This window comes from Physcomitrium patens, chromosome 24, assembly GCF_059467195.1.
Source record: "Physcomitrium patens ecotype Gransden chromosome 24, ASM5946719v1, whole genome shotgun sequence".
NCBI lineage: Eukaryota > Viridiplantae > Streptophyta > Bryopsida > Funariales > Funariaceae > Physcomitrium > Physcomitrium patens.
The window spans coordinates 11,209,940-11,271,064 of record NC_143433.1 but is presented as its reverse complement, the minus strand read 5'-3'; the positions used below and the strand labels follow the sequence as shown (position 1 = coordinate 11,271,064).

At 38.5% G+C, this 61,125-nt stretch overlaps 5 protein-coding genes and 1 long non-coding RNA gene across 15 annotated transcripts in view; 4 read left to right on the top strand and 2 right to left on the bottom strand.

Annotated features, from left to right (window-relative positions):
- Positions 1-7,314: 7,314 nt before the first annotated feature.
- LOC112276322 (glyceraldehyde-3-phosphate dehydrogenase, cytosolic) lies at positions 7,315-10,475 on the top strand. 5 transcript variants are annotated; one of them, XM_024507527.3, is made up of 6 exons: positions 7,315-7,998; positions 8,541-8,689; positions 8,801-9,456; positions 9,565-9,648; positions 9,775-9,864; positions 9,990-10,475. In XM_024507527.3, the coding sequence occupies exons 1-6, from the start codon at positions 7,989-7,991 to the stop codon at positions 10,078-10,080; spliced, it is 1,080 nt and encodes a 359-aa protein (XP_024363295.1). In that variant the 5' UTR covers positions 7,315-7,988; the 3' UTR covers positions 10,081-10,475. The 5 variants fall into 5 exon arrangements, with proteins under 5 accessions (XP_024363295.1, XP_090103337.1, XP_024363294.1 ...); XM_090247211.1 differs by having other exon boundaries at positions 7,420-7,998; positions 9,759-9,864; XM_024507526.3 differs by having other exon boundaries at positions 7,647-8,368.
- A 2,103-nt stretch (positions 10,476-12,578) lies between these two features.
- Positions 12,579-21,837, top strand: LOC112276692 (DNA polymerase I B, chloroplastic/mitochondrial). Of its 3 annotated transcripts, XM_024508251.3 has the most exons (17): positions 12,579-12,707; positions 13,640-14,047; positions 14,240-14,408; positions 14,557-14,605; positions 14,766-14,817; positions 15,032-15,841; positions 16,082-16,473; positions 16,782-16,970; positions 17,106-17,803; positions 18,050-18,248; positions 18,434-18,700; positions 19,013-19,111; positions 19,433-19,525; positions 19,685-19,870; positions 20,180-20,485; positions 20,647-20,736; positions 20,974-21,837. In XM_024508251.3, the coding sequence occupies exons 2-17, from the start codon at positions 13,681-13,683 to the stop codon at positions 21,133-21,135; spliced, it is 4,128 nt and encodes a 1,375-aa protein (XP_024364019.1). In that variant the 5' UTR covers positions 12,579-12,707; positions 13,640-13,680; the 3' UTR covers positions 21,136-21,837. The 3 variants fall into 3 exon arrangements, with proteins under 3 accessions (XP_024364019.1, XP_024364015.1, XP_073386893.1); XM_024508247.3 differs by having other exon boundaries at positions 15,032-16,473; XM_073530792.2 differs by lacking the exon at positions 12,579-12,707 and adding an exon at positions 12,876-13,004 and having other exon boundaries at positions 15,032-16,473.
- A 997-nt stretch (positions 21,838-22,834) lies between these two features.
- Positions 22,835-25,827, bottom strand: LOC112276694 (phytoene synthase 2, chloroplastic). The gene is made up of 6 exons (XM_024508257.3): positions 25,145-25,827; positions 24,829-24,879; positions 24,395-24,567; positions 24,004-24,239; positions 23,713-23,905; positions 22,835-23,399 (listed from the first exon to the last, which is right to left on the bottom strand). The coding sequence occupies exons 1-6, from the start codon at positions 25,617-25,619 to the stop codon at positions 23,214-23,216; spliced, it is 1,314 nt and encodes a 437-aa protein (XP_024364025.1). The 5' UTR covers positions 25,620-25,827; the 3' UTR covers positions 22,835-23,213.
- A 1,825-nt stretch (positions 25,828-27,652) lies between these two features.
- On the top strand, positions 27,653-28,439 carry LOC149986436 (uncharacterized). Its single transcript, XR_016500735.1, has 2 exons — positions 27,653-27,786; positions 28,207-28,439. It is a non-coding gene; the product is annotated as an uncharacterized LOC149986436 (long non-coding RNA).
- A 3,268-nt stretch (positions 28,440-31,707) lies between these two features.
- Positions 31,708-39,458, bottom strand: LOC112276693 (uncharacterized). 3 transcript variants are annotated; one of them, XM_024508255.3, is made up of 16 exons: positions 39,317-39,458; positions 38,026-38,865; positions 37,618-37,819; positions 37,363-37,492; positions 36,745-36,807; positions 36,469-36,513; positions 35,893-36,226; positions 35,208-35,388; positions 34,828-34,873; positions 34,233-34,355; positions 34,026-34,136; positions 33,718-33,809; positions 33,295-33,448; positions 32,767-32,961; positions 32,465-32,598; positions 31,708-32,381 (listed from the first exon to the last, which is right to left on the bottom strand). In XM_024508255.3, the coding sequence occupies exons 2-16, from the start codon at positions 38,612-38,614 to the stop codon at positions 32,327-32,329; spliced, it is 2,454 nt and encodes an 817-aa protein (XP_024364023.1). In that variant the 5' UTR covers positions 38,615-38,865; positions 39,317-39,458; the 3' UTR covers positions 31,708-32,326. The 3 variants fall into 3 exon arrangements, with proteins under 3 accessions (XP_024364023.1, XP_024364022.1, XP_024364024.1); XM_024508254.3 differs by having other exon boundaries at positions 31,708-32,362; XM_024508256.3 differs by having other exon boundaries at positions 31,708-32,324.
- A 15,104-nt stretch (positions 39,459-54,562) lies between these two features.
- LOC112276380 (putative serine/threonine protein kinase IREH1) overlaps positions 54,563-61,125 on the top strand; it is an 11,795-nt gene continuing 5,232 nt past the window's right edge. Inside the window, exons 1-8 of one of the 2 annotated variants that reach the window (XM_024507651.3) lie at positions 54,563-54,790; positions 54,980-55,202; positions 56,940-58,074; positions 58,397-58,488; positions 58,730-58,915; positions 59,023-60,002; positions 60,149-60,662; positions 60,807-60,976. In XM_024507651.3, coding sequence (XP_024363419.1) covers positions 57,105-58,074; positions 58,397-58,488; positions 58,730-58,915; positions 59,023-60,002; positions 60,149-60,662; positions 60,807-60,976 — 2,912 coding nt within the window. In that variant the 5' untranslated portion in view covers positions 54,563-54,790; positions 54,980-55,202; positions 56,940-57,104. Of the gene's footprint in view, positions 54,791-54,979; positions 55,203-56,708; positions 56,765-56,939; positions 58,075-58,396; positions 58,489-58,729; positions 58,916-59,022; positions 60,003-60,148; positions 60,663-60,806; positions 60,977-61,125 lie in introns of those variants that run through there. The other variant, XM_090247210.1, reaches the window with a different exon arrangement.

The following is a 61,125-nucleotide window of genomic DNA, read 5'->3' as shown; positions in this document are numbered from 1 at the left end:
GCAATTTTAGATATTTTATCTTTTTTAAGTATTATTATGAGTCATCAAATTGACTCACTAGTTTTTTTAGGTCAAAGAATGCATGTAGAGTGTAAAAATTACAATTGTTAGGTGAAGATGTGCTTAGAAGAGATGAAGGAAGAAGAATAGTATTAGTAGAAAAGAAATAGAATCTTAGTAAGTATTTGAGGCAATTATTTTAGTTGATTTAGTATTTTTACTTATTATTAAGTAATAAAGATTAGTTACTAAGATGAATATATATATTGATCTTACATCTATATGTATTACTTATAAAAAACTATAAATTTTAATTAGTGGTTAGAAAAAAAAAGAAGCATGAGAAAAAAAAAATCTCATGTCTTTTTAGTTATTTATACAAAAAGTAGGATTTATAATGGATTTAAATTGATTTTATTAAAGTAGTTAGGAGGATAAGACTATGGCTTCGTGGCCTCTCTTGGACATACTTATACACTACATGTGAGCCTTGGTGAGGTTCAAACCCTTGATTTATAAGCAAATTATCCTTGAGATAAAATATTTTCACTTAACTTTTTGTTTATTTACTCATTATTACAAACCTTCATAACTTCCTCATAGTAACTCGGATTTACATGTTTTTTATATCATTGGAAAGATAAAAAAAATTGTCTATCTAAAAATATAATTTTTATTTTTATTTTTATTTTTATTTTTTACTGGGTGAAAACACAATGAACAGACTATGACTAAGTTTTGGAGTGTGTATTTGCTTGTATACATTTCTTTCACTTGTTTGTGTTGTTTTCTTCTTTTGTTCTTATTCATTGCATCTTCTACTTCACACTACCTATTACAAGCAAGTCTTAATTGGGGCCATCTTGTAATTTGGATATAGCGGTGAAATTTACACTCATAGTTATTATGGCAGAACTTGTTGAAATGAAGAGTGCAATGGCACAAATGCAAGAACAATTGAGGGAGTTAATGCTTGCAATGCATCAACTCAATTTACCACTATAAGGAACAACAAGATTGGTAGGAAGTGAAGATATAGAAATGATTTGACTTTGTTGTGAAGTACGACAATTGTGTTGTTGAATTTCAATCAGAGAATCGTATAAGTGGATCTCAATGTTATTGTAATTCAATGGCAACACCAATACCTCTTCAACATATACATTTGAAAGTAGAGGATATACAAATTGATGTAGTACGTTTCAAACTTCTTATCGAGTAAGAAAAGACTCATCGTCATTAGGAAGGATTTTGCTTATATTGTAGAGAATCTAAGCACACTGCTCAACATTGCCTAAAGAAGCAACGCAACTATAAAATGAGGAGTACGGCTATCAAAGAAGATAGTATATCAAAAAACGAGTTTGTCTAGCTATAATAAGGACCATAAGGCTAGAACCTTCTACAATACCTAGTGAAGGTCCTATTTTCTCCTTAGAATCCTCTCCTTGTTTTATAATAAATGTTATTTTAGGACCTAAACATTACAAAGTCTTTGCCTTATTAGATTCAGGAGCCTCAACATGTTTCTTAGATGAAGAATTTGCTAAAAGACATAACATACTTTTAGTGAAGAAAACTAAACTTGTTCATGTAGAAGTCATAGATGGTCATCCGTTATCTTCAAGAGATATTACTCATGAAACCCTTCCTATAGAAGTAGCAACTAATGGTCATAATAGCTTTGTAATATTTAATATCATTAGATCTCTCTCTAATCCAATCATTTTAGATTTATCGTGGCTAGAAAAATATAACTCTAAAATAGATTGGACTTCTCGTAGTCTTGATTTTTCTGAAAGTATAACTAAGAGCGTAATTAATCAAGTAGAAAGTCATAAGTCTAGTACAATTAAACCTATATTTTTAGGTGCAAGAGCTTTCTTGCATGCTGCAAAAGAAAAATTGCCTTATGTAATTTATGCCATACTTGTTTCTATTGGTGGAAAGACTTCAAAAGGCATTCCAAGCTAATATCAAGATTTTCAAGATGTATTTGAGAAGAAGAATGCAGATACTTTTTCGAAACATTGTTCATATGACTGCTCAATTGACCTTCAAGAAAGAAGATAACCACCATTTGGATCAATCTATAGTTTATCACAAAATGAGTTAGCTAAACTCAAGGAGAATATTGAAGAGAATTTGGCCAAGAATTTCATATGCCATTCCAAATCTCCAACAAGAGTTCCAATTTTATTTGTGAAGAAAAAAGATGGATCATTGCGGATGAGTGTCGATTATTGACGACTCAACAAAATCACCATCAAGAACAGATATGTGCTACCTTTAATATCTTGACTCCTTGATCAATTGAATCAAGCTAAGATCTATATAAAAATAGATCTATGAGGAGCATACAATCTGGTATGCATCAAAGAAGGAGATGAATGGAAGACTATATTTTGAACAAGATATGGACATTTTGAATATAATGTCATGCCTTTTGGACTTACAAATATACCAACATCATTCCAACATCTAATGAATGATATCTTTTGGGATTTTTTAGATGATTTTGTTGTCTGTTATCTAAACGACATCTTAATCTATTCTAAGAACATAGAAGAATATGAACTTCATGTTTGTTGTGTATTACAAAAACCAAGAGATGTAAGACTCTATGCTAAGATAAAAAAGTATATATTTCACACTACTCAAATCAACTTCTTCGGAGATATCATTTCAAATGATGGACTTATAATGGATCTTAAGAAAGTTGATGCTATTACGGATTGGAAGATCTCAAAAACGGTAAGAGATGTCTAATACTTTTTGAGATTTGTCAACTACTATCAAATCTTCATCAAAGACTTCTCTCAAGTTGTAGCTCCACTTATACGTTTGACTTGTAAAAAAAAACTTCAATAGAATGAAGAAGCGGAAGTAGCATTTTAAGCTTTGAAGACAACCTTTGTTTCTACACTAATCTTGTATCGTGTTGATTTTTTTAAGCCATTTTTTATGGAAATAGATGCATTAGACTTTGTTTTGGGTGTTGTATTGTGACAAATGAGAAGAGATGATATACTTCACCTAGTAACTTTTCATTCCAGAAAATCTTCAACAACCGAGATCAACTATGAGATTTATGACAAAGAACTTCTTGCAATCATGGATTCGTTTCAAGAATAGCACCATTATCTAGAAGGTGTTCTTAGTCCAGTCATCATGTATACGGATGACAAGAACCTTGAATATTTTATATCAACACGTATTTTGAATCATCGCCAATCTTGTTGGAGTATGTCTTTGTCAAGATTTGAATTCAAGATCACTTATCAACCAAGAAAACAACAAAGTTTATCAGATGCACTTTCTAGACAATCTTACCTTGTACCAAAGAAAAGAAATGTTACTTTTGATTAGCAACGGATAATTCTCTTGAAGCCAAAGCATCTTCATCTTCGAGCAATAAAATCAACATTAATTATTGATTCAACTTTCATTAAGCAAGTTCAGTCAAGTATGTCTTTTGATCCTCTTATTTGTGATATTAAGAGAAATCTTTCAAAGTCTCATGTTACTTCTAAGTTTAAATTCAAGAATAATCTATTATATTTTGAGAGATGCCTATATGTTCCAGAAAGTGAAGCTCGATTACATGTTCTTCAAGCTCGTCATAACTTTCCAACAGTAGGACATTTTAAGTACAATAAAACTTTGGAACTAATCTCTAGTGATTTTTCGTGGCCTCAAATGTGGAAGGCAGTCCAAAATTTTGTACAATCTTGTGATATTTGATCAAGATCAAAAACTCTTCGTCATTGTCCTTACAGACTTCTTTAGCCATTATCCATTCTAGAACAACCATGGTCTTCTGTTTCTAGGGATTTCATTATGGATCTTCCAATCTCAGTTTCTTATGATTCTATATTCGTGATAGTAGATCATTTTACCAAGATGGCACATCTGGTACTATATACAAAATCTATCTTAGGTGAAGAAACATCTAAGCTTTTTCTTGACAATATCTATCGCTATCATCGATTACCCAAGGATATTATATCAGAGAAGGGAACTTTATTTGTATCAAGATTTTGGCGGACTCTTTTCAAGATTCTAAAAGTGGATATAAAACGATCTTTGGTATTCCATCTTCAAATGGAGCATATTAATTAAGTTTTATATTTAAGATATACCATCAATTACCAACAAGATGATTGGACAACTCTTTTGCCATTGGCAGAATTTGCTTATAATAATACGGTACATTCTTCTACAAAACAAATACATTTTTTTGCCAATTATGGTTATCATCCACGATTTGATACTTTTGACTTTTTAAAAGTTGATAATCCTATAGCAAAAGATTTGGCAAATCATTTGTCAGAGTTACATGCAACAATGAAGGCGTAATTAAAAGAAGCTCAAGAACAAGAAAAGATCAATGCGGATGTCTATCGAAAGGAACAACTATCATTTCACATAGGTGACAAGGTATGATTACTTTGTCGTAATATCAAGGCCACTCGTCCTTATGATAAGTTGGACTATCAAAGGCTTGGACCATTTTTTATTTTTGTACAAATCAATCTAGTTGCATATCATTTACACCTACCAGAATCAATAAAAATCTATCCAGTATTCCATGTGTCTTTTCTTGAACCATATAAGATAATGGATGTACCAAAAAGAAGACAAGCTCTACCTCCTTTTATAGAAGTAGACAATAATGAAGAATTCAAAGTGGAAGAAATTGTAGATTCAAGGCAGCGCCAAAATAAATTAGAATATCTTGTCCATCGATGTAGATATGATATGAGTGAACACATATAGGAACCAGTAAAAAATCTTGCAAATGTAGTAAAGACGGTGGAAGCTTTTCATCAATGATATCCATCAAAATCAAGATGAAAACCTTCTTTATAAAAGAAATAAAATCTAAACAAGATAGCATTCTACTTTTAATCCTTGTTTGTAGCTTCTTTGTAGTTGTGACGCTGAGGATATGGAAAACCAACAACCAGTGGATTTGACTCAAGAGCCTTTGTTTGCTAACTTGCCAAACGAGACATTATGATTGTCTCAATCTTCAAGACAATGCAATCGAGATGAAGATCTTCAAGAATGACATGTTCTTCCTCAAATAGATGGCAAGATATAAGGCGTTTGGTATCACAACTTTGGAATGGACTCTCGATGTTTGATGATTTTACTAAAGGTAGGAACAACTCTTGACGGTGTTCCAAATGTTTTATTTGAAAGAAGTTATGAAGGTCTCAACAATAATTAAATTACTAGGTGGTCTTCTCGCCCTAATATGGGACACTATCAATGGTTGAGAGGCCCTATCAATCATCTTCGAAGAGAACAAAGATCAAAGTATGTAGCAAATATAATTCGTCACATCTTAGACTTCTTCGACATGTGATCATCGCTCCTTGTAGAACTTGTCCCTAGAAGGGGAGATAATGTCATGGGCATATATTTACTGTAATTGTTACTTATGTAATATGAATAGGTAGAAGTATGTAAAAGTAGATTAATTTCATAATATCTTCTAAAGAAGCTTCCTAAAAGCTTCATAGATACTACTATGACTTTACATGTGATTATGCTTGATTGGTAGGTTAGAAACTTGGTCAACAAAGTTAACCACATGCTACACATGTTGGTAGCTTGCGGAACAAGCTAACTATGTGGCACCTACATAAAAAACTTGCCTTTCAAAGATACGTGTTGTGCAAAGTCAATACGTTTTTGAAGGTTCTATAGAATGTCGCCACATAGCTCTTAGGTAGATAGTATATATAGAGACAAGAGTGAAGCCTTCTTTACTCCTATCAACTCCTTCTTGCTTCTAGTCTAGTTTTAAGGGTTTTTAGTTTTCTTGTCTTTTGACAATAACCATTTCAGTATCTTTCTTAATATACATATTCAGTTATTTTTATTTTTTTCATCTTTCTTTGAGAAAAGTCTCACTTGTTTATTTATTTTTATCAAGTTCTTGTCCTTGACAAGTGAACAATATCATAATTTCTTTGGTAAACCTTCTTCCTATTAAAAATTTTATGTTGCAAAAATTCATTAAGAATCTTATTATGTTTGACTAATTATAAATCTTATCTTATTAAAAAAAACTCATGTTGTGAAATTTTATTGAAAGCTTATTAAGAAATGAAACATTGATTCCAATATATAAATCATAGCCTAAAAGTCATCAGTGGTAATTATGTGGGCAACAACATACAAAGTCTACTTTCTCATTCCATCAAAAATTCAGATGATCTAAATTTATAAATAAATGTTAATCAATATTTAAAAATAATACTGATGCAGCTTACAAATTTAAATTATTTGAATCAAGGACTCAACTTGCACAAGTATAAAAACAAATAAACAAAACAACAATAAACTTAAAGAGGAGATCCACAAATCCCTACACATACAACCTTTGATACCAACCCAAAAGTATAGTATTCAACAACATAGGAAAGCCCCTCTAGAAAACAACGCTCGCCCAAAAGTATAGTATTCAACAACATAGGAAAGCCCCTCTAGAAAACAACGCTCGCCCACGTCAGCAACTCTTACGCAAAGACGAACGTTCTAGAAGGGGGGGAAAAAAAACACAAAAACACACAAAAAAAAAGAAAAAAAAAAAAAAAAAAAAACTAAACGTGACAAAGCAGTCAAACAGTCAATTGGACATACTGGGAACTGGCGCATGCTTGAACTGATTCTCGCTCCACCTTGGAAATGGCGACAAAATTCAAACCCTCCAGCACCAGAAGTTGCAGCTCCGAGGGGAATGTGACCCAACGAGAAGCGCAGTCGCTCATCTTCTGCGTGTGCTTTCTTCACGGGATCGAGTGTGTGTGTATGTGTGTGTGTGACTTGCAGGGGGCCAAGTGAGGCAAAATTGCCACATAGAGAGTTATGAACACAAATAGAAAACATGGGCAAAAGTAAGTGATCAAAGGGTGATCAAAGGGTGAGTGAGAAGGGGGCGATGACAGTGAAGTGATCAGAAGGGCGGTGGCAGTGGTGCATGGAAGCAAAGCAAAGCAAGCATGGAAGTGTGTGAGCAGCCCAGGCTTTCTCAACTGTCTACTGCCCAGCTCTGCATTACTACGACTACTACTTCTACTGCAGCAGCAGCAGCGGCGATCCATCCCCCCCTCCCGCAGTGGGACCCTGTGCAGCATCAGCAGCAGCAAGGGACGTCAGTTATGAGGAAAAGATATTTTTCACTGCGGGGATGAAGGGGCTAGACACTGCAGATTGGATCATGCGGTTGGTCCCGCATGGCTCCGTCCTCTGACTACATGTGAATGCACTTTCAACGCTTCCGACCGCGTGGCTCCACCGGCTCGTTCCGAGCGTGAGGCTCGGAGATCCTTTTTCTGCAAGTTCTCTTGCAAAACCCAACTTGCCGTGGCACAATCCCCCCCCCCCCCCCCCCCCCCGAGTCGCCGATGGATGGAGTGGTTAGATTTCCATGCGAGGATCGAGAGCGTGGGTGTGTAAGTGCGGTTGTTTTTCGTTGAGGAGATCAGTCAAGGACTTTAAAAAGCTGTTGACAGGTTTGTTGAAAGACGTTGGAGTCCACCTCGGGGCGCAGTTTTGTCTTCAGTTTCGATATGTGTAGCGATTGCAGAGCAAAGGGATTCTGAAATTTCATTCGAGAAATGAGAGGGACTTTTTGTTGTTGCTGTTGAGAGTTGATCTCACGGATAGGTGAACAGGAGGTTCTCATAGCTTAAAGCTTTTATATTTACTTCCACGAGCGTATAAGTGTGACGAATAGGTGAAATTCGGCGACGCGAATAAAACATAAATATGAGAGTCTGCAGCGTAACCGTGAGCTTAATTCTTTAGCTTCAATGCCCTCGGTAGCCTGTTGTTTCGCTACGATTGTTTCGGTGGAACTCTTGAGCTAAGAAACTCGGATTGAAGGAAACCCGCTCACCTGAAATTAGTGGTCTTCCAGCGAGGATCACTTGTTACTACAAAACCTCGACTATTGTAGGGGTGGTGCATCCATGGGGAAAGGTCAGAAATTCAGACTCCTTGAATTTAAGTTTCTCTTCTTTATCAGAGTATGACGTGCTGGAATCGGAGAAACTTAATTGTGTGCAATTGGTGAGGTCAAGCTTTGAATTAATGAAGAAAATAACCTTTCTTTTCCTTCTGTTCCTTGTGTTTGTCTGGTCGGGCATCGGAAAATGAGGTCGGCGGACTTCTTCCTTTGAATAAACCTGGGTACTAGACTACATTTTCAGCTATTTCCCGAGATGGCGCTGTTTAGTTCTTACAAGTTTAGAATACAATTTACAGCATATGAACTTGGATATGCTCACAAGGAGGATCTGAATACTTTCGCCATTGCATTTGATGAGGAATTCGGGGTGGATTCCCGAAGGTCACGAACACTTTGTTTATTCCCAGATTTCTGTGTCGTACTAGAACGTGTATGCCTGCGGCATTCGGCGTCGGGATGGATAGCAGAGGTTCTTTTCATCAATTGCTGCAGTTGATTCCCGTTGAATAATTTTCTTCGTATTGAGTTTTTGTGTCCTTCATGAATTGTTCAGGGGCTTCAGGGAAGATCATTCCTGAAAAAGTTAGGATTGGCATCAATGGCTTCGGCAGGTTTGGACGTCTCGTGGCCAGAGTTGCACTGGAGAGAAATGATATCGAGTTGGTGGCTGTGAACGACCCTTTCATCAGCACAGACTATATGGTGAGTCCATGCACCCTACACACAACGTCGCGTTACAGACATGCATTTCTGTTCAGTGTGACCTTGAGCCGAACACAATCTCTGACAGAATTGGCATACGTGAAATGGTAGGCACACATGTTTAAGTACGACACAGTGCACGGACGAATGACGGAGGCGGACATATACGCCGAAGACGAGCAAACCTTCTCTTTCAGTGGCAAGAAGGTCGCCATCCTGGGCTTCAAGGAGCTCTCAGAGATTCCATGGGGTGAACATGGCGTTGATTTTGTGGTGGAGTGCACAGGCAATTATTCCATGAAAGACCAAGCAGCCGAGCATCTTAAGGGTGGTGCAAAGAAGGTGATCATCACAGGGTTCAGCAAGGACGCACCCATGTTCGTGGTGGGCGTCAACGAGTGCGATTACCGGTCCGAGTACAACGTCGTGTCCATGGCCAGTTCCACAACGAACTGCTTGACGCCGCTCGTCAAGGTTCTTAATGACAAATTTGGAGTCGTGGAAGGAGTGATGACAACCGTGCACTCTTTAACCGCAACAGAGAAGTTACTTGATCGTCCGTCGAGGAAGGATTTGAGAGACGGGTGCGCCAACATCATAGCCAGCACTACGAGTGCGACGAAGGCGATCGGTCGGTTGATCCCACGCATGAATGGTAAAATTAAGGGCATGGCCTTTAGAGTTCCAACTGCCGATGCGTCTCTCATCGATGTCGCATTCAAGCTCGACCAGTGTGTTTCTTACGAGCAAGTTTGTGAAGCGATAAAGTAAGGACCATCCTCCCTTGATCGACAAATCCTCCATTCTCTGTAGAATTCGATCTCAGGACGATTGTTCGTAATTGTCTTCTCATGTATGGATCCCTGTCATTGCAGAGAAGAGGCAGAGGGCTCATTAAAGGGAATCTTGGGCTACACGGAGGAGGACGCTGCGTCGACCGACTTCATTGGGGACAGCAGGTACGACTAAATCTTAGTGTTGTGAGCACCTCCAATTTTTGAAATATAATCTTGCTGATCAATACTCTTACGCATTTGAGTGATTTCTGAGGGTTCTTACGATGTCTCAGTGATTCTGGTCATCAGATCGTGCATATTGGATGCAAAAGCTGGTCTTTCTTTGGGTAACGGCTACTTCAAGCTCATGGCATGGTTTGACAACGAGTGGGGCTATAGGTAGACCACAAAAAACATAAACCTTGCCGTAAAATTTCGAAATTTTGCTACTTCGTGTGATTTTAGCACAGTTATCAAACTTTACATTCGTACCAAATCTCATAGAATGGATTCTGGTTGTGCAGTCATAGGGTGGTGGAGTTTATAATCCACATGGCATTAATGCAGCGAACACCATCACATTTCCAAACCCACCATGCTAGAGAGAGTCAATGAAGCCCAATGCGAGCATGATTCTGTAATTAAAGCACAACGATGGGTGGTGAAGGGCAGCCCAAACACTGGTGATGACGAAAAGCAGATGCAGGCAACAGCCCAGCTTGTAAACATGTGCCGCAGAGATAGGATTAGAAGAGGAGGCGTCCAACTCCTCCCCGTTGGAGTGATCACACACGCATCGCTGCAGATTTCTTTTTTTCTTTCTTTCTTTTTCTTACTCTTCTGTTATAAGAAACTTCAAAATGTGCTCTTGTAAAATTCAGGCTTCCTAAAGAAGCAACAGAGACATTTTTTTTAATATTTGTCATTGTTGAAAAACTATGGCTTAAGCCTCCAATTGTGTCGTCACGAGAAGCCAATGCAATAATACCCACATTCATTTTTTCCCCGCACCCATTCTTAAATCGATGACATTTCTCACAGCTTCTGCAGATTTCGCCGGCACCTCACAAAAACTCACTTTTATTCAGTCAATACTTGCAAGTTGTCCAGGACTTCCATATTGATCTCAGAACTCCCCACAGGCCCACAATCTAGAGGAAGCTGCAACGTGTGTTTCCCGAATAGCTTTTTGCATCTGCAACCAGTTGAGATTCCTGCATCAAATCCGTTGCCGTGTCCACAAAATACTTTCGTGAGAAGCACTCTGTGATATCCACAGCGTTACCGACATGCGCAAGAAAGCTTGAAGCGTGAAGGCTTGAAACTGGGAGGGTAGTTCCGACAGACTTGGCTTTCCATGACCCCCCCACCCCCTTTCCTACAACCTCTGAGTGAGGCATTTCCACAACTAGGTTGAGTTTGTCAAACTAGGGTGAGAGCTCTATTGGGGTCTACCATGACTTTAAAACCCTACCCCATGGAAAGGAAAGGTTTGGTATTGAATAGAGATTCTCAGCAATTCTGCTGTATCGTATGTTCTGTGAATGGATATTTTAGAAGGGATTTTTTTTATCTACTCTACTCAACATTCGGGGGTGATTTAGGTTGTTTTGTTATTTGACCCCACAAAGGTTGTGGGTAATGGACAGAGGGCAACCTCTCCCTCAATTTTTGTTCAAAATTGAGGGTGAGAATGAAAACCCTTTGTCCACCCACCCACCCACCAACTCCCCTCTTCTCTTCTCTTCTCTTCTCTCCTTGAATTGTCTTTCCTTTCTCCTTTTTCACTTTGCATCCTCATTTTTTATTTATTTTTATTTATTTTTCTTTATTTTTCTTTTTGCCTTGCCTTGTCCCCCCTTCTCCCCCTCCTATTTGTCTGTTTCCTGTGGTTAACAGCCAAATATATTGCAAATTAGAAACAGTTACATCTTCTTTGGTAATTTTGACATTTTTTTGAGAAATGTTTATTGATATATTTTTTTTGTGTTTCTGGAATTTTAAGCACCACTCATGAAGATTCATGTATTCGTCTTAATTTCAATGTGATTTTTCACCTCTAATTAAATGTCATGAAATTAACAAATCATTATAAACAATATGTATCTATATATATATATATATATATATATATAAGTAAATGAAGGTGCTGTGAAAATGTTATTGCAATGTTAGATAAAATAATAGTAAAGAATAATATTTACATCATCATTATTTTAATTTAAAGATACATAAAATTTTCATTTTATATATGTAAAAATATTTTATTAAAATTACGTGCTAAAAAATCTTCTTTTAATAAAGAAAGTAGTGTTTTAATTACGTAACAAATGTGTTTTTATATTCAATCTTGAAGTGATTTTAAGAGACATCAATTTAAATAACACAATTGACTAATTAATTGAGTTTTGTAATTCCTTAAAAACTATTCAAATATGCATATATTAAAATTGCAAGTTGTTTATAATATAAAAATACATATAGAATGCTTATTTTAATAATGTTTTTTATTAATATCATTGTATTCAGCATATTACAATAAAATAAGAATAATTTTATTTAAAAATGCATATATACATATATTAATATCCAGTTTTTGACACATACTTCTTTTTATGGTGTATTCAACCATTCAAAATTTAATTTTCTAACGTATGTTATTTAGAATATATTAATATTCATATATTCTGATTCTCAACTGAATAACCCATTGAAACTATGGGTTCGTAATAGGTTTAAGTTCAGACACACTTTCCTTAAAAAAATTAAAAAAATCCACGTAACAAGATTATATTGTCTATTCTAGCTTGAATTCAAATACCTCATTTTTCTAATAACAATCATTTTAAAAATAAAAAATGTAACTAGCAGTTATAATTTAAATAGTTTTACAAAAAATGAAGTAATTATAAAGATATTTAAAACTTTAAATATTTATAATTGTAAATAAAATCGTATACATAATTGGCAATCTTTGAATACATACATGTACAAATATGTGTAAATGTAAGCACAGTTATAGGTGGGGGATGCTCACGTGCATCCAAACCCGTGCAAAACCCTAAACCCCGGCGACTCGTCAGCATTCGTCATCGTCGCCGTGGCTGACTCTGTGTCCGTGTCTGAGTCTGTGCCGTGCCGTGCTACGAGGAGGGGGGAGCAGCCATTTTGTGTTGCAACTACACATGCATTTCTGCATTTGGTGCCACTTTGGGAAGGAGGGAGGGACTCACCAGCCTCAGGTGCGTACTGCATGCCGGACTCTTTCTCATCTCTGTTCATGGTTTAGGGTTAAGCAAGCGACAGGGTACAATCGTCAGGAATTGCGGCTTTCACTTAATTCTTAGGCGTTTGTCTGTCTCGAGCAAATTACGTTGCTCCTCCAAAACCGCGTGTGAGATTCTGTGCGTCTGGTTGCATGTTCACAATCAGGTGGTGAAGTTTTTTTCTCAGTTCCACCGCGCGAAGTGCGATAGTGCTGTATCGTTGTACTTTGTAGGTGATCGCGAGCAATCTTTTGGAGTGTTGTGTTGGTGGAGGTCAGTTGTGTACTGCTTACCCGAGCGCGTCCTTCCTCTCACGTTTTTTTCTTAGCAATTGATTTAGACTCGGGTCCGCGGAGTCTATTTTTCTTCAACTACAGAAAGCTGAAAGTTCTGCTAATTTAGATCTCGCTTAGAGGGATTCCTAGAGGCTAGTCGCAATTGAAACTAAAGAATGCAGGAGAATTGTGAATAGTGGTGGTGTTGCTATCGGGAGTTACTTTCTCATTCTCCGAATTTTGTGCATGAATGAGGCAGACGCAGAGATTTCTCACGATCGCCGCGCATTATGCACGAGTTTGCTGTCGATGGTCGATTTTTCATGATTGTAAAGCATCTAATTGTCGAGGCGCACCGTGAATCGTGCCGAATGTTCTAGTTGTGTACATTTGTTCTTACGACTTTTTGGTTGGAGGAAACCCGTTTTAGTTATCGTGTTTTACAGTAGGTCATGCAATTAGTCTCCCGATGTGTCTGTTTCAAAATATTATTTGCCAAGATGTTCGGTGTTCCATTTATTTTTATTTTTATTTTTAAAAAATAGCAAATCGTTTGGTTTTTTCTTGCCGACGATTATTTTTTGTCGTTTTTGTGCATTTGCGTGCGTTGACGGTGGTGTTCCTGCTATCCAGACATGCGAAGCGCCGGGTCGTGTTTGAGACCTGAATGAGTCATGGAAGGCTCGGTGCAACGACTAGTGATTCAGCTGTACAAAAGCGCAGTTGCCGCTGGCTTTCGAACTCCCTGCTTCACTTCTCCTTCTTTCTCGGCCCCTTCTTCGCGGGCCTTTATGCCCGTCCATTGCTTCCTTTTACGAATTCCATTTTCACACATACGAAGCCCTAGTAAATTGGTGGTCGCTCCGATCCGCCCCACACGCCCGCATTTGCTTTCTAGTTCTCGTTTTACTCCTTGCAAGGATTATTCAAGGCGGTTGGAAAGGAATTATTATGTTGGGTCCAGGATACTCCCTGCGAACGGGAGACAGTCCTCTTTTTGGAGACGTAATAGTGATGTCAAGGATGATGTTACAGCTGCAGGTATTTATTGCAATGCAGCAATGAGAATGGGTGTTTGAATTGGTTTGTATTTCTTTGAAGGACTATAGCCAAGTACAATAAATGCCCTAGTAAGAATTGGCTCAAGTTTTCCATAGATCTTCTTGTAGGAAAACTTTCGGTTTCTGCAGACCAAAATTTGATATGCTTAATTATTTCAATTGTCGGGGTTAGGTGCCCGCAAGTCACACGAGTTTCCATCAGCTCCTGAGTCTAAGAATGGGACAGCTGAGGTCTCATATAAGAAGGCCGGAGAGCGGAGGACGATAACTGTTTCGAGGCCTCTGAAGTGGGCCAATACGCTAGCTGCACTCTCCTCTACTCAGCTTCGAGAAGCTATTAGGTAATTATCCACCACTGCAATGCAACTCTTCGACGGACTAGCATGTGGATCTTCCGTATGGTGTTTGATGGAAGACAACTTGAATTCATTTTCATGAAAAATCCAAAACAACTAAGGTTTCTCCCGTTCTCACAATGTGATCCCGCAGGTTGGCATCGCTTGATGAGAAAGTCTATGACGCTGTCATGCTGGTCAAGGTAAAGTGACATCTGCAATAAACTTATTAAGTGTTAGTAGGGTGTTAGTTGTTGCTCAAAGTCTTAAGTTCTGTCCAACTTCTGGTTACGCGAATCGTTTTTCTTTCAAGTCATGTACCCGCTTGTTGATTCTTAGTGCTGGTTTGTTGTTGGTGGACAGGTACTGGGTCTTAATGACTGGAGTCGGAAGAGAAAAGAACTTAATTTCATAGGTGAGCACTTCTATTCCCGCATGTAGACGTATTAGAGTAGAGACAGACTGATTTGATCTTTGTTTAGTGATATGAATGTGGTTATCGGTATTCAATCTCGTCTTAACCATATCCATGTAAACGCTTAGTTCGATTATCTGTGAAGGTATATCTTTTTCTTGAGTAACCTAATTTCTGAATTCTGGCAGCCACTTATGATTGTGTGGCTGCTCAGGGGGGCTACTTCGAGACGCTGATCCTGAATTAATGGAACAGGTCCTACGAGCGTGCGAGGATGGCGACCGTTTAGGCTCGACGAGTCGCAGACTTTCCCTTCCCTATTTCCGTCCCCATTACTTTAATTCTAGCAGTACAGGCGGCAACCTTTCTCGTCTCTGGAATACTTCTGCATCAAAGAATTTCGACTCAAGTTCCAAGAGCAATCTGTACACGGCGATGGTTGGAACGGTTTCAGCAATGCAACGGAAGCCATCGTTAAGCGTGCAACATACAAGGGAGCAAGTTCAATTACCAAACACGGTCAACACAGCACCTCAGTTCAGGTTTCCACAATCAATACAACACTTCAAGTCATCGCCTTCTAATTTTGTACCCCCTGTTTCGAGGACTGTGAAGGTTGCTCTCCAAGCCGTATCGAAGACAAAGTCTCATTTGACTAATGGGTACGCCCTTCCTCAGCTTGCCCGACGCTTCGGTAAATTACGTGCGCAAAATCAGAATTCACACTTGTTGACATCCAGAAAGACGCCGGACGTGGGTGTGACCTCACAGGCTGTAGACTCTGGACGTGGAGAAGCATGGGAAAGAGCTGCTCACCAGTTGGGAATATTGGTGCTGGCGAAGCCCTTGAGTTTATCTGCGTTGAAGACAGAGGTACCGTTGTCGGAGTTCGAGCCTGAAAAATCTCATTCGTCCACTTCCATAGCTACGGATCGGAATGACTATTCGAAATCCTTTAGATTGAGTAGTTCATGCGAAAAAAAGTCAGAGATTTTCAAACCTGTGATTGTGAATGAGCGTTCATGTAAGTCAGAGATTTTCAAACCAGTGATTGTGAAAGAGCGTTCATGTAAGTCAGAGATTTTCAAACCAGTGATTGTGAAAGAGCGTTCATGTAAGTCAGAGATTTTCAAACCAGTGATTGTGAATGAGCGTTCATGTAAGTCAGAGATTTTCAAACCAGTGATTGTAAAAGAGCGTCCTTGCAAGTCTTTGAATTTTTCTGACTACATTCCTGAGCAAAAGTCTGGGTTTTCTAATTCAGCTGAAAAAATTGGTGAGGAAAACCAACCAAGCAGCCATGCTGATCAATCTGAGAGTGGTCAAATTAAGAAGACTTCAGCTAAACGGAGTATCACTGTTAAGAAAGCTATTGTTGATAATTCACCGGAAGAAAGTAAGCTCAGAACCAGATCAAGGAAGAAACATGTCCCTGTCCAACTTGAAAGAAAGGATCTAGGAGAGAATAACGTCACAGGTGACTCGCACGTCTCGGCACTAGATTCCGAGAGGTCTTCCAACATGGATCCGTATGAGGAACGACGGCCAGTGTCTATAAAATCTGTAATGATCGTAGACAGCGTCGAAAAGGCTGAAATGGTTGTTGAGCAGCTGATGAGCGAATACAAGAATGTGGTGCATGCTTGTGATACTGAGGTATTCTTTTACTAATTCTGGATACTTATCTCATTTGAGTTCGTTTTTTTAATTGTTATCTCTGGCGAGGTGTTCGTAATTATTATTATAAAACCTATCTCCTTGCGTAATTGATGACTTCTGTGAACTGATAGAGCTTCACTCTACTTGTATTGTATACCGCTAGATATATTTGATTGTTCCTGCATGGGCTGTCTTCTTACTCTAATCCTGATATTGTTTTTTTCTTTCGAGAATTTGTTGGTCGAGAAAATGTTATTGTTATAGTGCCACTTGAGATTGTCAACTTAGTGCTTGTGGTGCTTCAGGTTGCAGGGATAGATGTGAAAAAAGAGAGTCCGGTTGGACATGGGCAAATCACATGTTTCAGTATCTATTGTGGACCTGGTGCGGATTTTGGATATGGCAAGAACCGCCTCTGGGTTGATGTGTTGGATGGTGGGGATGATGTTCTGAGAGTCTTTAAACGTTATTTTGAGGATCCCTCTATTCAAAAGGTAGGTCTTATTGCACCTTGTGCTTCGCATGCTTGGTGTTCATGGCAAAGAATTACTTACCACTGTAGATGCTGGTTCAGGAATAGGGATCGATAACAGTGAGCTTTTCACCATTATGATTGGTGGTGTGCGCAGGTTTGGCACAACTATAGTTTTGACAAACATATACTCAGTAGGCATGGAATACATCCTCAAGGTTTCTATGCAGATACTATGCATCTGGCTCGTCTAAATGATTCAGCGAGGAGAGGTTCCAAAGGAGGCTACGCACTGGAAGTATTGAGTGCCGATAGGAAAGTCATGGATTATTGCTCAAAGAATTTTACTGAAGAAGATGGTTCTGTGTTTGTGGGAAAGAAGTCAATGAAAGAGTTATTTGGAAAGGCCAAGTTGAAAAAAGATGGCACACCTGGTAAAATCAAAGTGGTACCTCCAGTTGATGAATTGCAAAGAGACGAGGAGCTGCGGGACGCTTGGATTCATTACTCTACACTTGATGCAGTATGCACGTGGCGCCTCTTTGTAAGTCTTCAGCATAAGCTGAGTAATACTCCATGGAGTGTAGCAGAATTGAGACATAAGGGATCTATGTACGACTTCTATGAGAAGTACTGGAGGCCGTTTGGAGAGGTTTTGGTGCAGATGGAGGCTTATGGAATGCTTGTGGATTATGATCACCTTGCCACTGTTGAAAAGCTTGCTAGGGCTCAACAAAAGATATCAGTAAGTCGCTTCCGGAAGTGGGCTGCAAGATACTGTCCAAATGCTGCACGAATGAACGTTGGAAGTGATGCTCAAATTCGCCAGTTTTTGTTTGGAGGCACTGCAAACAGGTAGCTGCTATGCATCCCTATATTTGTTTCCAGTGGCTGCTGCTCAACAGATGAGAGTAATGCATTGGGATATTTGAGTTGCACCTCGAGTATTTAGGTCAAAGAATCGATATAACGTCACAAATTAGCTTTGATATTATATTTCTTAGTGTGAGTTGATCGTGTTATAGATGTATCATAATCAATGTGCAGTTAGCTCGATTCCATTAAATTGGGTGGACTATCTGAAGTTTCCTTTGATTCCAGGAAGGATGCAGATCAAGCACTACCTATGGAGCGGGTTTTCAGTACGCCCAATACCGATGGATTTATAGAGGAGGGCAAAAAGATTGCGAAAAAGACAAAGCCTATGGTTATAACAGGGCTCGCAAATCACGGTATCAAAATACCTGTGGAGACCTATACGTCTTCTGGCTGGCCAGCGGTTGGTGGTGCAGCAATTAGGGTGAGAAAATGTCATCGATTACTTTCATAAGTACTCGTGTTCGTAAGTGTAGGGATAATTCAGTTTGAAACTCCGGATAAGTTTATGGTCGAATTGCTTGATATTTCTGATTATTGTTGGATTAACATGATATGATGGTTTCATTGTTTCACTCTTTGAAAGCTGTGATGTCTTTTTTATTGAAGGCACTTGCAGGCAAAGTTTCTATCGACTATTCTGACATAGACGATGATGCTGCGGAAGGAGTACTGGAGGTCGATACAGAACCTGAGGTTTCACTAACCTCAGCTGGAGTGGAGACTGACCACGAAGAAGATTTATCTGTATATGGCAAGGCTTATAAGGCCTTCCTTGGAGGTCAAGAGGGCAAGGAGGCATGTATGGCATTGGCTGCATTGTGTGAAGTTGCTTCAATCAATACATTATTGTCCAATTTCATAGAACCATTACAGGTACATGTTTTTATTAGTCGGCCTTTCTGAACGGGAATTTTTCTCCAATTTCCACATTTTGCACAACTCGCTCTTTATTTCGTCTTTTCGTTGGAAGCGTTTTTAGTGTCAAACTATTTAATAATGTTCTCTGAATCTAATTCTAAGCATTTTCTATGAATGAAAAGCACTAAACAAAAGCACCTCTGGAGTACACCCAAATAGAAAAGATAAACTAACTCTTGAACTTTGTAGGCAAGCTACGGTTCTTGTTTACTTCCAGCGGCTCTTTTTCCTACCAAAGTCCATTTTGACGTGAAAGTTGTTTTGTAGGGCAATGATATCAAGAGCGTCTCTGATGGGCGGGTGCATTGTTCCTTGAACATTAATACTGAAACTGGGCGATTGTCTGCGAGAAGGCCAAGCCTGCAGGTTAGTGTGTGCTGTCTTCAAACAGCTTTTCCATATGTGGTGTTTCATAGTATATCTAAAAAAATTAGTAAATTATATAAAATGATATGTCTGCTGAAGTATCCTTACTTTTCTTGTTGGGATTATACTACAACCTTGGTCTGCATTTCCGTGCTATTTCCACAGCTTTAAGAAGCAAGTATTGTCTCAATTTAACAGATTGGTTTCAGTTGGATTTTCATTTTTTGTATTGTATCGTATTTTGATGTCATTCATCTTCCGAATACTGATGATTCATTCCATGAATTCTGAAGGGACGCTTATGCATTGCCCTTGCTGCAGAACCAACCAGCTCTTGAGAAAGACCGTTATAAGATCCGTCAAGCTTTTGTTGCTGCTCCTGGAAAGGCTCTTGTGGTGGCTGATTATGGGCAGGTATGAGGCTGTGTTCGTGGAGCTTAGACAATAAATTCCTCGTTTTTTTAGCTCTTGCATTCCAGGTAATTGTGTGAAATACCAGTTCTGTGTTCGTATGCCATTGTTGATACTAACTAATTCTGAGATTATTTTTAACCATGCCTTTCGTTGCCTTAGTTGGAGTTGCGATTACTTGCTCATTTAGCCGATTGCAAGAGCATGAAAGCAGCATTCATAGCTGGTGGTGATTTCCATTCAAGGACGGCTATGAACATGTACCCTCATGTTCGTGAAGCAGTTGAAAAAGATAGAGTGTTGCTGGAATGGGAAGGTCTAGAGAAACCACCAGTTCCGTTGTTAAAAGTACGTCACTTTCTTTCTTATATTTATTTGGTTCGCTGATCAGTTTTACTAATCAAGAAGTACTGGACGGAACATGTTTTGATCGGACTTTAAAATGGTAAGCAGCCGTATTTATGAACAAAGATACTTGAAGAAAAAACGAAAAAGATGCCTCTGCACGGATCAGTGCGCTTGCAATTCTCTTTTTTTACATAGAGTCGACTTGTATTTATAGATTGTAGTGCAAATATTTAGATACTCTCATAAGATACTAAATATAGGCGCGGAGCTACCATTGTTCGTTATAAATGTTTTGTATGTGTACTGTAGGATATGTTTGGGTCAGAGAGGAGAAAAGCCAAGATGCTGAACTTCTCAATTGCGTACGGGAAAACAGCCATGGGACTTGCCAAGGATTGGAATGTGAAATTAGACGAGGCGAAAGCAACAGTGGACCTTTGGTATAGTGATAGGCCTGAAGTACTTGCTTGGCAAAAAGAGCGGAAACAGGAGGCTCACGAGACCTTACGTGTACATACATTGTTAGGGAGAGCACGTCATCTTCCTGACATAAATTCTTCCAATTCATTGCTTCGGTCTCATATGGAGCGTGCTGCTATCAATACACCCGTCCAGGTAGGCTAGCACTTCGATTGATTTCGTTTTAGATATTTATATTTGGAGTGTCTCGAATAGTGAATAACATGCGAGTTTTCAAGCGATCTATGAAAACATTATCCGACATTTCGAAGCATAGTTTTGGTAATCGCATGTCATTGCTCTGTTTCCTTGAGCAGGGAAGTGCGGCAGACGTCGCAATGTGTGCTATGCTTGAGATCAATCAGAATGCGAGGCTTCGGGAACTTGGATGGAAACTCCTTCTACAAGTAAGGATTTTGGCCCTTAATCCTTGTGAATTAGAAATAGGATGTCCATTATTCCGCAAGTCAGTATTTTTCAACAGTAAAATATGGTAATATATTGTGAATTTGCATTAAGCTAGACATATGGGATTGAGGACTGGAATAGCTAGTTTCTTCGAGGTGTACAAGTGGTTCTCGATTTTCTGTCGCAATATAGAAGATTTATAGAGCTAAAGAATGACGGGTTATTCGAACCTGCAGGTACATGACGAGGTTATACTCGAAGGACCGTTGGAGTCTGCTGAAGAAGCCAAAGAACTCGTGATAAAATCCATGATGTATCCCTTCAACGGCGAAAATATTCTGGATGTCGAGTTGGTAGTTGATGGCGATTACGCTGAAAATTGGTATGCAGCCAAATGAAGAAGGGCTTCATCGAAGCTGTCTGCTCATATTACGCCGTCTTCTGTTCCTCAACTGTATTATATGATTGCGTTCGAAACTCGATGTGCCACATACAAGGTGGTGAACAGGAAGGTGTATTGTAATCAGATGTCCGGCACTGGTGATGGAGACGTAAAAAAGTACCGATCGCTCAGATTTGCCATTGCTACCTTTCAGTGTCTCTTCACACTGATCTGTGGGCAGACCCGAACATCACCATCGAGGATTGGCGAAATATTGCTCGAGATCAATTCTGTGCATAACTCACAGGCATGAATGCCCAGATCCTTCCGGAGTATTCTTTATGCGTATCACAATTATTCTTTCAGAGAAGTTTGGGGTCATTTAAGCGTCAACCTTGAGTCTGGCTTGGTTTTCAAGTTCAATTCTTTTTAAGAGATAGCGTGGAATTGCTTCGAGTAGGGGGTTCCTCCTTTGTACACTAGAGTTCCTGTTAGGAGTGAAACATATGCCTAGAAAGAGCACTAATAGTGGATTAATGTAGTATTGAATTGCTGGAAAACTGATGCATTACTTATTTATTCCGAAAGTCCTAAGACCATTACTTTAGGAAGCAAGTGTTGACCTGTGACTTCTTCAGTTCCTGTATGGTGAAATAGGAATGGCTGTTAGGACTTGCTCTCTGAATTTTAAATAAAATTCAAGAATCAAATTTATCAACTGTGGTTACACTTCAAACTTCAGATGTGGGACAGCATGTATGGCTGTAGTTCTTGTTCTGTGTGTCCTAACTAATGATGTATTGATTTTAAAATCTCAATCCGTTCAGCCACCCTCAAACTTTTGTATCGAGCTTTGTGATGGAGCTGATTTCTTGATGATTAGTGCCATTGCGAAATGAACTCACCAAGTGCACACCAAAGGCTAAGGTGCCCCGTATTATTTTGCTGACAAACGAACGCATGTGCCTCACAAGTTTTACCGTCCCTAGAACTGAGGACAATATTGAAGATTACTGGTAGGTGCAGCAAGAAGTGCACTGCACCTCATGTTTTTGGATTCCGACTTCACGTGAACGTACCCCCATGAGCTATTCTTTGGCATTGGATTCCCTAATAAGTCATACATTTACCAGTTGAAAGCACTACGAACCAGTGATATGCAAGGATTCTAAGGCTCGTAAATTTTTAAGTTCACATTAGAATCTGCGCCACGATCGAGATAGAGAAAACAAAACAATTATTCTTCTCAAAGGAACTATTTATTATATCTTCCTCCCCCCTCCCTTGGAATTTCGTTGAGGAGGTGGATCTATAAGCCGAGAGAATATTTGAATGGGAATATTATCGAGTATATGCCAACCTGCACACAAATTATGTATTCAACAATTCTCTAGTTTACTACCCGAATTGTCAAACTTTCAATTTACTATGCAACCTGCGACGTCACCACAATGGGAAAGATTCGACACGTGGGTAACGGTTACAGAAAAGTTAATCAGATCGTACATTCATTACTGTCTGTATTACATTATTCTGACCCCTCTTACTACAGTGATGTGTGCATTTGTGAAGTTAGATAACAGACTGGTGTCGGTAAAGACGTCTAGATTTTTAATGACGATGGAGCAATTTATGAAAAGCGACTGCTAAGAGTTGAGATCTGCTACTTTACATATTCTGTCAGTGGAAACTCAGCTGCTCATGTGAGTGCGGTGTGATGTTACTTGTAGCATGGTTTTGAACGTATACTATCGTATGTCTTGTCACAAGTAACACTCTCATTGTGCCGTTTTGTGCACATGCATTTAGATCGCTATCACGAGGCATTCGAGAATGGCAGGAGATACTATCCCAAATATAACAGTCTGTTTTAAGGCACAGATACCACCGCGACTGCGCGAATAAATGATAAACCACCTTGGTCCGTTTGTTCTACACTACCACTGCCTAATATACCACTGCCTCGGGTGGATTCTAACGTTCCCTACAAGATGCTGAGTCGAGCTGGAACTAAACAAATACAGGTCTCGATCGAATCCATGAAATGCGAGTAATTGTTTTCTCGACAAGTTTGTCCGAATATGATACAAAGGATTACAAAGACTGTACCGCTGATCTCGCTTGTACGCCCGGAGGTTTCAATAGTGCCCGGCCATACGCCATCGGAAGAGTGGCAAACTTTTTCCACTTGTTGACGTATGCTCTCTTTGTGAAATTGTCGTAGTCATTCGCTTCAATGGCGTCCAGGATTTGTTGGTACAATAGAAGAGCCGACCATACCTGATCATTACAAAATAAACACATCAATGACTGTTCATAAAACCCACAGCAGGTGAGACGTCGCATGAAAATTGCCACTAAAGATTTATATCAATGTCCTAAGCAAATTGCAAGTTAAATATCGTAAGTCATTCTGCGTTTCCTTCTCCTTGGACAGGAGCTATTGCATTAGGGTGTGCAGCATGTCCGGAATTGAACATTAATTCTCATTGTGATTGCGTGTATCAGATTAAAGGGTCTGTGTAGAGAGAGTTTTTGTGGTGGTGATATTCAGAAAATCGGAGACATAGAGTGGTATGGATTGAGTACTCACTGGCCAGCGACTGTCCTTGTCGAGCTCCAGCACGCTCTGCTCTGCCTCGACGAAGAACATGCGAGCTCGCTTAATCTGATCCTTCATGAACGCCCTCCACTTGTCCGTCACCTTCCCAGCGAAGATGTCTTCGTCTGTCAAGCCAAATCGGGCCAGTTCGTCCTGTGGGAGGTACACTCTTCCCCTCCTCGCACTGTATTGCAGAGAATGCCACCAGTTAGATTCTCTGCTTGCAATCACCAATATTCATGTGACCAACTATAATTGATAGAGTAAGAGAAAGTAACTCACTCTTCTCCAACATCGCGAAGGATATTGGTGAGCTGGTTGGCAATTCCTAGTGCCAGAGCACCGTTGTATACACTTTGTGTAGTGGCCTTCGACTCAGGGTCGATGCCCATGATGGGTACGCTCATCAAGCCCACTGTTCCGGCAACATTGTAGCAATACAAGTAGAGCTCGTCGAAGTTGGCGTACCGGGACTTCACGAGATCCATCCTCATCCCATCGATCATGTCTCTAAATGGCTGGATAGTTCAGAAAGCCACGTATAAACTCAGAACATCTTCCTAAATAAACCTAAGTAAAGTGAGACCACTCCTACCACATGACTAACCTGCGCCTCTATAGTGGGCAGGGGTCATTCATGAAGATTGGGCTGCACTGAGAATGTATTTTATACCTGAATGTCGACTGGAAATTTGGAGACGGTGTCTGCGAGGGCAGCGTCAAGCATGTCATAAGGTTGGCCGCAGAAGATATCTTCCAGTCTATCCTCCCATCTGTCCAGCGCAGTGGGCGTTATGCGCGATGCATTGGGTCCATCGACCAGCTCATCAGTTCTTCTGCACCACACTGCAGCACATTCCACAAAGAGGCCATTGGAGAGGATGGCAAAATCTCTTATCCTAAACTCTGGTCGCCCAGTCAATGGACATTGAAGTACCCAGACTCTCTCTCTCTCGCTCTCTCTCTCTCTCTCACACACACACACACAATTTACACTCAATGTATCCAACCGATGTCGCATAATCAATCGCACTGGCGCAAGTTACAGTCTCAACCATAGTCTACTAATTCGATCCTGAAAGAGTGCCGAGTCCGCTCTGAACGTACCATATATCGCCCAGATAGCGCGTTGCCTCTCAGGGGTCATTAGCTTGGTTCCTGTAGATAAGGGGAAGATGCAAGTAGTAAGAACACAGTCCCGGACCACGCAAATCACAGTGCAACGGAATTAAAACCGAACAGGGCAGCGTGACTAACTGCGGGAGATGCCAGTGCCAAGGCAAAAGCGAACTCATACTAGACCACATCCAGTTCTATCAATGCCCGAGAAATATGCGGTTCCTGTCTGTTTTTGGCCATATCTTGCATGGCTGTGGTTGCGTGGAGCCAATGACTGAGAGGAAGAGGATTGAAAGGAACTTACCGAGATAGAACGTTTTGGCGTATTCAGCACAGACTTCGCCGCAGCGAGTGTACGCTTCTTCTAGCATCTCGAGGGTGCTGACTGGCGTGAGGTCAGGTCGAACGTCCACGAATTTGGGGTTTTGACTGCTTCGGCTCTGCTCTTTCTCCACAATAGCCACTTGCTTCGCAACTGCTTCGTGCACGCGCTGCTCCGCAGACTGGAAGTTCCTATCCAAAGGTTCTGTCAAGAGACTGGACTGCGCGCGGGCAGACGCTCTAGAACTAGCCTCCTGGCGCTGGCTCAGCACTGCTCGTGGCACCATCAAGACGCTAGACGATCCGCCTGGGAAGCTCGTGCGAAGGCCACCTTTCAGCGCCAGTAATGCACTTCGGTTGTTGCCATCACCGGAGCACGAGCTCGCCCCGACCAGCAACATCTCCCTCCAGCATGGACTCGCCGTGCTATTCACAGCGTGCAATCCTGCAGCCTGCATTGCAACAGCCTCCTTCTAACGTCCCCAAAAATCTCAATCACCCACCCACTCACTCACACCCACTTCCACAACTGCAGTGCAACTCTCAGTTCATCTCTACCATGGACACTACCCCAGGTTACAACCACTCCGAACTCCCACACTTCAACACATTCGCGTCTCCCTATCTCTCTCTCTCTCTCTCTGTCAGATATCAACAGCGCGACAAATTCTGGATCTACAAGACCCACAGAACCCACAGCCTTCTTAACCCGACCACTCAGACGCGTCGCTCAGATCACGTTACAACTGGGTCACCAGGAAAATTGAACAGAATAAACTACACAAAATCCGCAAACGACGTAGAGTAGAATAACCTGCGTTTTGACCGCGCGCAGTTTTAACAATACTAGGGCCTAGATGCGTGGCCACAAGGCTGTGGCGACTACGAGGCGGGCGAGTTTCTGTGGACGCTGCGAGGCGAACCACGTCGCGCGGTATGAGTGGCAACGTATCGCTCGCAGGCCAAATTCCTCTCAGCAACGGGATCGGGGGACGGGACCACGCTTGGCGGCACGGCGAGGGTGGCCCGTCATGTGCCTATACCCGTGGACAGGGTCGTGTTGCGACAAGCAGCACCGTCCGTCGGTCGGTTAGGCATCGAGTCACGGTGTGCACGATGTCATGGTCACCCGTCACCGTTTCTTTTATGTGTCATGGATGGGTGGGTTCATCCCCACCATTGGTTGCGTAGTGTGGGTGTGGGTGAGCGTGCATGGTTCGTTTTTCGTGATCACGGTGAATTTGAGTTCTGTGCCATTTTCGCACACTTGTGGGTATATGGATCTCGGTTTCCGTTGTGTGCCTCTACTCACTCACTCTCTTTCACTCAATCTCTCGCTTTTCTGACTAGCCTCGCGCTTTTTGTTGTTGTGGGATTGTCCCATTTGCGAAGTTGTGGACATGAGCCAGCCATACTTGATCTAGGGCTGTGCTTTTGCTGTCTTCTAATTCTGGAGGTATTTGTCATGGCGGGGAAGAGGGAGGGCACTGGTCATACACCCACCCCACAAAATAAATAACACAAAGTGTAGTTGGGTTGTAGTTGACAACACAAAACTTACCCAGATCATGTGTATTTATTTGCTTTTCTGGGTCGTTGGATGCTGGAATCTCGTGGTGGACACCATTCTGCCCTAATTTTAACACTGATTATCACTTTATTGTTGTATGTGGGTTCAATTCGTGTTACAGTGATTCCCATTCCTGTATTGCCAGTTATGAGTTTATGTCACTTTCTCATCCGTCGTCATCTTGACATTTTCGATGTTTTTTTTTTTTATAAATAAAAATAAAAATAAACTTCCTTGACTAGAATGTGAAGCGTTGGAGAGCAACCCTATGTTCTCCATATGTCATAAATAATTTAAGAGCACACACACAAAGTGTCTAAAAGCCCCTCTTTTCCTGTGATGAAAAGGCACTGGGCCTACTTACTAGTAGGGGCTTTGTTACTAGTTGTAGCAGTGTGGAATCTAATGTATTTGCCATTTTTAATTTATTTACAAATAGGGGAATGAAATTTTTAAGGGAGCAATAAGTCCACATGAAGAGGTATCCACAAGGGAGGGGAATGTGACCACGTCCAACGAAATGAAGGGATGATCTCGATAGATGAAAAGTAATTCATCCATCCACTCATTCCGTCGTTCATGACTCAGTTCGTTGGCAGACGCAGTTTCGATCTGAGCTGGATAGGTAAGAAGCTGACTGGGCTGGAGTTTACTGGAGAATGTGCAAAGTGCAATCCGAGTTGGACTAAGCCACGCAGACACCACCACTCTCGGAGGAGAGAGAGAAAGAAAATCTTCCCGAACCTTCTTCTTCGTCGTCGTCACTGGAGCGAGAGAGCATCTTCCTCGCTTTTTATTCGTAATCGGTTTTGGTTATTACAACTACCAAGATGGCCTATGTTTGTTGCGCATGGCCTGATTATTGCTGATTGCAAGAAAGTATGATAACAATAACATGAAGAGCGGGTCACCAATTCCAAATTCCCAGTTAAGAGGCAAAGGAGTCCTTTCAATATTGAGATACTTCCCTACAGGCGATTGCAAGCAAAGAAACATATTCTCACCTCATTTGATAAAAACTTGAGAGCTCAAAATGGAGATGGATTTTTTTAAAAGTATTTGTGATCATAAACATAGAAGTGTTTTGATTGTTGTAATTTGTTCTTCAAATTATGATTATTTTTTGGTTGAAAGATAGTGTTGCTATCATCATCCATACACATGATTTTGAATAGTAAATTTGAATAGTTGTACCATACTTTCAATTGTAAGAATGGAGATTAAGTGTACTCAGAGTCTCAAAGGAGTCTTGCCCTACCATTCATGTGGAATGATTTGTCGCATCATTGTAGAGAATTGCAGACATATCTTTCATGTAGTCAATAAAAATATTGATAAAAACAATGTATGTTTTTAAATCATCTAACCAATATTGTATTAGCAAGAGTTGGGATTACAATGGTATGGTTAATAAGTGGTTGGTGCTTAATTTTATTCATGTTGTTTTTTTCATTAATCAAGTGTTTATGGTGTAGATGAATCTACAATGTGAGGTGTGGTTTGCAAATCAGCAGAAGAAAAAGAACCAATTTTTTTGCAATTTCCAAAAAGCCAAAAAGAGGCATGATGAAATCTGCACTACCCACAGTCTAGGCCTTAGATGATGACTAAACAAGGAATGTTGGTGATAATTTATCATCAACAAGGGTACATTTGCTAGGATCACAAATTTGAAGAATATTTTAGATATTTCAGCATATTTGAAGGATATATATGGTATTTTTTCATTGTATCAGTGCCATTTTTTTAAATAACTATATATTTTATTGTTTGTGAACTGCTACATAATAAAAATGACTTACCATATTTGTGACAATACTACTTTTTCAATGATTGTAATTTGAATCTGATAAACTTCTTTGATTTGTTACAATTGTTATTCACTTCAAAAATCCTTTTTTTTCTTTTTTTCTTTATCCAAGATTTCTAAAGCTATATAAATTATTCATATTTTTAACATTTAATAATTTTCATTTTAATATAAAAAAAAAATACTTGTGAAAATTTTGCATAACTTTTATTTTATATCAAAATCATCTCATGTGTATGGTGATATAATTATGCCTATTAATATTTAATTGATAATACACAACTTAATTTTTTTAGTATTTTTTTTTATTTTCTTCCAAAAATACTAGTGTATCAAAAGAATTGGCCTTAAACATCAAATCATAATTTTCTATCAGAATTTATTTAAAATGTTTCATAAAAATCACAATTAAATATAACTTAAAAATAATAATATAAAAATAGTATATCACTATTTTTTATTTTATAATTTTATAATGATATTACAAATTGTTGATTTTTTAATTTGGAATTATATTTCAATACTTTTATGTCCTTCTCTTTTTTTTCCTTTTATTTAAGGATATGTTTGAAGAACTCACAGATTCCTTGTTCATACCACTTCAAAAAGATTAGGTTGAATGCAATTCAAATTTGGAAAAAGAGACAGAATTCAAATGCCTTCTGCATCACCACAAAAAAAAGTAGAATCTAACACAATGATATAAACATAAAATAAAAATGCAATTCCTTGACACATGTGCTACACAAAAATGTCGAATACAAAAACTAGATAATAAAATTGCAAAAAAAAATTATGAAAATGCTGAAGTGTTATTATTATTCTTATTATTGTGACTTTTGTCAAGTTTATTTTGCGTTTGCATCCCTTGTTATGATGTCATAGATCAATTCCTTTCTGGTTACTCCAACATCAAACAAAACCAACATTTTTACCATAAAGGACAGTCACAGTTCAACTAAAATAAAATAAAATAAAATAAGAATTTGTGAACAATACTGAATATTACCGACATTTGGCTTCGGATGGCATGAAATCACGAGGATCAATGAGTCAGTACACATTAAATAAATAAATAAATAAGTACCATAAAAGCATTGCAACATCGTAATTGGAGTTGCAGCCGAGTGCAGCAATAGAATATAGTGTTACTTTAGAAACATAAGAAACGTGTCTATTAAAATTCTTCAGTATTTGTTTATTTATTTATTTTTGATCTCTTAGATTCTAGACTGTACACTCGGTAACGACGTCAGTACGAGGCAAATTTAAACTTGCGAATCACACCAACAATTATTTAATAATGCGAGAGAAGTCCTCCGGCAGCACACCATCCAGATGCTGGAACTGGCTATCCAAGGCGTTAGCAAATCGCATCTGGACCGAGTAGGACCCAGCAATAGTGCATCAGAACTGGAGCTGAGGTGCAGTAACATCTGTAGCTGCGGCGGCATTTGTGACGCATGCGTGCAACGCTTTCGTGTGGAGGTGGACGAAGAAGAAGAAGAAGAAGTGGCATAGAGATACTAGTCCACGGCAGCCGAAAGAGCAGGAAAATATATAACAGCACACGTGGAATAATGAAACAATTCTTCCTCTTTCCACTCTTCATGCTTCCACGTTGAGAGTAGATGGACACTAGGCCTGTATTTGTTGGAGTAGATGAATTCTCATCTGATCTTAAGCTTTCCTCGATGCGAGCACTGCTCGACAATCATCCACAATCTGGTGAGCTGGGTGCCCCACAGGACCAGATTATCCAGTCTGGCGTTCAGGTTCTCAGAAACTGTTTTTCGTAAGTCAGTTTTGTTTATCTTTAGATATTACAAGCTGGCCCTCAGTTTGGTGGTAGCTGCTAGTTTTTTTTTTTTTTTTTTTTTTTTTTTATCTTGCCTCGAACTGCCCGTTTATAACGCCACCTCTTAACTGGATCAAATATCCAAATTTAGTTTGAAGAGAACTAGGACCTGATCTACAGTGTGCTTGTGTCTCCAACTTTACAAAAATTATATACATTTACGTGGACTCCAACATGAGCCAAAGCCTGTTTTATTCTTCATCATCAGCGCTACAACCACCGCTGGATTTTCGTCTTCGATACCCAGGTCGTTGTTTCCGTGCAAGGCAAGACGTTCTGGAAATTATAGCAGGATGGGTTTTGAAGTTGTGGGTACGTGCACCTCGTCAAGCTGGCAGTCATTTCTAACTGATCAAGCTTGACAGCATGTTAAGTAGTTAAGTTTGCTCTTTATAAAGTAACGCCCAAAGTTAACGATGTTCAGAAACAATCTGGGAATTATTCACGGTGGATCTTCATTCCTATCTTGCTAGAATCTTTCCAGCAATCCCGAAGCATAACGGAGCTGGAAAATATACTGGTCTAGATAACTTGATCACATATCACTCTTCATGCTTGTCTGTACCGGTTATATTCACCATATGAGGTGCTGTGCCGTATATTGCCAGCATCGCAAAGGAACAAAATATTCCTTCAATTTAGAAGCGATGCAATCACGGAACCGATGTTGAACCTGCAAAGTAGGGAATTCAGGTTGATCCATTCTTCCCGCATGGACACAATTTGGGCATCTTAACAAAAACAAATGAAAAGAGACAAATGTCCCTTCGTAGTTATTAATCTGCCATTGTCTGTACCTCCCATGTAAATGGCTTTGAATGCAACTGTCAAGCTACAACTATCCATCACAAGAACAAGATACCAACAATACTAGCAACAATATCATCTTTTAAAGGATGGGCACAAACTATATATATTTGGTTTCCTTCCCCATGTAGTGGAAAAAGCAGGGTGCTCCTAGTGGGTAACCTGATTGAATTCGTGAATCAACATGTTCATCAAAAAGATGTGCAATGTGAAACCCTAGTTTCAGAATGACGTAAATGAATAAGAACTAGTGAAGTTTGTAGAAATTTCCAACTCACGTTAGATTGAACCATTTTTTTGTGGTATTACTCAACACGATTTGCTGCAAGTGGTTAGACTGACCAGTCACGCTTGGTTGAGTCATTGGTAGAAGAGAATGACTTAGTGGCTGCATTCTCCGTGTGACCTACTTTTAGGCATCTTTCTGAGCCGTTGAAAACGGCCACAAAACATAGTGTAAACTGGTTTGAAGTCCTCAAGCTGGTTGAAAACGACCATACATTCGCACAAAAGGGGATTAGTTTGATGATACAGAACTGCTCATCGCGCTTGAGCAGGACCAAACAGCTTAAGATTACCAAGAGGAAGTTGTTTCAAGTGTGGACCCTCCACTAAACCTGGTAGAATCTTGTACAAACCACAAAGTAAGCTACAATTTTCCGCTCTCGTCTCGTTCTCAAGGCAGTACCATTCTCAAACCTTTCTTCACACGCTTGAACTAATCTCTGAGGAGGCACAATTCTAAGAGTGAAAGTGCGATAAGAGTAAGGCCCCTTGTGAAGGAAATAGCGAGTAAGAGGAGGTTGCAAAAATGTTCCCAGTAGCATCAAGAATATGTTCACGCATTAATCCAGAGACGTATCAATAGGGACTATGCTGGAACCGTGAACTGCAATGCAGCTGGCGTCAAGGAAGCTGTGACAGGTCAAGAGCTATTATAAACCAGGGCTTCCATGGCGGGAGGGGCTGACGTGGAACAATGAAAAGTTCAGCCGGGTTCGCAACATATTTGTCCGCCCATCATGGACAGGAGTCATGTCTTGTACTACTCCACCTCACCGGCTATGACAAATTGTTCGGTGGGATCTCAACCCAATTGAGCTTGGAGAGAACCAAACCTTCAATAACCGGAGAGATAAACATAAGACTTATTCGTCTGCAAGCACGATAAAAGGCTACAATACTTTAGCATTATTGCATCTGCAAATGTCAAGTGCAGAAGGCAGTAACAAAAAACCAGGTAACCTGGAAGGCATACCTGAAAGTTGTAAACCGCCAGAGTGATTCGCGACACACCCTCCTCATGCTTCTGTGACTACGAGAGAACTTCCCTGGATTCTCAGAAGAAAGGTGCGCTGTACGAAATTTCGTGCACTGAACACTGCTTCCAACCTGAGCAGTTTATGAGAAACTAAAATAAAGAGACAAATCGACAAAAACAAACAAAACGTTTAATGATTGTCATGCTGGCTCAGCCTTGATATAAATTACTGGCAAGGCATCATTTTCACTCGAAATTTTTTCAAGCATTCTTTCCAACTTCCTTGGTATGGACTGTACTATGCTGCCTTGATCGTATCCGTCCATGAGAAGCTTCCCGATTTTGTGTTTCCAGTCATTTCCAAGATCTTGTCCTTTGCTGTAGTCATGTACCACACGATCACAGAAGTTCAGAAGAGAACCCAAACCACTGCTGCATTTCCATCCGTATTCTTCCAAGATAGCTCCCTCATCGTCTGTAAGATCGACACCCACCTGTTTTTGAAACAACGATTTCTTAACACGGGAGCTCTTCATGTTAAATAAAAATAATTCAACTTATTATGAAGTGGGTATGGTTCTCAACACATGACTTGGCATAGCCATTAGTCAATGATGAAAATAAGCTCTAGAAAAGTCTAATGCGTGTATGCATACGCAGTGGGTTGCTGAGTCAAAATTGTAAAGCTAGAATAATTTAACCAAAAAGAAAAAAACTAAACAACTACGCTTCTTTGAACCAATGATCATGTATTCAATTAATTCAGGGCAAGATGAATGGACAAGTAATGAGTGCAAAATCATCATCAGTTGAAATCATGTGTTTACCACTAGCTGACGATTTTCTAAGAGGGCTGCACGACCGGTTGATGCGACACTCATGACCGCGATCAACCGCTGCGTTTGCCATTTTACAGGTAAGCTTTGAACCAACTCAAAAAAGTATGTTGCATATCCATACTCAGGTCGCTCCAACACAATCCTGCAAATAGCAATGAACACCAGATAACACAGGACTACAAAGTCAATGTACAAAAGACATCAGAGGATTCAAGAGGGAAAGAGAGGTAGAGAAATACATGCATGAGTGGCTATTCAGCATTATTGTTTAATTCAAAATCCAAAAACTGCATAATACAGTAAATCAGCATAATCATAACAACAGTATTTTAATCAAATAGTTAAAAATAAAAATAAAAAAGCACAGACACAACAACTCAACCGGTCGTAAAGGGTTTACAGAAAGAAGACCTGTTGTGTTTTTCAAAAACAAAAAGAAATGAACGTAGGCGTCTACACCAGCCCCACTCCACTGGCCAATTTCGCTTACGCAATGACCTAGTCTGCAATTACAACAGAAAAATGTCACAAATTGTAATCATCTGAAATCCACATTTCGAAAGTTTTTCTACAAAATACATCCAGCTTAGATCGAGAAATCGCTACTACACGTGAGCTCCAGACAGGTAAAACGTCACATACTAGATGTTTAATACTTCACATTGACTTGAACGGGCTGAACAAAAAAGAGAGCTGGTAGACATAAGTCAGGAAAATGCCTGCTCAATTAGTGATGATAGACAGGCAAGGCAGTAACGCGGCATGTTGCCTGACCCTTGTCCTTTAAGAGGTATGAGATCCTTTGCGAGTCCTGAAGTTGGTCCCCAAAGCTATGCATTCAGAAAATCAGCTAGGTTAGGCACTGCATAGAAACTTCAAGTCGGAGCATCTCACACTGCATCAAATACAGAAAGTTGATGTCATACCTTGCCCACCACCCTCTCAAGTTTTCCAAACTCACTTGCAGGGCTCTCTGTAGTCAATAAATTATCCACCGTCATATCCTCATAAATACCCATGTCTTCAAGCAGCCCTCTCTCTTCCAATTGCTGCAACCTCGGGCAATAATGTCAAATTGTAAGCTCTTATATTTATATCCCTATCAGGGTTTCTCTGTTGAATATAGCAACCTCAGTTCGAGAGTACGCCAATAGTAGAAACATCTCAAATTATCAAGAGCTATTTGTGCCTGATAAAAAATAGGACAAAGAACTATTGCACTGTTGACGACTAGAATTGGTTACAAAAAGTGTACTCTGAAAATTTCAGGAAACCTAGACTCACCCAACACAAGATCAGCAAAGACATCAGAAGGCTAACAGAGTTACTACTTTTATCTCATACAATGGAGTCTTCAGATTTTGTAATTCTGTAATTTTGTAATTTTGTAAATTAACTTAATTTTGTAATTTTGTACCTTAACCCCTTACAAAAAACTACATGAGTAAATTTTGCATGAGAATTGAATTCTTACTACCTACTTTTGTGACAAAAATTTGAGATATTAATAAAGGAAATTACCTCTAATAGGCCTGGTGCATCTTCCTGAAGCGCAAATTCAATCGCTCTGCATAGACAAAGTACCAAAAAAGTGACTGGACGTTAGTGTAATCAAATTCAGGTCCTTTACAAGTACCCAGTTAAACCATAGATAACAGACACTACTCTGCAAATTCACTCTAAGTTTGCCTTGGGTACTTTTAGAAAAGACCACAAATGACTGTTAGGTTACTCACATATGTGGGTCATGTGTGTGGAATAAATAGAACTTAGATAATAAGACATTTGGTCTACAAGGTTCGTTTTCTCCAAATATTCTTACTGCACCACTAAGTAAAGTAACTTGAGTGCGAGTACCCAAACATGTTGCACGAAAATTTAGCCCGGAAGAATGCACGTACACTTTATTTCTCTTCATATGAAAGTCGTTAACCAGTGAATTGCCTCCCAGAAATTGAGATTCTTTCTTTTGAATAAGTACTTTTCTTGTTGACGATTCTAAGTCCTCACGTTGCTTTGTTTTTTCCACCCGCTGCGAACGAAGTCTCGTGGCAAGTGGAACGTCATCCATGTCATCCTCACCTGAAACACATACCAAAGAGTAAGTCAGAAGCACATACAAATATTAGACTAAGTTATACAAGAGGCGTTACTATTCTAATCGGATTCTGGTTCCAAATGTTCATTCCATGCACGGTCTAAGATCATGTGCTTGAAGTTCTGTCAAGAAAAACTAGTCTAGGTGTACAACCAGTTACGATTGGCTCCTCTTATGCTTCCTCACCAGACCTCTTCGTTACAACCCACATCACAGTCTCTACTGAAGCTCAAATGATCGCCAGAAGTAAAACAAATCTTCAAACTATACATTATCAGAAACCGTGCAACTTCGAAAGTAAATAAATCAATGGACCAGCTACAGAACAAAGATGACAAGTGAAAAAAAGCTAGTAGGCTTGAAGGCATTTGACAAAGAACTGAAGATGATGAAGGAACTGGGAAAGTAAATCGTCATACATAGGAAAACATTGTCTGGCTCCGAAAATAGCAATCAACAAGTGTAAAACAAGGTTGTGGACAGCTTACTGGAATTTTCCTCCAGCTTGCTTGTATAGCTCTGTACAGTAACCCCCTCTGAAGTCCCAGGCCCGGCTCTCATCGAAGTCATGTTGCTGTTCATGACTACAGCCAATGCTTCGGTCGTTCTTGGCTCTTCGACCCTCAAGTTACTTGGAGTTGCACATGATTGCAAGTCACAATTTGTATTATTGAAACAAGTAGTATTCACATAAGAAGCTGGCCCGACTGATTCTGCTTTGACTACACAGAGTGGTATATTCCCGGTAGTTGTAACACATTCCGGCTCCTTCGAACGCCCCTTTTTTCCAGAAGACTCTGATTTTAGTGCCAGGAGAGCCGCCTGCAGAATACGCCACAGAATATTAGTAAAGTCTAGAGCAGCAACATTGTTTCATCTGCTTGAGAGTGGAGAAGCTCCCAGAAACTGAGAGAATGTCATAGTATACTCTGAGCACGTACGTGATCAATTGTGGCAGGTAATTTGGTACGTTGTGTCGTTTTGGTACAACTAAAACCTAGTTCTACATTGCAAATTGCTAACTCTTGAACAAAGAGCCAGAACTAAACGCAACGGTTCCGCACCTTCTCCTTTCCAATCTGCTTCTGTATTTGTTTAAGCTCTACCATCTGCAAAATCACACCGCCTCAAAAATAAATGCTCAACAGAAATTCAGATGTTGAATCTGCACCGAAAAGACCTAGCTTCGAAACAAATACCCGTACATCTATATCCATGAGCTTGCCATGCTTGAGATAGAAATAACAATAAATATTTAAGGGAAAAAGATAGAATCAAATGAGATAAAGATTAAAAAATTAATTACTAAGGTAGTGCGTAGATTACTGTGAGACACAAACCTGCAGAGCAATATCAGTGCTTATGCGCTCCAAGGCATCCTTCTCCGTTCTTATTTTCTGTGCCTGTTCAATTTTCAAATAACAAACTAAGAAAGCATTTGAACGTCCACGAATCGGCACCACAAGCCGCGTCCAGTTCAATAGATCTATAAAGTTAGACATTAAGATACGGTCCGCTTGCAAGAACATCTGCAATTAACCTCTGCAACCATATACGCTCCAACTTTCTACTTGCTTAGTAAAAGAACTGTTTAGAGGTGATTTATTGGGTGTGCATTAACCAAATGTTGACTCAGTATATTGTAAAGTGAATCTCATGGACTTCTCCAGTCGTCGATTTACAGAAGCAACACCGTACATGACTACCCCGAAAGACTCAATGTACATGGCTATAACAACACCAAGAGTTTCCACATCAAAACTTGTACCAGGATTTCCAATATGATGGAACGCTTGTAGTAGCATTTAAGAACAAGTGCATGACGTTTTGCAAATTCAATTTAAAAATCAAGAAATGGAGGCTTCGACTCAAAATTAATACCATCGCTGATCTCCCAACATCTCCTAAGCAATGCTTAGAACTAGAGACCGAGACCCAACGTTCACACTCAAATTTACCTCCTCCTCTAGTCTTTGGCGTTGTTCCGTTACTTCAACCTTCATAGCAGCAGCCAGTTTTTTCTCTTCCTCCAGCGCTTCTTTGTTAACATCACTTACCGAAAAGTTCTGCTCATTTGCTCTCAACGTCCTACAGGTTTAATAATTTCATGATTATCGAGTGCCAAGTAAATTTCGAAGAACCATGACATCCTTCAAGATACGGCTAATCGCCAGAACTACAATAAATCAAGGGTTTCGTTGAGAAGCACGCACTTTTCTCGCTGTTTCATTGCGAAGTCAAGATCTTTCCACAATTTGAGACAAAGTTTTGTAGCTTTATCGTACTTATCACAGGCAGAAGCTGATTTCTGAGCTGTGGCCCCAACAGTCCGAGGAACAAAAGGTCCTCCTATAACACTGGAACGAATTGAAGATGGCTGAGCCTTCTCAAATGATGACCTTAGATTAATGATGTCTGCGAAGAATAACCACTCAGAGGTTGGTAAACAAAACACGAAAACTCTAAAAAATTGCTTCGTACATGTGTACAACAGGACAAGGATCTCTACGTTTTACTGAGTCGAAAATGTAGTTTGCGCTCTTGCACTATGCTAATCAAAGATGGAACTTCGGGCAAAAATCACTGACAATATTCTACTTGATGCAGTAGTCGAGACGAACCTGCATGAGCTGCTTGGACATCCTCAACGCCTGTTTTCTTCCTCTTCCTTATATTCCCGTCATGCGACAACAATACCCTCGGACCTCCCTCAGATGCATCTAACTCATTGGTTTCAAATACTAAAATATTTGTTTGGGAGCTTTGAGACGGAACACGTGATTCAAACCTACTGCCCTGATTATTTCCTCTAGAAACTTCATCGAACGCACGAGATGTGTTACGTTCACCAGAAGGGGCTCTTCTCTGAGGAAGGAACGGCCTGACTGAGGTCACCTCCAAAGATTCTTCGAAGATCATTTCGTCAGGGAAATTACGCCTTTTGTCAAAGCCTGGAGGATACATTTGGCTGCTGTCAAAGCCTGGTGGATATATTGGGTCCTCTGGGAAATACTTAGGGGTCGGAGGAAATCCTGGCCCATTGATCGTACTTCTCATTCTTGGTCGACCATCGGATTTTGAAAAGCGATGTGCATTGACACGGGGATGCAAATAATATCCACTAGAGTCGGGTTCCTCAGTGTGCCAACTCTGCGATGGGGGAGGACCGCCCCGCATATTGGCGTGAAATTCTTGCTGACTTAAATCCATTGCATGTAGGAGACCTGTGTAACTAAGGAAAGAGCCTCATTAACCACCTATGCTGTTAGTTCCGAGTCTACAGCGATTACGAACCACCCCTGCCATCTTTAAATGCTCCAAAAACCTCGTAGATTTTTCTGCTCTTAGTCTGCTATCCGAATATGCCAATCTCTGCGCTGTTTCTCGGAATTTCTTGCTTTCAGCTGCACGCTGTATATCCACTCACCTCACTAATCACCTTGCAAAAATCACATACCAATCTGAACAATGTAGTTAAAATCAAAGCCAAGCGGCGACAGGCACGTAACCCACTCTTGAAACCACAGCTACACAACTATGGAAAAAAAAATTAGAGAGAAATCAATTCACCTAAATCGCAAATCCACACAGAAGGGAACAAGGAGTACAAACAAGAAGACTAAACAGTCATAAAAGTACACTCTCAACAGAAGCTGAAACCCTCCAACTCGTACACTGCAGCGAAATTCCACCACGTACAACTACGGCACGTCGATCTACACTCAATCCACACTCAATCTATTGCTACAACGCAGCTGCACAGCCCAAAACCAAACACCGAACCTCCGTCGAACGACTCCAAATCGAAATCCAGCGCACTAAAACCAAGAAGCCTGAGAATCACAGTGACGAATCAATCACTCACGCAGAGATAGAAGAACAACTAAGCGAATCGAGCGCGCGAGGTCTTACCATATCCATAAAAAGCACGAATTCTACCTCCTCACTAAGCTGCGTGATTCCTGAGCTCCAGCAGCACCTTCTCCATGGAACTGGCGAGCAACAGCAGCATCGGGAAACAAACAAACAGCGGAGGAATGCGAGAGGATTGAGGAATAACGTCACACTTCGAAGTGGGGAAGTGGAGCTCTGGCATTCCTGTGGGAACGAAACCCTAATCCATATCAACCCCGGCTTCGTGGCTTTTGAAATTTGAATCCACGAATCCTCAGACACAATTAATTAAAATCAAACCATAACAACTAAAACCCAAAATTCGCACAAACCAATACATGGATGAACGAATTCGAGTTTAGTTTCTCGTTGGCGTGGCTTGTAGATGAACGTCTCAGTTGGGAATTTTTGTGATGATTTTCGCGATATCACGTCTCATCCTCTGCAACGCTTTCATCCAGAAAAAAATAAATCGTAGAATTAAATAAAATTGGTTTGCTATTGGGGGATTATTATTTTCCATTGAGAAAAATGTAAGGTATTATTATTCGTTTTGGGTACCTTTGAGAGAAATGTGAGGTTAAAATAATTGTTTAACTTTCATAGTAAATCAGACCTAATAGTAAATCATACCTCATTACAGGGTATCACATAGTTTTTGCTACTACCATCACAACTTATTCTTATTAAAATTTTAATTGAATTTTTAAACAATATAAATTTATTTTTTTATATTATTTGAAAACAAGAAAAATGTGTTGAAAATATAAAATACATCTATTGATTGGAGAAAGGAAAAACTAACAAAATATGTCAAGTGGATAGTGAGTTATGACAGTAGTAGCTAAAAATGTTATGGCATTGACAATGCCCTTATTGAATTACATGTTCTAGAGATTGAGAATGTAAAACCCTTTGAAGAGTTCTATAATTTTGAAGTTCCCAAAATTTACATTTTAGTGGCACACATGTTATGGCGGTAACTTAATGTTTAACACAAAGTTCAAGTGTGAATTATTTTGGATGTACAGTATTATTGAAACATGTGTGAATTTTAATGATTTGCTCCAGCAGTAAATTAAAATGCTTTCAACAATAGAAAATAGCTTAATTCAGAAAACTTCAAATTGGTGACATTCCTGCCAGCAAACAAATCACCACTAAAATGGAGAGATGGCAAAGAAATAGCATTCACTGAATAAAGCTGGTAGAAGAAAGTTTTCAATCCGTAGTTATCGTATTTTGTACATAGAATTTATCACCATAGTTAAAATTTCTAAGCATGTTATTCTAAAACTTTAATTCAACAATCATAACCAAAAATATAAGAATAGATTAAGATTTATGATCGCTTTTTTACTGTTTCATTAGTTGAACTGTAGGTGTAATACGATTTTGGCACAAAGAAGAGAAAAGGAAACAATATTATTGACATACATATTTTCAAACTGTCTGAGATTAATTAATGATAAGCTGAGAAGTGAATCTCTTTTTTTGTTCACTGTTTGATAAAAATAGTGAATGTATGTTTAAGACATTACACGTCCACGACTAAACACTATTAAATGTTAAATTAACAATTATAGCTTCATGATTATCAACGAAAGATGGGTTCAGTTATACAATACCAAGTGTAAACAAAAATTACTGAACATCCAAATTCAAGTGTGAAGAAATGGCATGCTATTGTTGTGGTAGCTAGCCTAAAGTATTAAAAAACTTGCTTCAGATACTAAAACGATTCCCATTTGCTAGGCAATACGATTGTTAGGGCTACAGACCCACACTGAACGGAGGGAATGTTTTGTTCATGCTAGCCACTTCAATACCCTAAACCCTAAATTAGGATTCTGGTCTTTGAAAAACAGGTTTAGGGTTAGAAAAACAGCTAGAAAAGCAGTTGCATCATTTGCAAATTTGAAGGGACAGTGTAGAACCTAAATCAACGTGATAAGGTTCCGTTGATTAGCGTTTGTACGTCTGGATTTCGTTTCTGGACGAGAAACAAATGGGGAGAGGTTTCTCATGTGCATGTCACACCTTTCAATCACAACCAATGTGTACCTTGTCGACCCTCTGCACACAATTCTCTGTGTTTTGCAACACGTCGTGCCTGCAGGCGACACAGTATGACGTAACAGAGAGTGTCTTTCAGCTTTGGTTTCTTGTCGTCTGAAAACTGGTCTAGTCTATTTCCTTGAAATTTTGCAATATTCTTACACCACGATTCTGTGATACCTGCACTCTTTGATTCTAGGCTAAGCTGCAATAAGTTACCCCGTATCTGTAGTTTTCGATCTCGTTGCATGTTAATTGACATACGTGCTTTTCATACGGTGATCATAAGACCCCCCGCTCTCTGTTTGGTATGATCACTGTAACTAACCTCGAAGCAATAACAACAAGTGGAACTCTTTCATGTTACGGTCTTACTACCGATGTTTTTCTTTACACTTGTTCCGGAGGTGGATATTAAGTTTTCGAAGCAGTCCTTGGGAATGTTGCTCACTTTTGAAGGAAGCAGCTTACAGTCATGCTGCAGACTACGTAACCACCTAAATGCTCTCCTCGCAACAGATTTCAGGGACGCCGACAGCGGTACTGGTGGAACTTACATCAAGCAAAACACCTTCAGTCCTTACTTCACGAAGGCGGGGAAATCCAACAGAGACAATGCTCACACCACCGAAGTCTCGATTTATTTTGTTGATGTCCGTTGTCTAATTCTTCTCAGTCAGTTCGAGCCATCTTGGACCGCATGCTGCGATATGAACAGCGTGGAGAGCAACCTGTTATTCAACTTTGTTAATCAACTCTTCTTAAGAGAAAAGTGTAGAAAGTGACTACGTGTGTTGGTGAGCCTGTACGTGCTTCAACACTGCCATAGTTGTTCACTGTGCATTGAAGATGACACTGTGCTGCAACTAAAACCTGCTGAAATGTCCAGAGGGCAGCATACATTTTCACCTCAATGACATTCTTACAAACTCAGAAGCTTCGAGTGAGGTTATCAAGAATGCAAGAACCTACAACCGAACAGGGCTTTCCTCGCCAGAAAAAACCTGATTGAATACAGGAGTGTGTACGTTGCTCATCGAGAGGTGGTTTAGAAGACCTGTAATAATCGTGTGGAATTGCAGGAATAGGTGAAATGTTTCATCTTCTACAATCAGATTCTAATTTTCATCTGCTATTGGAAATTGAATCTGCGACTAGAAGATGTTTCCATTTGCCAGACTGAGGAAGTAGCTCCTATCCCGAGGGTATGCTGCTCAGCCATGAGCTACTTCAAAAATTTCGACTGTTACTCCACATACAGAGAAACTAGGAGGGAGTCTCTTTCAAATGACCATGGTTTTCTCTTTTAAAAAAAGATTCAGAAAATTTTGAGACGAACATGGGGTACATACAATTGACGTGCCAGGAGTCGCATCTAGGGATTTCCATGTGCTCGGCCGCCATAGTCATGTTCGAATCAGACAACTTGGCTAGTCCCATTGGTCGGAGGCAGTGATGGATGTTGGATCTGCGCAGTCTTCTTCAATCGTCTAGCAACGATGACATTCTGTACAATGTTGAGGTCCAGATTTAGAAGATCTGGCCATGAGTCCTTCTCAGTACCCGCACACACAGAGGGGATGTCGATGTTTGCTTTCACGTTGGAAGTGATGACTTGAGCACAATATTTGTAAGTCATGAAACAGTGTTATCTTCAAAAAATATGTCCGTTTGTCACGTTTGTGTTGTTACGACGATTCATCGACCTACAGTGGAAAACGCTGAATCAAAAAAGTGGTCTGTGTTGGTTGGACGCGCCCCGCACAGTCAAAAGGCTGTCTAGCGAAGTGTATTAAAGCTATCGGCCACTCGTGTTACATTTTCATCTGTTGATTGACGACCACGGAAATGGAGGAAACGATAGTTCTGTTTAGATGAGGGGAGGGGGAGGGGGGAGGGGATTCGTCCTAGCAGTTCCAGGACTTTCTGTTTTATTTATTTATTTATTTGTTATTTTTCCAATTTGTATCCTCATCAAGTTCCGCAAAGTTTGGAGGATTACCGGAAGCTAGTTGTCGACATGATTCGGCATGGGCGACAACAATGTGACCGAATCAGTTTGCCTTAACCTCAACAGTGTGTATTGTTGTCGCTTGATTGGAAGGAGACAGCATCCTACACTCACAGGAAAGCATTAAACCGTCACCTGGATACACAGAACCGTCTGTTCTCACGGATATAGCACTTCTTGGTGGTGTCATTCATCAAAAATAGAATCTTGGTAAAATCGGGACTCGTATGCTATCTCATGGCAGGTTTTCGCATGATCACAGGATTCAAATTTTGAGACCTAAGCACTGACTTTCCGTGGAAAACCACAGTCATCTCAATCATTCTTGTCCAGTAAGTCCTCAAACCAAGTGCTCTCCCATGGAATGAATCCAACTGTCCATTCAAGCAGACGCCGAGGGACAGTATCAGCAGTTCCGAATAGCCATCAGAAAAAATAAAAGCATCCAAATCACTTCGGTAACACGCGTTCTCTGCACTGACTCCGTTGATGTCGCAGGTTCAGAGTACGGGAGACACAAATTGACGGCGAATCCGCGCTTTCATTGAATATTACCTGCTGCGCAGGTTTGCTGACGAAGTCGACGGTGCAAAAACAACACCAAAATATGCATTATCTAAAAATAAAAAAACAAACGTATCAACGAAAGTGAACATCTGCCAGCTCTCCTAGCCGTTAGGTAAACTCTTCAGCAAGAGTCGGTCCGCAACAAGCTCCGACTGGATTGCCTGCCTTATCCTGTTGCAGTATATGACGCCGTGTAGCTCGCTCCGTCATTGCTGCGAACATATCCATCTCCATGCACGCTTTGCTTCCTATATTCCTTCCTTCGTGCCATCGCTCTCCCGATTCAGTTTCTTACAGCGATGCAACCTAACAGACCAGCTGCCATAGCCAAATTCGTGTGTTTGTGTACGCAAGCATGCAACCAACTGCGGCTTTATTCCAGCAACATCTCGTTACATTGAACGCAGCTTTTGCCGCATCAAAGCTGGATTCATTGATTGCAGGAGCATGGAAAAGCAAGCGCACATGCGCGAAACTCAAATGTTCCGTAAAATTAATGCTCCGATAAAAATTCAAAGGGCCATAGGGGTTTTGCATGTTGGAGTGAGGTAATTGACACGAGGGCTTTTCAGTTCGTCGAGCGGAATAACTTTCGTTTACTGACTGTTACTTTTGCTTTTTTACTTTTTGGTGAATATTGGATGCCTTTCTGACAGGAGGTTAAGGGCTATCCTTTTGGTTTTTTGTCATTTTTTGGGGTTTCTTCTTTTCTTTTTTCTACAGAATGATTTCAGGTTTGGGTCTTTAAGGCCAGTGATGAATTGTGCAAGAGATGGGGAATAAATATTATAAACTTATATTAAAAAGTACTTTTTTTTTTTTCGCCAGAAATGCTTTATAAGTAAGGAACTCTGTTGTCACATGCGCATGAGGTTTTTCTTTTAGGGTTTGGATCTCAAGAAGGCTCCCACAACTGTCAGTGCTACAAAGATTATTTGACTGATTTTTTTTTTTGTATTTTTTTGAAGTTTATTTTTTTTCATTTTTTTTTCATTTTTATCATTTTTTTTCCCCTGTTCAACTTGGATTTGGATTGACCCATGACTTCTTGATACTAGAGAAAAAAATTCATAGGGAGTGACTCTGGCTTTTTGGGGACCAACCCCACATTATTGTGCTGAATCACATACAAGTGCACTACTTGAAAGATGGTTGTACTCTCTTGTAGAGTGACTTTTCCTAGACATCTCTACAAAACCTATATAATAACTCTTCAGAAAACTGGGTTCCAAAACCCTAAAAAAACTACCTCTTTCCAACAAACAACATGATTGCCTATCATATCCAAAGTGTACAATCCCCACCTCTTTTAACTAATAAATTCTAGACAACAAGAACTTATAATCTTTACCACATACAACCCATCACATGTGAGTTGACTATGACAAGGAGGCAAGTAATGCTATTCCTCACAAGGTTTAGGGTTTTGCCATAGCTTTCCTTTTTGGATGTCAATGAGTGGTGGGTGCTTTTGGTCAAGAGTAAGAGGGGTGGCTATGGCCTTCTTCTTCTTCTTCTACTACTACTACTACTTCTTTTTATGGACTATGATTGAACAATCAAGCACAAGTTCCCCACTCCATCCCCATTTCTCTCACTTTGTGTGTGATGGGAGGAAGGGTGAAGAATAAATAAATAAATAACTAAAGCTAAGCATATACAAGATCACATGCTTTGTCTCATAGCTCTTCCTCCACCACTAAGTTTACTTTTTGTCCTCCTTTTGATGTTCAATCAAACTGAGGCCTTGAGTGAAGGATCTGTGAGGCCTTCCCCCTTTAAACATTATTGGTGCATTGGAAGGACCACCAATCTACCCCCTCCCCCTTTTAATATAAAATTATTATTATTATTATTATTTGTGGGTCTTGCAGGCTGCTCCACCAATGGTAGGCCCACTTGGTTGGGAATTCTTGAATTATATAAAATTAGTGAGGGTCTACAAATATAAAACAAAAATAGACAAAAAATAAAAACAAACTTTAAACTCAAGTGTAGATGGTTGATGGAAGTTTCAAGAATTGTCAACCTATTGTGTTAAAGTTGGAGGTTAAGTGTTGAACAATTTCTCAAGGGATGTTAGGTTTTTGTATTCTTCTTGGATTGCTTCCAACAAGTCAAAAACAATCAATTAATCAATAAATATATATATATATATATATATATGTGTGTGTGTGTATGTATGTATGTATGTATGTATACACAAATGTATAATATTTTAGTCATGTGATGATGTTTATTGAACAGACTGAATAAGGCATTGTCTTGGTGTGTATATAAATACATAAAAGTACAGAATTTGAAATCATTAACATCATTAACTTGCATAGTTAATAATTTAAAATTTAAAATTTGGGAAAGTCATTATTGACTTAAAGGAAAGTTTTAAACAGTCTCAACACATGATAATATATGTCAAATTGCAAATTCATTAAATAAATAAAGAAAAAAAAAAGAAAAAAAGAAAGAAAGATAAGAGAGTGAATATATGTATGTACATATGTAACCAATAATAATATAAAAAAATCATAAATATTTTAATTTTTTTGAAAGGTAGTGAACAAACATATTTAGGATGGCATTGTTGTGATAGATAAGGATTCATTAATGAATTCCATGAATCTGTTCTTGTGTTTTGTTGTTGGGTACAAAGGGTCAATGCTTTATGGAATAGAAGAACATATCTTTTCCATTAGTAGAACTTTTACTTATCAATTTATTAATTTTCTTTACAATTTTAAGGGAAGACTGGAGACAATTCAAAGATAGTTTGTCATGCTCACAATGACCTTAAGACACCTCACTTGCACAGGAACCTATCTTTGAATTTTCCTTCAAGGCCAAGTCAAAGCCTATTAGGTCACACCATTTTCTAGGTACACTATTATTGTTCCATCCCCCTCCAACCAACATTAAAGTTTGATACATCCTTCAGCCAGAAGTGGCAGTTTTCTCTTTATGTTTTTTTTGCTCGTGCATTTTCTGCTTATACTTTTATTGCCAATATTTATAAATTTATTTTGGTTCCCATGCTTTTTTTTTCTCTGAAGCATTTTCTTTGATTGCTTTTTCCTTTCTGAGCTTGAACTTGCTTGAAGACAACATAGAAATACCATTAAATTTTACAATGGCAACATGACTTACACACCAATTTTGTTGTTGGAATGCAATAGTACTTCATTCCATGAGAGACAATACACATTCACACACTCACTCACACAAAAAGGTTGCAAGGTTTGATGGAGTGGAAAAAATAGATAAATAAATGATTAAAAGTTAAATATTATAATTTTGTTGTGCAAATGTATACAAATTTGAAGAGAGACCCAAATTTTGTACAAAAGTTAGGAACGAAAATGTGGGTGTTATAGGCACATTTATGTGCATAATATAAAATACATTTGCTAAACAAATCACATGCAAATCTTTTCACTGTATCAAAACTCTGAAATAAAAATTATAATCTAAAAATAACTACTAGACCTAAAACAAAGCTCAAAAAGTGGAAATAGAATGGTGCTCAAATAGTGATGATAATACATTCACTTCTTGCTCTTATAGATTTTTTAGATATTGTATCTTGTAATATTAGAATTAAATTAATTGTTTCAATTAGTTGTATTACTCACAGTATTATCAACATTGATACTGGCTAATGAAAACCACAACATTTTATGAGCTTAACTTTACTCAATGTACAAGACAAAAAAAAAATCTATGAATGGAAATATATAATGCAACAAGCTTAGGCTATTTCTTGCAAATTCACAAATACACATAAACACAAAGAAAATGAATTTCATTCCATACATAAATACTAACAATGATTAACATTTTTTTCTTAAAATATATATTTTTTCCTTGACTTTGATCATTTTCAAATTATCTAATAGAAATTTACTATTACTTAATGATAATATGCATCAAACTGCATGACTAAATAAAAAACATAACATCTTGGAAATCATTTAAACTATGTAAACATCTACAATAGTGTTTTTGATATTAGCTAGAATAATTGATAGACATTTCAAAAATAGTTAGCAAACATATCATGATCCCAATATATTTATGTATATATATTTATATATACATTTATACAATTTACTTCTATTAGAAAACTTGTGTATCATTCTTATTCATTTTTTGTAATTAAAAATTCAACAATATCATAGTTTTTATTAGTATTATACCTTTTGATTCTTTATTGTAAATTTAGGTTCCAAAATTCTTCGATGTATAAAACAAAATATTCATTAGAAGTCTATGCATTCTTTGAAAGAAATCATACTTCACTTATAAGATTCAAGAAATATAAATATCAGTAATAATGACTACAGTAAAATCATAAGCTAATCTTTACAAGCAACTTTCTTAACAACTAGTTTTGTTTTGTGAAGGTGCTTACATTCTACCGGCCATATTATTTGATTTCTCCAATGTTAATGTATTTTAAGAATCCTTTTATAATGCTTTTATCATTTGTAATTATGCATGCAAAAGTCATTTTGCAAATGAGTTTTGAGGGCTTAATTTTTTAAAAAAAAGTTATATATATATATATATATATATATATATATATATAACTTTGTTTTGTACTAAATCTTTAAAAAATTAGTAACTAAACAAAGAAGTGGGAGTTATAATACAAAATGATAAAATAGATTTGTAATAAAAGAATATCTATACTAGTACAACAATAAGCATAAAAAATTTACATACCTATAGAATTTGACTAATACAATTTCTCAAATATAATATTTGGTACTTTACTTTTGCATTTGATATATAAGAAATTATAAGTATTATTAAACTTATATATCATTGAATAGTATAATTTATTTTTAAAAATTAAAAAAAAAAATAGTTCAAATTCAATGACAAGATTGAATATTAATTTGTCAAATATTTATAGACTTAAAAAAAATCAAATCAAAATACATATGCAGTTGGCTATAATATTTAAATAAATGACTAAACCTGGTTAAGTGAATTTATTATTAAATTCTATATTTTTAGAAAAACCAAAATAATAAAAAACATGGTATCATTATTTTAAAACTAAATTATCAAATATTAAATCAATTTAAAGAATTTGAGACATTTAAACGATTCACAATTTCTTCTAACAAAGTAGAAATCAATAGATTATGTATTATTTTATAATACTGAAATATATTCTTAAGTTGTTCAAGAAATTTGAAATTATTATAAGATCAAATTAGGAAGATAAATTGATAAATATTCACTTATATATACATATAAATTTGTTACTTCTCTTTACATGTCTTTTTAAATTATAAATTCTACTTTTTTTAAGGCACTTTATCCAACCACAAAAAATCAACATGAATTTGTTTTTAGATTATATCATATATCTTTGGAATATCATAGGAAAAAAAAATATATTAACTAAATGTATTTCTTAATTCATATATTTATATAGATAACATAAAAATATTATTTTATTGAAGTTAGTCTTACTTAAAGATTCTTTAGTTTTTTTACACTTAATAATAGTTATTCTAGTATAATTTATTTTAATTAATTTAAAATATACTTATGTTTGTAAATCTATTTTTATGTTTGTATTATTTATAATTAAATATTATTTATTAGTCTACATAGAATTGCATACATAATTTAAATTCATTAAGAACAAAAATTCTAAAATTATATTTCTATACTTATTTAACATTTTCAATAAATAAATTTTTGTACTAATTTTACAATAAAGAACATACTAAAAAATTTATAAGTAAATTTTTATTGCTTTAAGTTTCTTTAAAACATAAACATTAGTAAGAGAAAATCCTAAAACTACTAGTTTCAAAAATAACAAAAATGATTAATATTTTTAGCAAATAAAAAATAAATAGATAAACAATTTTTATGTATACATAGATGATGGAGGCTCTACAAAGCATGTGACTTCTAATAAGAATATTCATTTGGTTCTTGCATAATAGTTTTGTTTGACACTTTCTAAAACAAAATTGTTACAATACAATAGTGATAAGGTCTATTCTTTGAAAGAATGATTAGAAGGATCGTGAAAAAAACAAACTAGATTTTAAAATGTATTCTACATATCCTAGAAAAAATCCAATTTGATATTAGTATAAAAACTAGTGTTGAAATGTCATTTGATAAAAACAGGAAATAAAAAATATTTGCACTTAGAAGACATTAACATATTTACATGCACAAGAAATATATATAATATATTTTTAGATATAATATATTTATTTATTAACATTCTTGGAAAATTTAACAAAGAATATTTGGATTTAGTTGTTTAAGAAAAAAACAATTAATTTTGAAAATTTTAAATTAATTAAATAAATAAAATTGAAAAGAAATTTTGATCATACTAGATATAAAAATGGAAGTGAATTTGTGACTAAGAAATTTTTATAGTTTATTAATGAAATATAAAACTACTAATAAAGCTTTAGTATCTTCTTATCTAAACAAATTCAATATATTTGAGTGTAATTGCATTATTATATAATGGAATAATTTTTTAATTCTAAATTTTTGCAAAGCTTTTGGTACTATTAATGTGTAATAATAAAAGCTATTGTAAAATAAGATTGTAGAAATTAATGCATATAGAGAAATATAATTATATATTTAAAGAATAAACATTTATGTACATATAAATTTTAGAATATAAAGTATACTAATGAATGTTTGGAAATGCATCTAAGTTGGAATTATAGTATTTTTTCATAAAATATCAAATGTATCAATCAATAATAAAGATAAATAAAATTTATCAAGAAATGTATATTAAATATAATACAATTATTGTTTAATAAAAAATAAGCAATAAGATTGTAATGATGTCAAGTGAAGATAAGCATATATATAAGACAATTAAATTTTTATATAAGTATTGATATTCTATGAAAGAAAACTAACTAATTTAAAGTGATAAAAAGTATATATACTTAAATGAAATAAAGAATGCAATTTTTTTTTGTTTTGTTTTGTTTTGTTTTTTTTTTTTTTTTTCATTAACTATTAAGTTGTTTTTAAAATTTTCCAAGTTTTAGATACAATAAAAAAAAAATAAAAATAAAGGATAAAGAAGAAAATGCAGCATTTTTTCAAAAGGATAAAAATAAATTTAATTAATTAAGAATCTATTCTACAATTTCACTGGTTCTTATTGCTCATGTTTTTTCATTAAAAAAACTGATAGAAACTATGATGTTACAAAAATTATCGACTGAAGGCATATCAAATCGATATGAAAATGACAACAAATTATTATGTAATAAAGGTTGCTGAATAGTTAAATAATTAAATAAAAACTATGAAAAGATTGAAGACTTGGGCAAATAATAGAAAAGTTACATAAAAAGTAGTTTCAAATTTATGTATGTAAGTAGAGTTGTATTAAAATTTGATCACATATACACATAATTGTTGATTTATTAAATGGAGTACTTGAGTTTTTAGACTTCTTATACATTGTCTATATAATATCTTAAATGTCTTTTAAATAGGGCTTAGACTACACCTTTGTGGCAATGCATTTTAAAAACAAACTCTTCTCTGGATAATATATAATATGAGACAAATCATTGATATAATATATATGTATATAAATGTATATTAAGAAGATATAATTACAAGTTATATATACAAACATTTCCACCTTAACTTGATTTTTGCATGAATAAGTAGAACTAACCATTTTTATATTTTACACTACTCTTAATGGGTGTTCTTCAATTAAATACATCTCACACTCAATGCATTCAAGATAGTACACTCATATGAAATTCTTTTGAAACAAAAAAAATTCTTACTTTAATATTTTTTTATATCTTCATTGAATATACTTATATAATATATTTTCTTATATACAGCATTGTATACATTGATTGGACAAAACAAAATGTATTACCTATGTATTTTTAAATTTTATTGTAGTCATTCTCCCTTGAATATTGTGATTGAGATTAGTATCTAAACAATTGGGCAATGTGTACATTCACACACTGTAGAAATGTGCATAGATATGTACATGTAGTTGTAGATGACAATAAATGCTTCCTCTCTTTCTCTATAAGAACACACGAAATGGAATAAAATAAAATCAATCATAGGCAAATTATTGTTATTCTTATCCATTTTCCTTGTAGCAGCAAAGTAAAAAGCCAATCTTTTATTTTTATTTTTATTTTTTTACATTTCATTTTGTCTGGTTCTCAATTTCTGCTCCACTTTTTTAGAATTGTATGTAACAAGGAATAGTTTCAGTTTTCCACAAATAATTAATGGTCAACAAACAATTTAACGATCTTGTGTTGTTAGTTTGAACTTCTAACATGTGGATGTATACATATGTATGGGGTAGAGAGAGAATAGAATAGAAAAAAATAGCACATTGGTTCACATACTATAGATCTCTCTCCACACTTTCTCACTCTTTAATGGCTGAAATGACATGCAAAACCTAATTTGCTTCAACTATATGCACAACCAACTAGTGGGGTCTTCGTTTTCATGAAATATATATATAAAATTTTTAAAAAAATGGATGGATGAATGGTGAACTTCAGGATGTACATATCATTGTGGATGATGATGGAGTGATGGTTGAGAATACAAAAGCTCATGACATCCAAAACCAACCCAGGAATTCGGGTTCTGATTATGGGGTCGGAATTAGGGTTCACTAGAATCATGGAGCATGGAAGTGGATATACACAAATAGAGATAAAGAGATAAATAGCGGGTGAGTGAGTTGTGAATGGGATAAGGTGAGTACTAACAATGGCCCATTCATTATATATTTTGGTAAGGCTTGGCTATCCACTAAGTTTTAGGGAAGGAGGTTGAAATGAATTTATATATATATATATATATATATATCTCTGCCTTGTCACCTGTGACACCGTCCCCATACTATATAGCCCACATTCTAATCCCAGCCTCATTAAAATCCTCCCCTGATTATTATGTATAATCCACCAAATATACAATAGTAAATGCACTTCGCATATTTACATTTACCCACATTTATTAGGGTTTGATTCCATGCAATTTGAATGCTCATTCTTTTACTTAATAATAATAAATACAACTCAATGAATGGAATGGAATGTGCATGAGGAGAGCAAGAGGGTCCTTGTGTTGCAGTCATTTGGATCCCTAGTTAAGCAAGTGAAGTTGAGTGGGTGTCAATCTTTCCTTCTCAATGAGTTCAAAATTCTATCCCCACAATACAAACAAAGCTTGTGTGATGTGCACACACAAACCACCAATTACCCACAACCATCACTTAAGGAAGAAGAAGAAGGAAGAAGGGCAACATGAGATAAAAAAGCAAGTGCTTCTTGTGTGAGTGGTGAACACAGGACTTGTGTATGAGCAACCCCACCAACACATTATATATATACATATATATATATATATAGCACAAAAAGAAAACAAAAAGATGCAACATGTGTTTATTCTTATTATTCAATGCTATTATTATAACAATTACTATTAATATGTTATAATTAAAATGTGTTGTGGGTAAGATTAGGTGACAATGCAATGATGTAAAAGGGAGTCATTGAAAAGAAAAGTGACCCCGGGTGAAATATCTTTCCCCATTGTGTTGGATCCATGCGTGCCCCCATTGATTGAGTGATAAATATATTTTATGATTCTCCAGAGCTGACGTGGACCCACTTAGTGGCTTGCTTCATTGGACTCCAGATATTTATATATTTATATTTTACTTATTATGGTCATGCTGTTACTACCACTGTCTTGTTCTGGGTTTTCCCAGGCCCTCTTTATGGCATAATACAATATTGATCCCCCCCCCCTCTTCATCCCTTGCATGAAGTTTATCAAATGCCTTTCCATGGACTGTGAATCAATCCATTGTGTTTTCAATCTGAGCATGGCTTTGGCATTCATTCATTTTCAAACAAAGTTTCCTTTGCAAGAAAAAGAAGAAAAAAAATTGTTTGAAGAATGGATGTACGAAAAACACACACACACACACACAGAACATATGAGTAATGTGAAGGTTCGTATGCAAAAAGTCTAGATTCAGAACTTGAAATCATGTTATATCAATGCATGAACGATTATGTTCAGGAGACAATGTCGTTCATGTCTTAATATGCAATGTAAGAAAAAATATCTAAAAAGAAGGAGCCAAAAAAAAGAAGAAAGAAATATGAAGGCAAAACCCCTTTTCCTTTCAAATTTTAAGATATGCAATGACTATATAAAATTGAATCAGGAGCAACAACAGAACCATCCACCCATCCGTACATCCATCCGTCCCCACACCCACCCGTCCATCCGCCCACCCGTCCATCCGTCCATCCATCCGTCGTCCGCTTACGCACTGAACGAATGAACAGATACGAGTAGTCCCGGATAATCTACGAGTCCACGAATAATCAGCCCGCGCCAAGTGGACACATCTGGACCTCCACGATGGACTCCATCTCATCCATTCAGTAGTCGCAAGTGAGCACCTATAATTCATTCATCTATCGAAGAGAGGAATGAACGCGGAGGGCGAGGCTGGGCGAGTTAGGGTTAGGCAGCGCGTTCACATCGCCTCGTCGTCCTCCCTTCGCAACGCCTTCCTACACGGGGGGACGGGGATGGAGAGGGAGTCTGATTGCGTGGCTTCTGTTTGTCCCTGGCTATGGCTGAGGTCGTCTGATACTGGACGAGCGACAGAGTCACATTCAGACAGAATGAGAGAGTGAGAGAATGGGAGAATGCCATGGCCGGATCGGTATCTGATAGCCAAGTCGCGATGGAGGCTTCTTCTTCCCGAGCCTTTGTTCATGGTGGTTGTAGCAGCAAGTGTTTGTAGGGTAGGACGGACGGACCGGGAGTTTTCTCCTCTCTCTTTCTGTCTCTCTTGGAGTGTGCTCTGATCGTGTGTTTGTGCGTGTTTTTTTCTTCTCCTTTTTGACTTGGGTTTGACTTGCTAATTGGACGCCACGAGTGCAGACACGGTATGCGAGCACCATTTGACTGATCTTCTTTTGATTGTTTTGTAGGAGGTGGCGATGACGGTGTGCTGGTGGGGGCGAAGTAAGGGGGAGAGGTCTTGTGGCGGATTGGATTGGAATGGAATGAAATGGAGCACTAGGTTGGCCAATTGAAAGGATAGAGGTCTGAAAGACAAGCCGCTATGGGAATCGGCTGCTGCGGAGAGTAGACAGAGGAGGAGGAGGAGGTCGATAGCTTCTAGCGGTTGCGGTGTGAACGGATGATTGAAAGGTGGCAGACAGCTTAATATACTTCCTCTTCTTCTTCTTCTTCCTCTTCTCTCTCTCTCTTTTTTTTTTTTGTTTTTTGTTTTTTTGTTTTTTGAACTTGGCTACGCTTCGAGGAAGCAAGGGAGAGAGAGAGTCAGGGGAGGGTGTGAACAAGCGGAGATGTGTTTCAGGAAGATGTGCATGTGTTGGCTAACTTTGAGTCACGCTCAGATCTCGCCGTTGACGGTAATCGAGCAGAAGTAGTGTTGAGTACGGAGGAAGCATTTCAGAAAAAAATTGCTTGAGAGGTTAGAGAACGTTTTATCTGTAGATTTGAGATGATATCGGATGGAGAGTTTTTAACATTTTCACGAGAGGAGGATGTGTGTGGATTGGGTTGTCCCCGGCTTCGTGTTAAAGTTTTATGGTTATGAAACCAAAGTGAACGGTGCACCAAAGTGTGCAGTTGGTTGAATGTACTAGCCAGAATATACGTTTATACGTCATAACCGAGGTGAAAGAATCAGTTCGCCTTCAGCATAATCATCATTATACGGCTATTAGCCAGATAGTAGTTGGTATCGTGGTTTTTGGTCGATGAATTGTTGAAGTACAGCATCAATGCCGTGCTTGAACTTATCGAGTTAACTTTGGTACGAACGCATCAAGGCCAGGGTCTAGCAAGTTTCCCCTGGAACACTTGGAGGGCAGGAGAGGCGAGGGAATTTTTAACGTGCTCTCCGCCCCTCCGCTGTGATGTAACGGTTGTCTGTCGTTGAAGTTGGTGATCGCCGTAGATGTAACGTAATCGTGGTTTTCTACTGACCGGAGACGAAGGAAACGAGGAACAGACCTGCAGAATGATAATTAACACAGCTATTATTGAGTGATGGTGCGTCATTTGGACGATCGCAAAGCATGGAATGTAGAATAGGGAATGAGGAGGTTTGGGAGTTTCCTCTTCGTACATTGGTTGGCTGGAAGAGTAGGTATGGAGAGCAGATGAGGAGATTGTCGTAGTACGATTTGAGGTCAGGCAGATTGACGAGTAGGAGGGAGACTTCGTAGGTGATTCGATATTTAAATTACATGAAGCCCTCAATATGTCGCCTATCTTTCAAACCCTTCACCAAATTCAGCGCAACAGTTGTTTTGACTTTGATATATCAGTTTAATCTGTTTTGCTTTCTTGAAGCCAATGCTTTTCGACTCAGTTTCTTGCGATGAGCGTCGTCTGTCCTTCTCTTGTCTCTGCTTCTTATTGAATTTTTATTTATCTTGCTTTGGACTATGTAGTCTTATTCGCAAGTTGCTAATTTCATTTGTCTTTTGTTTTGTGTTATGGCTTTACTTGCTATGTCTGAAGTAGTCTCTAACAATCTTTCCTCGGATTATGTCGATCATTGGAAGTCTTATGTATTTATTTATTTCAATTTATTTTTATAGTTTTTTAGTCTTTGGTTTTTTTGTGGGGTTTATTTGATTTATCGTTATTATTTCGTTGTCTTTGCGGGTTACTCCTGTACAGCATGTGTTACAAAAGAATGAATTAGATGGAACATCTGCACGAGTTTCTTCAGAAAGGTTAGTACGCACTTGTTCATGACACGTGGTTAAACTTGGCGGCTATCGAGGCGTTTTGATCGTGTATTGTTCCGTACATGCTGTTGCTTGGCGAGGAAATATTTTGATACCAGCGAGTGTGGATCACTGTGAGGGAGCTGATTTGTGCTGATACAACAACCTCTATATCTTGCAGTCTCTTCTCCTTTGGAATCAGGCGGGAGCGTCGACAAGTACCTTGCGCATGTAGTACAGCTGTACAATTTTCTTGAGGCCGCGGGATGGAAGTAGCGTATACAGGACTAGTTTCAAGGGTTGGGTGGTAATTTTAGCCGGTGATTGGAATCTTCGGCGCCGTCCAATGGGGCCGTTTGGGAGATTGGCGGTTGGTTCAATCGCTAGTCAGGATGATGGAAAGAACAAAGATGCCATTTGTAAGGAAGGGAATAGGAGCAAGAAACAAGCCGACGAGACCAAGGTATGCATGGAAGCAGAACAGCATGTTATTGTGAAAGCTTTGAAGAAGGATACGGGCGAGAAACGGAACTCGTCGAGGCTATTTAGCTGGAACAAAAATGACTCTTCCAGCAAAGGAAATGCTGAAAAGGTCGAGAGGGGTAGGCGTTTATCATCTCCAGGGAAGGTTCAGACCACCTCAAATGATCTCAAGCCTGAGTCATCCTCCTTTCTGAGCAGTGAATTTGGTTTCGCGTTGGGCCTTACTAAAATCAAGACGCGGTCTGGACCTCTGTACACCTCCAGCACTCGTTCTGGTCCGGTCTTTGCAGGTACCCTTCAGAGCCGATTCATCATCGGAAATGAAAAAAGGGAGAATGTCTCCGTGAAAAGCAACTCAAAGCATGGTAGCTCATCTCGGTCTCCGATTGTTCGAAAACCTGCGAAAGCTGCTAAAATTCATGCACGTGACTCTGTCTCACCCAAGGACTCTTTCACAGAAAATGGTAGCAATTGTAGAATCCGAAGATGTTCGGAAGCGGAGTCGAGAGAAATAACGTCCAGCGGCAACACAGAAGAGACTTCTGGGTCCTCGTTCCTTTCGGTTTCAAAATTGGACTTGGGAAGTGAAAAAATTCCAGAGAGAAGCTTGTTGGCAACAAGTCAAATATCCGAAGATATGTTGTTGAGTGGAAGTACGAGGAATGAAAAAGCCTTAATTGGCCAGGTCTCGCAGCCAGGGTCAGCTAGTAGTTGGGTAGATGTCGATAGCAATTTCGACTCCGGCTCAAGTGGAGGGCTTTCTATGTTAGAAAGCCTTGTAGGGTTTCAGCATGCTCGAAGCGTCCCTGCGGATAGGTTGTCGCTTCTTCAAGGTTCGATCGCGTTCCTTTTTCTTCATCGGCTGTTGTGATGTCAACAAATTGCGAATTGCTGTTGACATGCCTCAGAACGGAATAATCGCATGATGGGGCAGTGTTTGTTGTTGTGGTCGATATTCTGTTGCTTTAAGTTACGATTCGCGTGTGTTTACTCATAGGTTCTGTGAATTTTGAGTTTGCTGTGGTGAAATTTGACAGGGTACGGTGAACAGGTTTTGGTTTTGCATTTTGTGTTTTAATTATCATTCAATTGATAGTAATAATTTTCAGATTGTTTTTCTCTCATCGCTTACAGTGTTTTGTGTTGGTAAACTAGAGCCTTTTGTTGATAAATTACGATCTCATGGGCACTCTGAAATCGACGGAGAGGCGACGAGATGTTTTGATATAGCAATGCAAGAGAGTGAGGTATGCACATGTGCACATGCACAAGTCGATGCCTCTCTTTGAATAACGTCGCTTTTGGGAGGTGTCATGCCGTTGCTTTGTTTTAGAAATGTTCTTTGTTATCACTTTTCTTTTCACAAACAATTGGTTTGGTATAGAAGCCTTCCCATTTATGACTTTTTTTTTCGATGTCTTATCCCACTTAGTTCTAGATTATTTTCTCCACAGTTTAGTTAAGCCTTTGGTTGTTTGAGCGAAGCAGAGTCCGTTGAGTCAGCCCGACATTCCGAAGGAGATCGAGTCACCCAGATTCCAAGCGCTTCTGCGTATGACTGCCGGCCCTCGAAAAGGAAAATCAACCGACATCAAGAGCTTCTCGCATGAACTCGATCCTCGCGGTGTGAGATCTTATGAATTTCTGCGGCCTCGTGACCTTCTTGACTTGGAGGTATGCGATCCTTTGGTTTACGTGTAAACGTGGTTTTAGAAGAAGTCTCAGGAAATACAGTTTGAAACACAATGATCAATCATGCTTCTGTATATTCTGAATCGCAGGAGGTTATGGCAGCTCTTGGGGCACGCTTTCATACAGCTAAGGATGAAGTAAATGCGGAACTGGCAGTTTTTGCTGGCGACCTGGTGGGAGTACTTGAAGATACCACTGATATGGATCCTTATCATCAAGAGAGGATAGAAGATTTGCTAATTCTGGCTCGTGACTGTGCCTTTATGGATCCTCAAGTGTTTCGGAAGGAATGTGAAGCAATTGTGCAGGATTTGGATGACAAACGACAAGAACTTCCTATGGGCGTCCTGAAAAGGCTACATACGCGGATGCTTTTCATACTCACTCGTTGTACACGTCTCCTTCAGTTTGAAAAGGAGAACGGTTTAGATGAGGTTGAGCTTCACAGACTACAGCAGCAGGCAAAAACTGGCTCCTGCATAGAAAGCTGGAAAAAAATTATAAGTTGGAATGAGAAAGGAAAAGCACTTCTGAAGGTAGTCAGACCTCAAAGGCTCAGCTTATCTTCGAAGCCTCAGGAAAAATCGTCCAAAAGAGTCAGCGACGAAGTTTCGATTTCAGGAACTCCCACTTTTTCAGGTATTACAGAGCAGGCTGTAGAATCAGATAAAGAATCCATTTCAAAAGCATCAGGTGGTTCTGTAAGTCCAATTCATTCTGTCGTGGCTGACCGGCAAACAAGTTGGAAACATTTCTCTGTTGCTCCACCAAACGAACTGAAATCGCATGGGGGAGAATCGGATGTTGAGACTGAAATGGGTTCAGTTGTATATATAACACCGGAAAGCTCGCAGTTATGTGCTGATGGAGGAATGGTAATCAGCAGAACATCAGAGGAGGTCCAACGAATACCTTCCTCAAAGAGACACCAACGAGTTGCATGGGGTCATTGGACGGATCAGCCAGAGGTTTTAGATGACAACCTAGATTTCATTTGCAGGATTTGTGAAGATGAGGTTGCGACGTCATGTTTGGAGGACCATTCTAGAATCTGTGCCTTGGCTGACAGGTAGAGTCCTTAAATGTCTCTGTTACTTTTCTTTCGCTTTCATTTAGTACATTATGCTGAAGGTTTCAAGGTACCAAGGGGTTATTATAACATGCATCAAGTTTAGATAGTTCAAAGTTATGCTGAACATTTATTTGTTTTTTCAGATGTGATCAGCAAGGGCTTGATGTTGATGACCGTCTACGAAGAATAGCAGAAACACTAGAGAGAATGGCTGAATCTCTCACACCCAAAAGCTTCAGCTTGGCTGCTGGTGGTAGTCCTGACACTGCGAAAACGTCTGGCTCCAATAACGGGGGCTGTAGCTCAGATGGAGCCTTGTCGGAAAGATGCATAACGTATCCCACGTTTACCGATAAAGTTTGGGGTGAACTTTTAAGGAAAGGATCCGAAGAATTGTTGGAAGATACTTATGAGATCGATGCTGCCAGCATGGGCGATGATAATAAAAAAGCCAATTCAGTTACTTGTAAGACACGGTTCGGTCCTAAAATCGAACAATCATCTGTTCCAACTTCATCTCCTGGAAGTGCGCTCGCTCCAGCCTCATCCGCTGGAAGTCTGACTCCTCGCTCTCCACTTGCCACACCTCGCATAAGCCAGATTGACGTATTACTTTCAGATCGAAACGGCTTCAACGAGATTGATGATGCCTTACAGGTCCACAACTTGCATACTTTTCCGTTTTATAGACTTCATTTTTCATTTTGTTGTAGTGTCTTTTTCTGGCTTTGCTAAATCTTTTAGTCTTATATTATACTATTTGCGAAATTTACTGACTTGAAGTATTAACTGGAATTGCAGATAAACGAGATTGCAGATATAGCTAGATGCATTGCCGGTGCTTCGCCAGATGAAGATGGTACTGAGTATTTGCTGTCATGCTTGGAAGACGTGCAAGACATCTTACGGTACAACAAGGTGGAAGCATTAACTGTCGCTACTTTTGGCAAGCGAATAGAGAAGCTGTGCATGTAAGAATCCTTTTTCTTTTCTCGGTTTTGCAGTTTACCTGTTAATCATCAAGACGTTTGTATTGGAGAGCTGACTTCATGTACGAATTCGTACGTCTCCGCTTCGTCTGTAGAGGATGAAGGGATTAGAACGTTCGCTCGTTAAATAA

What these genes read in the sequence shown, in the direction of transcription:
- LOC112276322 (XM_024507526.3), top strand. Translation starts at nt 8,341, where the DNA reads ATGAGGAATTCGGGGTGGATTCCCGAAG. An exon ending in TCATCAGCACAGACTATATG is followed by an intron (nt 8,690 to 8,800) that starts GTGAGTCCATGC and finishes GTGAAATGGTAG; the next exon opens with GCACACATGTTTAAGTACGA. An exon ending in GACTTCATTGGGGACAGCAG is followed by an intron (nt 9,649 to 9,774) that starts GTACGACTAAAT and finishes TCTGGTCATCAG; the next exon opens with ATCGTGCATATTGGATGCAA.
- LOC112276692 (XM_024508247.3), top strand. Translation starts at nt 13,681, where the DNA reads ATGGAAGGCTCGGTGCAACGACTAGTGATTCAGCTGTACAAAAGCGCA. An exon ending in CAGCTTCGAGAAGCTATTAG is followed by an intron (nt 14,409 to 14,556) that starts GTAATTATCCAC and finishes GTGATCCCGCAG; the next exon opens with GTTGGCATCGCTTGATGAGA. An exon ending in AGGATCCCTCTATTCAAAAG is followed by an intron (nt 16,971 to 17,105) that starts GTAGGTCTTATT and finishes TGGTGTGCGCAG; the next exon opens with GTTTGGCACAACTATAGTTT.
- LOC112276694 (XM_024508257.3), bottom strand. Translation starts at nt 25,619, where the DNA reads ATGCAGGCTGCAGGATTGCACGCTGTGAATAGCACGGCGAGTCCATGC. An exon ending in CGCCAAAACGTTCTATCTCG is followed by an intron (nt 24,880 to 25,144) that starts GTAAGTTCCTTT and finishes CCTTATCTACAG; the next exon opens with GAACCAAGCTAATGACCCCT. An exon ending in CGCTATCTGGGCGATATATG is followed by an intron (nt 24,568 to 24,828) that starts GTACGTTCAGAG and finishes AATGTGCTGCAG; the next exon opens with TGTGGTGCAGAAGAACTGAT.
- LOC112276693 (XM_024508254.3), bottom strand. Translation starts at nt 38,614, where the DNA reads ATGGATTTAAGTCAGCAAGAATTTCACGCCAATATGCGGGGCGGTCCT. An exon ending in GCCAAAGACTAGAGGAGGAG is followed by an intron (nt 36,808 to 37,362) that starts GTAAATTTGAGT and finishes AAAATTGAACAG; the next exon opens with GCACAGAAAATAAGAACGGA. An exon ending in AGCAGATTGGAAAGGAGAAG is followed by an intron (nt 36,227 to 36,468) that starts GTGCGGAACCGT and finishes CGTATTCTGCAG; the next exon opens with GCGGCTCTCCTGGCACTAAA.